Raw genomic sequence first — 72,089 nt, 5'->3', positions numbered from 1 at the left:
TTCGGATCCCTTTGAAGACTATAGGGCCAAAAGAAATATCCTGCGATAACAAAGAGAAAGAAGTTTTCTCAGAAACGTCTTTGTGTTCTGTGAAATTATCTCACAGAGTTACAGCTTTCCCCTCAAGAAGCCTTTCGCTAAGACAGTTCTTTTGGAATTGGCAAAGTGATATTTGGAAGCCCATAGATGTCTATGGTGAAAAAGGAAATATCCTCAGATGAAATCTGGAAAGAAGCTTTCTGAGAAACTGCTTAGTGTTCGGTTAATTCATCTCACATAGTTACGTGTGTATTTCGAGGATCTCTTGCTAGCCTTATATCTGTGGAATCTGAGAACAGATATTTCGGATTCCTTTGAAGACTATAGGGCAAAAGGAAATATCCACCGATAACAAAGAGAAAGAAACTTTCTGAGAAACTTCTTTGTGTTCTGCGAAATCATATCAGAGAGGTACAGCTTTCCCCTCAAGAAGCCTTTCCCTAACACAGTTCTTGTGGAACTGGCAAAGTGATATTTGGCAGCCCATAGAGAGCTATGGTGAAAAAGGAAATATCCTCAGATGAAATCTGGAAAGAAGCTTTCTGAGAAACTGCTTAGTGTTCTGTTAATTCATCTCACAGAGTTACATGGTATTTCGAGGATGTTTTTGCTAGCCTTCTTTCTGTGGAATCTGAGAACAGATATTTCGGATCCCTTTGAAGACTATAGGGCCAAAGGAAATATCCTCCGATAACAAAGAGAAAGAAGCTTTCTGAGAAACTTCTTTGTGTTCTGTGAAATCATCTCACAGAGTTACAGCTTTACCCTCAAGAATCCTATCGCTATGACCGTTCTTGTGGAATTGGCAAAGTGATATTTGGAAGCCCATAGAGGGCTACGGTGAAGAAGGAAATATCCTCAGATGAAATCTGGAAAGAAGCTTTCTGAGAAACTGCTTAGTGTTCTATTATTTCATCTCACAGAGTTACTTGCGTATTTCGAGGATCTCTTTGCTAGCCTTATTTCTGTGGCTCTCAGAACAGATATTTCGGATCCCTTTGAAGACTATAGGGCCAAAGGAAATATCCTCCGATAACAAAGAGAAAGAAGCTTTCTGAGAAACTTCTTTGTGTTCTGTGAAATCATCTCACAGAGGTACAGCTTTCCCCTCGAGAAGCCTTTCGCTAAGACAGTTCTTGTGGAATTGGCAAAGTGATATTTGGAAGCCCATAGAGGGCTATGGTGAAAAAGGAAATATCCTCAGATGAAACCTGGAAAGAAGGTTTCTGAGAAACTACTTAGTGTTCTGTTAATTCATCTCACAGAGTTACATATGTATTTCGTGGATCCCTTTGCTATCCTTCTTTCGGTGGAATCTGAGAACAGATATTTCGGATCTCTTTGAAGACTATAGGGTCAAAGGAAATATCCTCCGATAACAAAGAGGAAGAAGCTTTCTGAGAAACGTCTTTGTGTTATGTGAAATCATCTCACAGAGTTACAGCTTTCTCCTCAAGAAGCCTTTCTCTAAGACAGTTCTTTGGGAATTGGCAAAGTGATATTTGGAAGTCCATAGAGGTCTATGGTGAAAAAGGAAGTATCCTCATATGAAATCTGGAAAGAAGCTTTCTGAGAAACGGCTTAGTGTTCTGTTAATTCATCTCACAGAGTTACATGTGTATTTCGAGGATCTCTTGCTAGCTTTATTTCTGTGGAATCTGAGAACAGATATTTCGGATTCCTTTGAATACTATAGGGCAAAAGGAAATATACACCGATAACAAAGAGAAAGAAGCTTTCTGAGAAACTTCTTTGTGTTCTGTGAAATCATCTCACAGAGTTACAGGTTTCCCCTCAAGAAGCCTTTCGCTAAGACAGTTCTTGTGGAATTGGCAAAGTGATATTTGGCAGCCGATATAGTGCTATGGTGAAAAAGGAAATATCCTCAGATGAAAACTGGAAAGAAGCTTTCTGAGAAACTGCTTAGTGTTCTGTTAATTCATCTCACAGAGTTACATGTGTATTTCGAGGATGTCTTTGCTAGCCTTATTTCTGTGGAATCTGAGAACAGATATTTCGGATTCCATTGAAGACTGTAGGACCAAAGGAAATATCCTCCGATAAGAAAGAGAAAGGAGCTTTCTGAGAAACTTCTTTGTGTTCTGTGAAATCATCTCACAGAGTTACAGCTTTCCCTCAAGAAGCCTTTCGCTAAGACAGTTCTTGTGGAATTGGCAAAGTGATATTTGGAAGCCCATAGAGGGTATGGTCAAAAAGGAAATATCCTCAGATGAAATCTGGAAAGAAGGTTTCTGATAAACTACTTAGTGTTCTGTTAATTCATCTCACAGAGTTACATGTGTATTTCGAGGATCTCTTTGCTAGCCTTCTTTCTGTGGAATCTGAGAACAGATATTTCAGTTCCCTTTTAAGACTATAGGGCCAAAGGAAATATCCTCCGATAACAAAGAGAAAGAAGCTTTCTGAGAAACTACTTGGTGTTCTGTGAAATCATCTCACAGAGTTACAGCTTTCCCCTCAAGAAGCCTTTCCGTAAGACAGTTCTTGTGGAATTGGGAAAGTGATATTTGGCAGCCCTTACAGGGCTATGTTGAAAAAGGAAATATCCTCAGATGAAATCAGGAAAGAAGCTTTCTGAGAAACTGCTTAGTGTTCTGTTAATTCATCTCACAGTGTTACATGTGTATTTCGAGGATCTCTTTACTAGCCTTCTTTCTGTGGAATCTGGGAACAGATATTTCGAATCCCTTTGAAGACTATAGGGCCAAATAAATATCCTCCGTTAACAAAGAGAAAGAAGCTTTCTGAGAAACTTCTTTGTGTTCTGTGAAATCATATCACAGAGTTACAGCTTTCCCCTGAAGAAGCCTTTCGCTAATACAGTTCTTGTGGAATTGGCAAAGTGATATATGGCAGCCCATAGAGTGCTATGGTGAAAAAGGAAATATCCTCAGATGAAATCTGGAAAGAAGCTTTCTGAGACACTGCTTAGTATTCTGTTGATTCATCTCACAGAGTTACATGTGTATTTCGAGGATCCCTTTGCTAGCCTTCTTTTTGTGGAATCTGAGAACAGATATTTCAGATCCCTTTGAAGACTATAGGGCCAAAGGAAATATCCTACGATAGCAAAGAGAAAGAAGCTTTCTGAGAAACTTCGTTGTGTTCTGTGAAATCATCTCACAGAGTTACAGGTTTCCCCTCAAGAAGCCTTTCGCTAAGACTGTTTTTGTGCAATTGACAAAGTGATATTTGGAAGCCCATAGAGGGCTATGGTGAAAAAGGAAATATCCTCAGATGAAATCTGGAAAGAAGCTTTCTGAGTAACTGCTTCGTGTTCTGTTAAATCATCTCACAGAGTTACATGTGTTTTTCAAGGACCTCTTTGCTAGCCTTATTTCTGTGGAATCTGAGAACAGATATTTCGGATTCCATTGAAGACTATAGGTCCAAAGGAAATATCCTCCGATAAGAAAGAGAAAGAAGCTTTCTGAGAAACTTCTTTGTGTTCTGTGAAACCATCTCAAAGTGTTACAGCTTTCCCCTCCAGAAGCCTTTCGCTAAGACAGTTCTTGTGGAATTGGCAAAGTGATATTTGGATGCCCATAGAGGGCTATGGTGAAAAAGGAAATATCCTCAGATGAAATCTGGAAAGAAACTTTATGAGAAACTGCTTAGTGTTCTGTTAATTCATCTCACAGAGTTACATGTGTATTTCGAGGATCTCTTTGCTAGCCTTCTTTCTGTGGAATCTGAGAACAGATATTTCGGATCCCTTTGAAGACTATAGGGCCAAAAGAAATATCCTCCGATAACAAAGAGAAAGAAGCTTTCTGAGAAACTTGTTTGTATTCTCTGAAATCATCTCACAGAGTTACAGCTTCCCCTCAAGAAGCCTTTCGCTAAGACAGTTCTTGTGGAATTGGCAAATTGATATCTGCAAGCCCATAGAAGGCTGTGGTGAAAAAGGAAATATCCTCAGATGAAATCTGGAAAGAAGCTTTCTGAGAAACTGCTTAGTGTTCTGTTAATTCATCTCACAGAGTTACATCTGTATTTCGAGGATGTCTTTGCTAGCCTTATTTCTGTGGGATCTGAGAACAGATATTTCGGATCCCTTTGAAGACTATAGGGCCAAAGAAAATATCCTCTGATAACAAAGAGAAAGAAGCTTTCTGAGAAACTTCTTTGTGTTCTGTGAAATGATCTCACAGAGTTACGGCTTTCCCCTCAAGAAGCCTTTCGCTAAGACAGTTCTTGTGGAATTGGCAAAGTGATATTTGGAAGCCTATAGAGGTCTACTGGAAAAAGGAAATATCCTCAGATGAAATCTGGAAAGAAGCTTTCGGAGAAACTGCTTAGTGTTCTGTTAATTCATCTCACAGAGTTACATGTGTATATCGAGGATCTCTTTGCTAGCCTTATTTGTGTGGAATCTGAGAAGGGATATTTCGGATCCCTTTGAAGACTATAGGGCCAATGGAAATATCCTCCGATAACAAAGAGAAAGAAGCTTTCTGAGAAACTTCTTTGTGTTCTGTGAAATCATCTCACAGAGTTGCAGCTTTCCCCTTAAGAAGCCTTTCGCTAAGACACTTCTTGTGGAATTGGAAAAGTGATATTTGGAAGCCCATAGAGGGCTATGGTGAAAAAGGAAATATCCTCAGATGAAATCTGGAAAGAAGCTTTCTGAGACACTGCTTAGTGGTCTGTTAATTCATCTCACAGAGTTACATGTGTATTTCGAGGATCCCTTTGCTAGCCTTCTTTCTGTGGAATCTGAGTAGAGATATTTCGGATCCCTTTGAAGACTATAGGGCCAAAGAAATATCCTACGATAACAAAGAGAAAGAAGCTTTCTGAGAAACTTCTTTGTGTTCTGTGAAATCATCTCACAGAGTTACAGGTTTCCCCTCAAGAAGCCTTTCGCTAAGACTGTTTTTGTGGAATTGGCAAAGTGATATTTGGAAGCCCATAAAGGGCTATGGTGAAAAAGGAAATATCCTCAGATGAAATCTGGAAAGAAGCTTTCTGAGTAACTGGTTAGTGTTCTGTTAAATCATCTCACAGAGTTACATGTGTATTTCGAGGATCTCTTTGCTAGCCTTATTTCTGTGGAATCTGAGAACAGATATTTCGGATTCCATTGAAGACTATAGGTCCAAAGGAAATATCCTCCGATAACAAAGAGAAAGAAGCTTTCTGAGAAACTTCTTTGTGTTCTGTGAAACCATCTCACAGTGTTACAGCTTTCCCCTCCAGAAGCCTTTCGCTAAGACAGTTCTTGTGGAATTGGCAAAGTGATATTTGGATGCCCATAGAGGGCTATGGTGAAAAAGGAAATATCCTCAGATGAAATCTGGAAAGAAACTTATGAGAAACTGCTTAGTGTTCTGTTAATTCATCTCACAGAGTTACATGTGTATTTCGAGGATCTCTTTGCTAGCCTTCTTTCTGTGGAATCTGAGAACAGATATTTCGGATCCCTTTGAAGACTATAGGGCCAAAAGAAATATCCTCCGATAACAAAGAGAAAGAAGCTTTCTGAGAAACTTGTTTGTGTTCTCTAAAATAATCTCACAGAGTTACAGCTTTCCCCTCAAGAAGCCTTTCGCTAAGACAGTTCTTGTGGAATTGGCATAGTGATATTTGGAAGCCCATAGAGGTCTATGGTGAAAAAGGAAATATCCTCAGATGAAATCTGGAAAGAAGCTTTCTGAGAAACTGCTTGGTGTTCTGTGAATTCATCTCACAGAGTTACATGTGTATTTCGAGGATCTCTTTGCTAGCCTTATTTCTGTGGAATCTGAGAACAGATATTTCGGATCCCTTTGAATACTATACGGCCAAAGGAAATATCCTCCGATAACAAAGAGAAAGAAGCTTTCTGAGAAACTTCTCTGTGTTCTGTGACATCATCTCACAGAGTTACAGCTTTCCCCTCAAGAAGCCTTTCGCTAAGACAGTTCTTGTGGAATTGGCAAATTGATATCTGCAAGCCCATAGAAGGCTGTGGTGAAAAAGGAAATATCCTCTGATGAAATCTGGAAAGAAGCTTTCTGAGAAACTGCTTAGTGTTCTGTTAATTCATCTCACAGAGTTACATCTGTATTTCGAGGATGTCTTTGCTAGCCTTATTTCTGTGGAATCTGAGAACAGATATTTCGGATCCCTTTGAAGACTATAGGGCCAAAGGAAATATCCTCTGATAACAAAGAGAAAGAAGCTTTCTGAGAAACTTCTTTGTGTTCTGTGAAATGATCTCACAGTGTTACGGCTTTCCCCTCAAGAAGCCTTTAGCTAAGACAGTTCTTGTGGAATTGGCAAAGTGATATTTGGAAGCCCATAGAGAGCTATGGTGAGAAAGGAAATATCCTCCGATGAAATCTGGAAAGAAGCTTTCTGAGAAACTGCTTAGTGTTCTGTTAATTTATCTCACAGAGTTACATGTGTATTTCGAGGATCTCTTTGCTAGCCTTATTTCTGTGGAATCTCAGAACATATATTTCGGATCCCTTTGAAGACTATACGGCCAAAGGAAATATCCTCCAATAACAAAGAGAAAGAAGCTTGCTGAGAAACCTCTCTGTGTTCTGTGAAATCATCTCACAGAATTACAGCTTTCCCCTCAAGAAGCCTTTCGCTAAGACTGTTTTTGTGCAATTGACAAAGTGATATTTGGAAGCCCATAGAGGGCTATGGTGAAAAAGGAAATACCTCAGATGAAATCTGAAAAGAAGCTTTCTGAGAAACTGCTTAGTGTTCTGTTAATTCATCTCACAGAGTTACATGTGTATTTCGAGGATCTCTTTGCTAGCCTTATTTCTGTGGAATCTGAGAACAGATATTTCGGATTCCATTGAAGACTATAGGTCCAAAGGAAATATCATCCGATAACAAAGAGAAAGAAGCTTTCTGAGAAACTTCTTTGTGTTCTGTGAAATCATCTCACAGAGTTACAGCTTTCCCCTCAACAAGCCTTTCGCTAAGACAGTTCTTGTGGAATTGGCAAAGTGATATTTGGAAGCCCGTAGAGGGCTATGGTGAAAAAGGAAATATCCTCAGATGAAATCTGGAAAGAAGCTTTCTGAGAAACTGCTTAGTGTTCTGTTTATTCATCTCACAGAGGTACATGTGTATTTCGAGGATCTCTTTGCTAGCCTTATTTCTGTGGAATCTGAGAACAGATATTTCGGATCCCTTTGAAGACTATAGGGCCAATGGAAATATCCTCCGATAACAAAGAGAAAGAAGCTTTCTGAGAAACTTCTTTGTGTTCTGTGAAATCATCTCACAGAGTTGCAGCTTTCCCCTTAAGAAGCCTTTCGCTAAGACACTTCTTGTGGAATTGGAAAAGTGATATTTGGAAGCCCATAGAGGGCTATGGTGAAAAAGGAAATATCCTCAGATGAAATCTGGAAAGAAGCTTTCTGAGACACTGCTTAGTGTTCTGTTAATTCATCTCACAGAGTTACATGTGTATTTCGAGGATCCCTTTGCTAGCCTTCTTTCTGTGGAATCTGAGTAGAGATATTTCGGATCCCTTTGAAGACTATAGGGCCAAAGAAATATCCTACGATAACAAAGAGAAAGAAGCTTTCTGAGAAACTTCTTTGTGTTCTGTGAAATCATCTCACAGAGTTACAGGTTTCCCCTCAAGAAGCCTTTCGCTAAGACTGTTTTTGTGGAATTGGCAAAGTGATATTTGGAAGCCCATAGAGGGCTATGGTGAAAAAGGAAGTGTCCTCAGATGAAATCTGGAAAGAAGCTTTCTGAGAAACTGCTTAGTGTTCTGTTAATTCATCTCACAGAGTTACATGTGTATTTCGAGGATCTCTTTGCTAGCCTTACTTCTGTGGAATCTGAGAACAGATATTTCGGATTCCTTTGAAGACTATAGGTCCAGAGGAAATATCCTCCGATAACAAAGAGAAAGAAGCTTTCTGAGAAACTTCTGTGTGTTCTGTGAAATCATCTCACAGAGTTACAGCTTTCCCCTCAAGAAGCCTTTCGCTAAGACTGTTTTTGTGCAATTGACAAAGTGATATTTGGAAGCCCATAGAGGGCTATGGTGAAAAAGGAAATATCCTCAGATGAAATCTGAAAAGAAGCTTTCTGAGAAACTGCTTAGTGTTCTGTTAATTCATCTCACAGAGTTACATGTGTATTTCGAGGATCTCTTTGCTAGCCTTATTTCTGTGGAATCTGAGAACAGATATTTCGGATTCCATTGAAGAGTATAGGTCCAAAGGAAATATCATCCGATAACAAAGAGAAAGAAGCTTTCTGAGAAACTTCTTTGTGTTCTGTGAAATCATCTCACAGAGTTACAGCATTCCCCTCAAGAAGCCTTTCGCTAAGACAGTTCTTGTGGAATTGGCAAAGTGATATTTGGAAGCCCATAGAGGTCTACTGTGAAAAAGGAAATATCCTCAGATGAAATCTGGAAAGAAGCTTTCTGAGAAACTGCTTAGTGTTATGTTAATTCATCTCACCGAGGTACATGTGTATTTCGAGGATCTCTTTGCTAGCCTTATTTCTGTGGAATCTGAGAACAGATATTTCGGATCCCTTTGAAGACTATCGGGCCAAAGGAAATATCCTCCGATAACAAAGAGAAAGAAGCTTTCTGAGAAACTTCTTTGTGTTCTGTGAAATCATCTCACAGAGTTGCAGCTTTCCCCTTAAGAAGCTTTTCGCTAAGACACTTCTTGTGGAATTGGCAAAGTGATATTTGGAAGCCCATAGAGGGCTATGGTGAAAAAGGAAATATCCTCAGATGAAATCTGGAAAGAAGCTTTCTGAGAAACTGCTTAGTGTTCTGTTAATTCATCTCACAGAGTTACATGGGTATTTCGTGGATCTCTTTGCTAGCCTTATTTCTGTGGAATCTGAGAACAGATATTTCGGATTCCATTGAAGACTATAGGTCCAAAGGAAATATCCTCCAATAACAAAGAGAAAGAAGCTTTCTGAGAAACTTCTTTGTGTTCTGTGAAATCATCTCACAGAGTTACAGCTTTCCCCTCAAGAAGCCTTTCACTAAAACAGTTCTTGTGGAATTGGCAAAGTGATATTTGGAAGCCTATAGAGGGTTACTGTGAAAAAGGAAATATCCTCAGATGAAATCTGGAAAGAAGCTTTCTGAGACACTGCTCAGTGTTCTGTTAATTCATCTCACAGAGTTACTTGGGTATTTCGAGGATCCCTTTGCTAGCCTTCTTTCTGTGGAATCTGAGAACAGATATTTCGGATCCCTTTGAAGACTATAGGGCCCAAGGAAATATCCTACGATAACAAAGAGAAAGAAGCTTTCTGAGTAAATTCTTTGTGTTCTGTGAAATCATCTCACAGAGTTACACGTTTCCCCTCAAGAAGCCTTTCGCTAAGACTGTTTTTGTGGAATTGGCAAAGTGATATTTGGAAGCCCATAGAGGGCTATGGTGAAAAAGGAAATATCCTCAGATGAAATGTGGAAAGAAGTTTTCTGAAAAACTGGTTAGTGTTCTGTTAAATCATCTCACAGAGTTACATGTGTATTTCGAGGATCTCTTTGCTAGACTTATTTCTGTGGAATCTGAGAACAGATATTTCGGATTCCATTGAAGACTATAGGTCCAAAGGAAATATCCTCCGATAAGAAAGAGAAAGAAGCTTTCTGAGAAACTTCTTTGTGTTCTGTGAAATCATCTCACAGAGGTACAGCTTTCCCCTCAAGAAGCCTTTCGCTAAGACAGTTCTTGTGGAATTGGGAAAGTGATATTTGGACGCCCATAGAGGGCTACGGTGAAAAACGAAATATCCTCAGATGAAATCTGGAAAGAAGCTTTATGAGAAACTGCTTAGTATTCTGTTAACTCATCTCACAGAGTTTCATGTGTATTTCGAGGATCTCTTTGCTAGCCTTCTTTCTGTGGAACCTGAGAACAGATATTTCGGATCCCTTTGAAGACTATAGGGCCAAAAGAAATATCCTCCGATAACAAAGAGAAAGAAGCTTTCTGAGAAACTTGTTTGTGTTCTGTGAAATCATCTCAGAGAGTTACAGCTTTCCCCTCAAGAAGCCTTTCGCTAAGACAGTTCTTGTGGAATTGGAAAGTGATATTTGGAAACCCATAGAGGTCTATGGTGAAAAAGGAAATATCCTCAGATGAAATCTGGAAAGAAGCTTTCTGAGAAACTGCTTAGTGTTCTGTTAATTCATCTCACAGAGTTACATGTGTATTTCGAGGATCTCTTTGCTAGCCTTATTTCTGTGGAATCTGAGAACAGATATTTCGGATCCCTTTGAAGACTATAGGGCCAAAGGAAATATCTTCCGAAAACAAAGAGAAAGAAGCTTTCTGAGAAACTTCTCTGTGTTCTGTGAAATCATCTCACAGAGTTACAGCTTTCCCCTCAAGAAGCCTTTCGCTAAGACAGTTCTTGTGGAATTGGCAAATTGATATCTGCAAGCCCATAGAATGCTGTGGTGAAAAAGGAAATATCCTCAGATGAAATCTGGAAAGAAGCTGTCTGAGAAACTGCTTAGTGTTCTGTTAATTCATCTCACAGAGTTACATGTGTATTTCGAGGATGTCTTTGCTAGCCTTATTTCTGTGGAATCTGAGAACAGATATTTCGGATCCCTTTGAAGACTATAGGGCCAAAGGAAATATCCTCCGATAACAAAGAGAAAGAAGCTTTCTGAGAAACTTCTTTGTGTTCTGTGAAATGATCTCACAGAGTTACGGCTTTCCCCTCAAGAAGCCTTTCACTAAGACAGTTCTTGTGGAATTGGCAAAGTGATATTTGGAAGCCCATAGAGAGCTATGGTGAAAAAGGAAATATCCTCAGATGAAATCTGGAAAGAAACTTTATGAGAAACTGCTTAGTGTTCTGTTAATTCATCTCACAGAGTTACATGTGTATTTCGAGGACCTCTTTGCTAGCCTTCTTTCTGTGGAATCTGAGAACAGATATTTCGGATCCCTTTGAAGACAATAGGGCCAAAAGAAATATCCTCCGATAACAAAGAGAAAGAAGCTTTCTGAGAAACTTGTTTGTGTTCTCTGAAATCATCTCACAGAGTTACAGCTTGCCCCACAAGAAGCCTTTCGCTAAGACAGTTCTTGTGGTATTGGCAAAGTGATATTTGGAAGCCCATAGAGGTCTATGTTGAAACAGGAAATATCCTCAGATGAAATCTGGAAAGAAGCTTTCTGAGAAACTGCTTAGTGTTCTGTGAATTCATCTCACAGAGTTACATGTGTATTTCGAGGATCTCTTTGCTAGCCTTATTTCTGTGGAATCTGAGAACAGATATTTCGGATCCCTTTGAAGACTATACGGCCAAAGGAAATATCCTCCGATAACAAAGAGAAAGAAGCTTTCTTAGAAACTTCTCTGTGTTCTGTGAAATCATCTCACAGAGTTACAGCTTTCCCCTCAAGAAGCCTTTCGCTAAGACAGTTCTTGTGGAATTGGCAAATTGATATCTGCAAGCCCATAGAAGGCTGTGGTGAAAAAGGAAATATCCTCAGATGAAATCTGGAAAGAAGCTTTCTGAGAAACTGCTTAGAGTTCTGTTAATTCATCTCACAGAGTTACATGTGTATTTCGAGGATGTCTTTGCTAGCCTTATTTCTGTGGAATCTGAGAACAGATATTTCAGATCCCTTTGAAGACTATAGGGCCAAAGGAAATATCCTCCGATAACAAAGAGAAAGAAGCTTTCTGAGAAACTTCTTTGTGTTCTGTGAAATGATCTCACAGAGTTACGGCTTTCCCCTCAAGAAGCCTTTAGCTAAGACAGTACTTGTGGAATTGGCAATGTGATATTTGGAAGCCCCTAGAGAGCTATGGTGAGAAAGGAAATATCCTCCGATGAAATCTGGAAAAAAGCTTTCTGAGAAACTGCTTAGTGTTCTGTTAATTCATCTGAGAGAGTTACATGTGTATTTCGAGGATCTCTTTGCTAGCCTTATTTCTGTGGTATCTCAGAACCTATATTTCGGATCCCTTTGAAGACTATACGGCCAAAGGAAATATCCTCCGATAACAAAGAGAAAGAAGCTTTCTGAGAAACCTCTCTGTGTTCTGTGAAATCATCTCACAGAATTACAGCTTTCCCCTCAAGAAGCATTTCGCTAAGACTGTTTTTGTGCAATTGACAAAGTGATATTTGGAAGCCCATAGAGGGCTATGGTGAAAAAGGAAATATCCTCAGATGAAATCTGAAAAGAAGCTATCTGAGAAACTGCTTAGTGTTCTCTTAATTCATCTCACAGAGTTACATGTGTATTTCGAGGATCTCTTTGCTAGCCTTATTTCTGTGGAATCTGCGAACAGATATTTCGGATTCCATTGAAGACTATAGGTCCAAAGGAAATATCCTCCGATAACAAAGAGAAAGAAGCTTTCTGAGAAACTTCTTTGTGTTCTCTGAAATCATCTCACAGAGTTACAGCTTTCCCCTCAAGAAGCCTTTCGCTAAGACAGTTCTTGTGGAATTGGCAAAGTTATATATGGAAGCCTATAGAGGTCTACTGTGAAAAAGGAAATATCCTCAGATGAAATCTGGAAAGAAGCTTTCTGAGACACTGCTCAGTGTTCTGTTAATTCATCTCACAGAGTTACTTGGGTATTTCGAGGATCCCTTTGCTAGCCTTCTTTCTGTGGAATCTGAGAACAGATATTTCGGATCCCTTTGAAGACTATAGGGCCCAAGGAAATATCCTACGATAACAAAGAGAAAGAAGCTTTCTGAGTAACTTCTTTGTGTTCTGTGAAATCATCTCACAGAGTTACACGTTTCCCCTCAAGAAGCCTTTCGCTAAGACAGTTCTTGTGGTATTGGCAAAGTGATATTTGAAAGCCCATAGAGGTCTATGTTGAAAAAGGAAATATCCTCAGATGAAATCTGGAAAGAAGCTTTCTGAGAAACTGCTTAGTGTTCTGTGAATTCATCTCACAGAGTTACATGTGTATTTCGAGGATCTCTTTGCTAGCCTTATTTCTGTGGAATCTGAGAACAGATATTTCGGATCCCTTTGAAGACTATACGGCCAAAGGAAATATCCTCCGATAACAAAGAGAAAGAAGCTTTCTGAGAAACTTCTCTGTGTTCTGTGAAATCATCTCACAGAGTTACAGCTTTCCCCTCAAGAAGCCTTTCGCTAAGACAGTTCTTGTGGAATTGGCAAATTGATATCTGCAAGCCCATAGAAGGCTGTGGTCAAAAAGGAAATATCCTCAGATGAAATCTGGAAAGAAGCTTTCTGAGAAACTGCTTAGAGTTCTGTTAATTCATCTCACAGAGTTACATGTGTATTTCGAGGATGTCTTTGCTAGCCTCATTTCTGTGGAATCTGAGAACAGATATTTCAGATCCCTTTGAAGACTATAGGGCCAAAGGAAATATCCTCCGATAACAAAGAGAAAGAAGCTTTCTGAGAAACTTCTTTGTGTTCTGTGAAATAATCTCACAGAGTTACGGCTTTCCCCTCAAGAAGCCTTTAGCTAAGACAGTACTTGTGGAATTGGCAAAGTGATATTTGGAAGCCCCTAGAGAGCTATGGTGAGAAAGGAAATATCCTCCGATGAAATCTGGAAAGAAGCTTTCTGAGAAACTGCTTAGTGTTCTGTTAATTCATCTCAGAGAGTTACATGTGTATTTCGAGGATCTCTTTGCTAGCCTTATTTCTGTGGTATCTCAGAACCTATATTTCGGATCCCTTTGAAGACTATACGGCCAAAGGAAATATCCTCCGATAACAAAGAGAAAGAAGCTTTCTGAGAAACCTCTCTGTGTTCTGTGAAATCATCTCACAGAATTACAGCTTTCCCCTCAAGAAGCATTTCGCTAAGACTGTTTTTGTGCAATTGACAAAGTGATATTTGGAAGCCCATAGAGGGCTATGGTGAAAAAGGAAATATCCTCAGATGAAATCTGAAAAGAAGCTTTCTGAGAAACTGCTTAGTGTTCTGTGAATTCATCTCACAGAGATACATGTGTATTTCGAGGATCTCTTTGCTAGCCTTATTTCTGTGGAATCTGCGAACAGATATTTCGGATTCCATTGAAGACTATAGGTCCAAAGGAAATATCCTCCGATAACAAAGAGAAAGAAGCTTTCTGAGAAACTTCTTTGTGTTCTCTGAAATCATCTCACAGAGTTACAGCTTTCCCCTCAAGAAGCCTTTCGCTAAGACAGTTCTTGTGGAATTGGCAAAGTTATATTTGGAAGCCTATAGAGGTCTACTGTGAAAAAGGAAATATCCTCAGATGAAATCTGGAAAGAAGCTTTCTGAGAAACTGCTTAGTGTTCTGTTAATTCATCTCACAGAGGTACATGTGTATTTCGAGGATCTCTTTGCTAGCCTTATTTCTGAGGAATCTGAGAACAGATATTTCGGATCCCTTTGAAGACTATAGGGCCAATGGAAATATCCTCCGATAACAAAGAGAAAGAAGCTTTCTGAGAAACTTCTTTGTGTTCTGTGAAATCATCTCACAGAGTTGCAGCTTTCCCCTTAAGAAGCCTTTCGCTAAGACACTTCTTGTGGAATTGGCAAAGTGATATTTGGAAGCCCATAGAGGGCTATGGTGAAAAACGAAATATCCTCAGATGAAATCTGGAAAGAAGCTTTCTGAGAAACTGCTTAGTGTTCTGTTAATTCATCTCACAGAGTTTCATGTGTATTTCGAGGATCTCTTTGCTAGCCTTATAACTGTGGAATCTGAGAACAGATATTTCGGATTCCTTTGAAGACTATAGGTCCAAAGGAAATATCCTCCGATAACAAAGAGAAAGAAGCTTTCTGAGAAACCTCTGTGTGTTCTGTGAAATCATCTCACAGAGTTACAGCTTTCCCCTCAAGAAGCCTTTCGCTAAGACACTTCTTGTGGAATTGGCAAAGTGATATTTGGAAGCCCTTAGAGGGCTATGGTGAAAAAGGAAATATCCTCAGATGAAATCTGGAAAGAAGCTTTCTGAGAAACTGCTTAATGTTCTGTTAATTCATATCACAGAGTTTCATGTGTATTTCGAGGATCTCTTTGCTAGCCTTATTTCTGTGGAATCTGAGAACACATATTTTGGATCCCTTTTAAGACTATCGGGCCAAAGGAAATATCCTCCGATAACAAAGAGAAAGAAGCTTTCTGAGAAACTTCTTTGTGTTTTGTGAAATCATCTCACAGAGGTACAGCTTTCCCCTCAAGAAGCCTTTCGCTAAGACATTTCTTGTGGAATTGGCAAAGTGATATTTGGAAGCCCATAGAGGGCTGTGGTGAAAAAGGAAATATCCTCAGATGAAATCTGGAAAGAAGATTTCTGAGAAACTGCTTAGTGTTCTGTTAATTCATCTCACAGAGGTACATGTGTATTTCGAGGATCTCTTTGCTAGCCTTATTTCTGTGGAATCTGAGAACAGATATTTCAGATCCCTTTGAAGACTATAGGGCCAATGGAAATATCCTCCGATAACAAAGAGAAAGAAGCTTTCTGAGAAACTTCTTTGTGTTCTGTGAAATCATCTCAACAGAGTTACAGCTTTCCCCTCAAGAAGCCTTTCGCTAAGACAGTTCTTGTGGAATTGGCAAAGTGATATTTGGAAGCCCATAGAGGGCTATGGTGAAAAAGGAAATATCCTCAGATGAAATCTGGAAAGAAGCTTTCTGAGAAACTGCTTAGTGTTTTCTTAATTCATCTCACAGAGTTACATGTGTATTTCGAGGATCCCTTTGCTAGCCTTCTTTCTGTGGAATCTGAGAACAGATATTTCGGATCCCTTTGAAGACTAAAGGGCCAAAGGAAATATCCTCGGATAACAAAGAGAAAGAAGCTTTCTGAGAAACTTCTTTGTGTTCTGTGAAATCATCTCACAGAGTTACAGGTTTCCCCTCAAGAAGCCATTCGCTAAGACTGTTTTTGTGGAATTGGCCAAGTGATATTTGGAAGCCCATACAGGGCTATGCTGAAAAAGGAAATATCATCAGATGAAATCTGGAAAGAAGCTTTCTGAAAAACTGGTTAGTGTTCTGTTAAATCATCTCACAGAGTTACATGTGTATTTCGAGGATCTCTTTGCTAGCCTTATTTCTGTGGAATCTGAGAACAGATATTTCGGATTCCATTGAAGACTATAGGTCCAAAGGAAATATCCTCCGATAAGAAAGAGAAAGAAGCTTTCTGAGAAACTTCTTTGTGTTCTGTGAAATCATCTCACAGAGTTACAGCTTTCCCCTCCAGAAGCCTTTCGCTAAGACAGTTCTTGTGGAATTGGCAAAGTGATATTTGGACGCCAATAGAGGGCTATGGTGAAAAACGAAATATCCTCAGATGAAATCTGGAAAGAAACTTTATGAGAAACTGCTTAGTGTTCTGTTAATTCATCTCACAGAGTTTCATGTGTATTTCGAGGATCTCTTTGCTAGCCTTCTTTCTGTGGAACCTGAGAACAGATATTTCGGATCCCTTTGAAGACTATAGGGCCAAAAGAAATATCCTCCGATAACAAAGAGAAAGAAGCTTTCTGAGAAACTTGTTTGTGTTCTGTGAAATCATCTCACAGAGTTACAGCTTTCCCCTCAAGAAGCCTTTCGCTAAGACAGTTCTTGTGGAATTGGCAAAGTGATATTTGGAAACCCATAGAGGTCTATGGTGAAAAAGGAAATATCCTCGGATGAAATTTGGAAAGAAGCTTTCTGAGAAACTGCTTAGTGTTCTGTGAATTCATCTCACAGAGTTACATGTGTATTTCGAGGATCTCTTTGCTAGCCTTATTTCTGTGGAATCTGAGAACAGATATTTCGGATCCCTTTGAAGACTATACGGCCAAAGGAAATATCCTCCGATAACAAAGAGAAAGAAGCTTTCTGAGAAACTTCTCTGTGTTCTCTGAAATCATCTCACAGAGTAACAGCTTTCCCCTCAAGAAGCCTTTTGCTAAGACAGTTCTTGTGGAATTGGCAAAGTGATATTTGGAAGCCCATAGAGAGCTATGGTGAGAAAGGAAATATCCTCAGATGAAATATGGAAAGAAGCTTTCTGAGAAACTGCTTAGTGTTCTGTTAATTCATCTCACAGAGTTACATGTGTATTTCGAGGATCTCTTGCTAGCCTTATTTCTGTGGAATCTGAGAAGAGATATTTCGGATCCCTTTGAAGACTATAGGGCCAAAGGAAATAACCTCCGATAACAAAGAGAAGGAAGCTTTCTGAGAAACTTCCTTGTGTTCTGTGAAATCATCTCACAGAGGTACAGCTTTCCCCTCAAGAAGCCTTTCGCTAAGACAGTACTTGTGGAATTGGCAAAGTGATATTTGGCAGCCCATAGAGGGCTATGGTGAAAAAGGAAATATACTCAGATGGAATCTGGAAAGAAGCTTTCTGGGAAACTGCTTAGTGTTCTGTTAATTCATCTCACAGAGTTACATGTGTATTTCGAGAATCTCTTTGCTAGCCTTATTTCTGTGGAATCTGAGAACAGATATTTCGGATCCCTTTGAAGAGTATAGGGCTAAAGGAAATATCCTCCGATAACAAAGAGAAAGAAGCTTTCTGAGAAACTTCTTAGTGTTCTGTGAAATCATCACACAGAGTTACAGCTTTCCCCTCAAGAAGCCTTTCGCTAAGACAGTTCTTGTGGAATTGGCAAAGTGATATTTGGAAGACCATAGAGGGCTATGGTGAAAAAGGAAATATCCTCAGATGAAATCTGGAAAGAAGCTTTCTGAGAAACTGCTTAGTGTTCTGTTAATTCATCTCACAGAGGTACATGTGTATTTCGAGGATCTCTTTGCTAGCCTTATTTCTGTGGAATCTGAGAACAGATATTTCGGATCCCTTTGAAGACTAAAGGGACAAAGGAAATATCCTCCGATAAGAAAGAGAAAGAAGCTTTCTGAGAAACTTCTTTGTGTTCTGTGAAATCATCTCACAGAGTTACAGCTTTCCCCTCAAGAAGCCTTTCGCTAAGACACTTCTTATGGAATTGGCAAACTGATATTTGGAATCCCATAGAGGGCTATGGTGAAAAAGGAAATATCCTCAGATGAAATCTGGAAAGAAGCTTTCTGAGACACTGCTTAGTATTCTGTTGATTCAACTCACAGAGTTACATGTGTATTTCGAGGATCCCTTTGCTAGCCTTCTTTCCGTGGAATCTGAGAACAGATATTTCGAATCCCTTTGAAGGCTATAGGGCCAAATAAATATCCTCCGATAACAAAGAGAAAGAAGCTTTCTGAGAAACGTCTTTGTGTTATGTGAAATCATCTCACAGAGTTACAGCTTTCCCCTCAAGAAGCCTTTCTCTAAGACAGTTCTTTGGGAATTGGCAAAGTGATATTTGGAAGCCCATAGAGGTCTATGGTGAAAAAGGAAGTATCCTCATATGAAATCTGGAAAGAAGCTTTCTGAGAAACGGCTTAGTGTTCTGTTAATTCATCTCACAGAGTTACATGTGTATTTCGAGGATCTCTTGCTAGCTTTATTTCTGTGGAATCTGAGAACAGATATTTCGGATTCCTTTGAAGACTATAGGGCAAAAGGAAATATACACCGATAACAAAGAGAAAGAAGCTTTCTGAGAAACTTCTTTGTGTTCTGTGAAATCATCTCACAGAGTTACAGGTTTCCCCTCAAGAAGCCTTTCGCTAAGACAGTTCTTGTGGAATTGGCAAAGTGATATTTGGCAGCCGATATAGTGCTATGGTGAAAAAGGAAATATCCTCAGATGAAAACTGGAAAGAAGCTTTCTGAGAAACTGCTTAGTGTTCTGTTAATTCATCTCACAGAGTTACATGTGTATTTCGAGGATGTCTTTGCTAGCCTTATTTCTGTGGAATCTGAGAACAGATATTTCGGATTCCATTGAAGACTATAGGACCAAAGGAAATATCCTCCGATAAGAAAGAGAAAGGAGCTTTCTGAGAAACTTCTTTGTGTTCTGTGAAATCATCTCACAGAGTTACAGCTTTCCCTCAAGAAGCCTTTCGCTAAGACAGTTCTTGTGGAATTGACAAAGTGATATTTGGAAGCCCATAGAGGGTATGGTCAAAAAGGAAATATCCTCAGATGAAATCTGGAAAGAAGGTTTCTGATAAACTACTTAGTGTTCTGTTAATTCATCTCACAGAGTTACATGTGTATTTCGAGGATATCTTTGCTAGCCTTCTTTCTGTGGAATCTGAGAACAGATATTTCAGTTCCCTTTTAAGACTATAGGGCCAATGGAAATATCCTCCGATAACAAAGAGAAAGAAGCTTTCTGAGAAACTACTTGGTGTTCTGTGAAATCATCTCACAGAGTTACAGCTTTCCCCTCAAGAAGCCTTTCGCTAAGACAGTTCTTGTGCAATTGGGAAAGTGATATTTGGCAGCCCTTAGAGGGCTATGGTGAAAAAGGAAATATCCCCAGATGAAATCTGGAAAGAAACTTTCTGAGAAACTGCTTAGTGTTCTGTTAATTCATCTCACCGAGTTACATGTGTATTTCGAGGATCTCTTTCCAAGCCTTCTTTCTGTGGAATCTGAGAACAGATATTTCGGATCTCTTTGAAGACTATAGGGCCAAAGGAAATATCCTCCGATAACAAAGAGAAGGAAGCTTTCTGAGAAACTTCTTTGTGTTCTGTGAAATCATCTCACAGAGTTACGGCTTTCTCCTCAAGAAGCCTTTCGCTTAGACAGTTTCTGTGGAATAGGCAAATTGATATCTGAAAGCCCATAGATGGCTGTGGTGAAAAAGGAAATATCCTCAGATGTAATCTGGAAAGAAGCTTTCTGAGAAACTGCTTAGTGTTCTGTTAATTCATCTCACAGAGTTACATGTGTGTTTCGTGGATCTCTTTGCTAGCCTTCTCTCTGTGGAATCTGAGAACAGATATTTCGGATCTCTTTGAAGACTATATGGTCAAAGGAAATATCCTCCGATAACAAAGAGGAAGAAGCTTTCTGACAAACTTCTTGGTGTTCTGTGAAATCATCTCACAGAGTTACAGCTTTCCCCTCAAGAAGCCTTTCCGTAAGACAGTTCTTGTGGAATTGGGAAAGTGATATTTGGCAGCCCATAGAGGGCTATGTTGAAAAAGGAAATATCCTCAGATGAAATCTGGAAAGAAGCTTTCTGAGAAACTGCTTAGTGTTCTGTTAATTCATCTCACAGTGTTACATGTGTATTTCGAGGATCTCTTTACTAGCCTTCTTTCTGTGGAATCTGGGAACAGATATTTCGAATCCCTTTGAAGACTATAGGGACAAATAAATATCCTCCGTTAACAAAGAGAAAGAAGTTTTCTGAGAAACTTCTTTGTGTTCTGTGAAATCATATCACAGAGTTACAGCTTTCCCCTGAAGAAGCCTTTCGCTAAGACAGTTCTTGTGGAATTGGCAAAGTGATATTTGGCAGCCCATAGAGTGCTATGGTGAAAAAGGAAATATCCTCAGATGAAATCTGGAAAGAAGCTTTCTGAGACACTGCTTAGTATTCTGTTGATTCATCTCACAGAGTTACATGTGTATTTCGAGGATCCCTTTGCTAGCCTTCTTTTTGTGGAATCTGAGAACAGATATTTCAGATCCCTTTGAAGACTATAGGGCCAAAGGAAATATCCTTCGATAGGAAAGAGAAAGAAGCTTTCCGAGAAACTTCTTTGTGTTCTGTGAAATCATCTCACAGAGTTACAGGTTTCCCCTCAAGAAGCCTTTCGCTAAGACTGTTTTTGTGGAATTGGCAAAGTGATATTTGGAAGCCCATAGAGGGCTATGGTGAAAAAGGAAATATCCTCAGATGAAATCTGGAAAGAAGCTTTCTGAGTAACTGCTTAGTGTTCTGTAAAATCATCTCACAGAGTTACATGTGTATTTCAAGGACCTCTTTGCTAGCCTTATTTCTGTGGAATCTGAGAACAGATATTTCGGATTCCATTGAAGACTATAGGTCCAAAGGAAATATCCTCCGATAAGAAAGAGAAAGAAGCTTTCTGAGAAACTTCTTTGTGTTCTGTGAAACCATCTCACAGTGTTACAGCTTTCCCCTCAAGAAGCCTTTCGCTAAGACAGTTCTTGTGGAATTGGCAAAGTGATATTTGGATGCCCATGGAGGGCTATGGTGAAAAAGGAAATATCCTCAGATGAAATCTGGAAAGAAACTTATGAGAAACTGCTCCGTGTTCTGTTAATTCATCTCACAGAGTTACATGTGTATTTCGAGGATCTCTTTGCTAGCCTTCTTTATGTGGAATCTGAGAACAGATATTTTGGATCCCTTTGAAGGCTATAGGGCCAAAGGAAATATCCTCCGATAACAAAGAGAAAGAAGCTTTCTGAGAAACTTCTTTGTGTTCTGTGAAATCATCTTATAGAGTTACAGCTTTCCCCTCAAGAAGCCTTTCGCTAAGACAGTTCTTGTGGAATTGGCAAAGTGATTTTTGGAAGCCCATATAGGGCTATGGTGAAAAAGGAAATATCCTCAAATGAAATCTGGAAAGAAGCTTTCTGAGAAACTGCTTAGTGTTCTGTTAATTCATCTCAGAGAGTTACATGTGTATTTCGAGGATCTCTTTGCTAGCCTTCTTTCTATGGAATCTGAGAACAGATATTTCGGTTCCCTTTGAATACTATAGGGCCCAAGGAAATATCCTCCGATAACAAAGAGAAAGAAGCTTTCTGAGTAACTTCTTTGTGTTCTGTGAAATCATCTCACAGAGTTACACGTTTCCCCTCAAGAAGCCTTTCGCTAAGACTGTTTTTGTGGAATTGGCAAAGTGATATTTGGAAGCCCATAGAGGGCTATGGTGAAAAAGGAAATATCCTCAGATGAAATCTGGAAAGAAGCTTTCTGAAAAATTGCTTAGTGTTCTGTTAAATCATCTCACAGAGTTACATGTGTATTTCGAGGATCTCTTTGCTAGCCTTATTTCTGTGGAATCTGAGAACAGATATTTCGGATTCCATTGAAGACTATAGGTCCAAAGGAAATATCATCCGATAAGAAAGAGAAAGAAGCTTTCAGAGAAACTTCTTTGTGTTCTGTGAAACCATCTCACAGTGTTACAGCTTTCCCCTCCAGAAGCCTTTCGCTCAGACAGTTCTTGTGGAATTGGTAAATTGATATCTGCAAGCCCATAGAAGGCTGTGGTGAAAAAGGAAATATCCTCAGATGAAATCTCGAAAGAAGCTTCCTGAGAAACTGCTTTGTGTTCTGTTAATTCATCTCACAGAGTTACATCTGTATTTCAAGGATGTTTTTGCTAGCCTTATTTCTGTGGAATCTGAGAACAGATTTTTCGGATCCCTTTGAAGACTATAGGGCCAAAGAAAATATCCTCTGATAACAAAGAGAAAGAAGCTTTCTGAGAAACTTCTTTGTGTTCTGTGAAATGATCTCACAGAGTTACGGCTTTCCCCTCAAGAAGCCTTTAGCTAAGACAGTTCTTGTGGAATTGGCAAAGTGATATTTGGAAGCCCATAGAGAGCTATGGTGAGAAAGGAAATATCCTCCGATGAAATCTGGAAAGAAGCTTTCTGAGAAACTGCTTAGTGTTCTGTTAATTCATCTCACAGAGTTACTTGTGTATTTCGAGGATCTCTTTGCTAGCCTTATTTCTGTGGAATCTCAGAACATATATTTCGGATCCCTTTGAAGACTATACGGCCAAAGGAAATATCCTCCGATAACAAAGAGAAAGAAGCATGCTGAGAAACCTCTCTGTGTTCTGTGAAATCATCTCACAGAATTACAGCTTTCCCCTCAAGAAGCCTTTCGCTAAGACTGTTTTTGTGCAATTGACAAAGTGATATTTGGAAGCCCATAGAGGGCTATGGTGAAAAAGGAAATATCCTCAGATGAAATCTGAAAAGAAGCTTTCTGAGAAACTGCTTAGTGTTCTGTTAATTCATCTCACAGAGTTACATGTGTATTTCGAGGATCTCTTTGCTAGCCTTATTTCTGTGGAATCTGAGAACAGATATTTCGGATTCCATTGAAGACTATAGGTCCAAAGGAAATATCATCCGATAACAAAGAGAAAGAAGCTTTCTGAGAAACTTCTTTGTGTTCTGTGAAATCATCTCACAGAGTTACAGCTTTCCCCTCAAGAACCTTTTCGCTAAGACACTTCTTGTGGAATTGGCAAAGTGATATTTGGAAGCCCATAGAGGGCTATGGTGAAAAAGGAAATATCCTCAGATGAAATCTGGAAAGAAGCTTTCTGAGACACTGCTTAGTGTTCTGTTAATTCATATCACAGAGTTACATGTGTATTTCGAGGATCCCTTTGCTAGCCTTCTTTCTGTGGAATCTGAGTACAGATATTTCGGATCCCTTTGAAGACTATAGGGCCAAAGAAATATCCTACGATAACAAAGAGAAAGAAGCTTTCTGAGAAACTTCTTTGTGTTCTGTGAAATCATCTCACAGAGTTACAGGATTCCCCTCAAGATGCCTTTCACTAAGACTGTTTTTGTGGAATTGGCAAAGTGATATTTGGAAGCCCATAGAGGGCTACTGTGAAAAAGGAAATATCCTCAGATGAAATCTGGAAAGAAGCTTTCTGAGAAACTGCTTAGTGTTCTGTTAATTCATCTCACAGAGGTATATGTGTATTTCGAGCATCTTTTTGCTAGCCTTATTTCTGTGGAATTTGAGAACAGATATTTCGGATCCCTTTGAAGACTATACGGCCAATGGAAATATCCTCCGATAACAAAGAGAAAGAAGCTTTCTGAGAAACTTCTTTGTGTTCTGTGAAATCATCTAAACAGAGTTACAGCTTTCCCCTCAAGAAGACTATCGCTAAGACACTTCTTGTGGAATTGGCAAAGTGATATTTGGAAGCCCATAGAGGGCTATGGTGAAAAAGGAAATATCCTCAGATGAAATCTGGAAAGAAGCTTTCTGAGACACTGCTCAGTGTTCTGTTAATTCATCTCACAGAGTTACTTGGGTATTTCGAGGATCCCTTTGCTAGCCTTATTTCTGTGGAATCTGAGAACAGATATTTCGGATCCCTTTGAAGACTATAGGGCCCAAGGAAATATCCTACGATAACAAAGAGAAAGAAGCTTTCTGAGTAACTTCTTTGTGTTCTGTGAAATCATCTCACAGAGTTACACGTTTCCCCTCAAGAAGCCTTTCGCTAAGACTGTTTTTGTGGAGTTGGCAAAGTGATATTTGGAAGCCCATAGAGGGCTATGGTGAAAAAGGAAATATCCTCAGATGAAATCAGGAAAGAAGTTTTCTGAAAAACTGGTTAGTGTTCTGTTAAATCATCTCACAGAGTTACATGTGTATTTCGAGGATCTCTTTGCTAGACTTATTTCTGTGGAATCTGAGAACAGATATTTCGGATTCCATTGAAGACTATAGGTCCAAAGGAAATATCCTCCGATAAGAAAGAGAAAGAAGCTTTCTGAGAAACTTCTTTGTGTTCTGTGAAATCATCTCACAGAGGTACAGCTTTCCCCTCCAGAATCCTTTCGCTAAGACAGTTCTTGTGGAATTGGGAAAGTGATATTTGGACGCCCATAGGGGGCTATGGTGAAAAACGAAATATCCTCAGATGAAATCTGGAAAGAAACTTTATGAGAAACTGCTTAGTATTCTGTTTATTCATCTCACAGAGTTTCATGTGTATTTCGAGGATCTCTTTGCTAGCCTTCTTTCTGTGGAACCTGAGAACAGATATTTCGGATCCCTTTGAAGACTATAGGGCCAAAAGAAATATCCTCCGATAACAAAGAGAAAGAAGCTTTCTGAGAAACTTGTTTGTGTTCTGTGAAATCATCTCACAGAGTTACAGCTTTCCCCTCAAGAAGACTTTCGCTAAGACAGTTCTTGTGGAATTGGAAAGTGATATTTGGAAACCCATAGAGGTCTATGGTGAAAAAGGAAATATCCTCAGATGAAATCTGGAAAGGAGCTTTCTGAGAAACTACTTAGTGTTCTGTGAATTCATCTCACAGAGTTACATGTGTATTTCGAGGATCTCTTTGCTAGCCTTATTTCTGTGGAATCTGAGAACAGATATTTCGGATCCCTTTGAAGACTATACGGCCAAAGGAAATATCCTCCGATAACAAAGAGAAAGAAGCTTTCTGAGAAACTTCTCTGTGTTCTGTGAAATCATCTCACAGAGTTACAGCTTTCCCCTCAAGAAGCCTTTCGCTAAGACAGCTCTTGTGGAATTGGCAAATTGATATCTGCAAGCCCATAGAAGGCTGTGGTGAAAAAGGAAATATCCTCAGATGAAATCTGGAAAGAAGCTTTCTGAGAAACTGCTTAATGTTCTGTTAATTCATCTCACAGAGTTACATGTGTATTTCGAGGACGTCTTTGCTAGCCTTATTTCTGTGGAATCTGAGAACAGATATTTCGGATCCCTTTGAAGACTATAGGGCCAAAGGAAATATCCTCCGATAACAAAGAGAAAGAAGCTTTCTGAGAAACTTCTTTGTGTTCTGTGAAATGATCTCACAGAGTTACGGCTTTCCCCTCAAGAAGCCTTTAGCTAAGACAGTTCTTGTGGAATTGGGAAACTGGTATTTGGCAGCCCTTAGAGGGCTATGGTGAAAAAGGAAATATCCTCTGATGAAATCTGGAAAGAAGCTTTCTGAGACACTGCTTAGTGTTCTGTTAATTTATCTCACAGAGTTACATGTGTATTTCGAGGATCTCATTGCTAGCCTTCTTTCTCTGGAATCTAAAACAGATATTTCGGATCACTTTGAAGACTATAGTGCCAAAGGAAATATCCTCCGATAACAAAGAGAAAGAAGCTCTCTAAGAAACTTCTTTGTGTTCTGTGAAATCATCTCATAGAGTTACAGCATTCCCCTCAAGAAGCCTTTCGATAAGACTGTTTTTCTGGAATTGGCAAAGTGATATTTGGAAGCCCATAGAGGGCTATGGTGAAAAAGGAAATATCTTCAAATGAAATCTGGAAAGAAGCTTTCTGAGAAACTGCTTAGTGTTCTGTTAATTCATCTCACAGAGGTACATGTGTATTTCGAGGATCTCTTTGCTAGCCTTATTTCTGTGGAATCTGAGAACAGATATTTCGGATCCCTTTGAAGAATATAGGGCCAATGGAAATATCCTCCGATAACAAAGAGAAAGAAGCTTTCTGAGAAACTTCTTTGTGTTCTGTGAAATCATCTCAACAGAGTTACAGCTTTCCCCTAAAGAAGCCTTTCGCTAAGACACTTCTTGTGGAATTGGCAAAGTGATATTTGGAAGCCCATAGAGGGCTATGGTTGAAAAGGAAATATCCTCAGATGAAATCTGGAAAGAAGCTTTCTGAGAAACTGCTTAATGTTCTATTAATTCATCTCACAGAGTTTCATGTGTATTTCGAGGATCTCTTTGCTAGCCTTATTTCTGTGGAATCTGAGAACAGATATTTTGGATCCCTTTTAAGACTATCGGGCCAAAGGAAATATCCTCCGATAACAAAGAGAAAGAAGCTTTCTGAGAAACTTCTTTGTGTTTTGTGAAATCATCTCACAGAGGTACAGCTTTCCCCTCAAGAAGCCTTTCGCTAAGACATTTCTTGTGGAATTGGCAAAGTGATATTTGGAAGCCCATAGAGGGCTGTGGTGAAAAAGGAAATATCCTCAGATGAAATCTGGAAAGAAGCTTTCTGAGAAACTGCTTAGTGTTCTGTTAATTCATCTCACAGAGGTACATGTGTATTTCGAGGATCTCTTTGCTAGCCTTATTTCTGTGGAATCTGAGAACAGATATTTCGGATCCCTTTGAAGACTATAGGGCCAATGGAAATATCCTCCGATAACAAAGAGAAAGAAGCTTTCTGAGAAACTTCTTTGTGTTCTGTGAAATCATCTGAACAGATTTACAGCTTTCCCCTCAAGAAGCCTTTCGCTAAGACACTTCTTGTGGAATTGGCAAACTGATATTTGGAAGACCATAGAGGGCTATGGTGAAAAAGGAAATATCCTCAGATGAAATCTGGAAAGAAGCTTTCTGAGAAACTGCTTAGTGTTCTCTTAATTCATCTCACAGAGTTACATGTGTATTTCGAGGATCCCTTTGCTAGCCTTCTTTCTGTGGAATCTGAGAACAGACATTTCGGATCCCTTTGAAGACTAAAGGGCCAAAGGAAATATCCTCCGATAACAAAGAGAAAGAAGCTTTCTGAGAAACTTCTTTGTGTTCTGTGAAATCATCTCACAGAGTTACAGGTTTCCCCTCAAGAAGCCATTCGCTAAGACTGTTTTTGTGGAATTGGCCAATTGATATTTGGAAGCCCATACAGGGCTATGGTGAAAAAGGAAATATCCTCAGATGAAATCTGGAAAGAAGCTTTCTGAAAAACTGGTTAGTGTTCTGTTAAATCATCTCACAGAGTTACATGTGTATTTCGAGGATCTCTTTGCTAGCCTTATTTCTGTGGAATCTGAGAACAGATATTTCGGATTCCATTGAAGACTATGGGTCCAAAGGAACTATCCTCCGATAAGAAAGAGAAAGAAGCTTTCTGAGAAACTTCTTTGTGTTCTGTGAAATCATCTCAGAGAGTTACAGCTTTCCCCTCCAGAAGCCTTTCGCTAAGACAGTTCTTGTGGAATTGGGAAAGTGATATTTGGACGCCAATAGAGGGCTATGGTGAAAAACGAAATATCCTCAGATGAAATCTGGAAAGAAACTTTATGAGAAACTGCTTAGTGTTCTGTTAATTCATCTCACAGAGTTACATGTGTATTTCGAGGATCTCTTGCTAGCCTTATTTCTGTGGAATCTGAGAAGAGATATTTCGGATCCCTTTGAAGACTATAGGGCCAAAGGAAATAACCTCCGATAACAAAGAGAAGGAAGCTTTCTGAGAAACTTCCTTGTGTTCTGTGAAATCATCTCACAGAGGTACAGCTTTCCCCTCAAGAAGCCTTTCGCTAAGACAGTACTTGTGGAATAGGCAAAGTGATGTTTGGCTGCCCATAGAGGGCTATGGTGAAAAAGGAAATATACTCAGATGGAATCTGGAAAGAAGCTTTCTGGGAAACTGCTTAGTGTTCTGTTAATTCATCTCACAGAGTTACATGTGTATTTCGAGGATCTCTTTGCTAGCCTTATTTCTGTGGAATCTGAGAACAGATATTTCGGATCCCTTTGAAGAGTATAGGGCTAAAGGAAATATCCTCCGATAACAAAGAGAAAGAAGCTTTCTGAGAAACTTCTTAGTGTTCTGTGAAATCATCACACAGAGTTACAGCTTTCCCCTCAAGAAGCCTTTCGCTAAGACAGTTCTTGTGGAATTGGCAAAGTGATATTTGGAAGACCATAGAGGGCTATGTCGAAAAAGGAAATATCCTCAGATGAAATCTGGAAAGAAGCTTTCTGAGAAAATGCTTAGTGTTCTGTTAATTCATCTCACAGAGGTACATGTGTATTTCGAGGATCTCTTTGCTAGCCTTATTTCTGTGGAATTTGAGAACAGATATTTCGGATCCCTTTGAAGACTAAAGGGACAAAGGAAATATCCTCCGACAACAAAGAGAAAGAAGCTTTCTGAGAAACTTCTTTGTGTTCTGTGAAATCATGTCACAGAGTTACAGCTTTCCCCTCAAGAAGCCTTTCGCTAAGACAGTTCTTGTGGAATTGGCAAACTGATATTTGGAATCCCATAGAGGGCTATGGTGAAAAAGGAAATATCCTCCGATGAAATCTGGAAAGAAGCTTTCTGAGAAACTGCTTAGTGTTCTGTAAATTCATCTCACAGAGTTACATGTGTATTTCGAGGATCTCTTTGCTAGCCTTATTTCTGTGGAATCTGAGAACAGATATTTCGGATCCCTTTGAAGACTATACGGCCAAAGGAAATATCTTCCGATAACAAAGAGAAAGAAGCTTTCTGAGAAACTTCTCTGTGTTCTGTGAAATCATGTCACAGAGTTACAGCTTTCCCCTCAAGAAGCCTTTCGCTAAGACAGTTCTTGTGGAATTGGGAAAGTGATATTTGGCAGCCCATAGAGGGCTATGGTGAAAAAGGAAATATCCTCAGATGAAATCTGGAAAGAAGCTTTCTGAGACACTGCTTAGTGTTCTGTTAATTCATCTCACAGAGTTACATGTGTATTTCAAGATTCTCTTTGCTAGCCTTCTTTCTGTGGAATCTGAGAACAGATATTTCGGATCCCTTTGAAGACTATAGGGCCAAAGGAAATATCCTCCGATAACAAAGAGAAAGAAGCTCTCTGAGAAACTTCTTTGTGTTCTGTGAAATCATCTCACAGAGTTACAGCTTTCCCCTCAAGAAGCCTTTCGCTAAGACTGTTTTTGTGGAATTGGCAAAGTGATATTTGGAAGCCCAAGGAGGGCTATGGTGAAAAAGGAAATATCCTCAGATGAAATCTGGAAAGAAGCTTTCTGAGAAACTGCTTAGTGTTCTGTTAATTCATCTCACAGAGTTATATGTGTTTTTCCAGGATCTCTTTGCTAGCCTTCTTTCTGTGGAATCTGAGAACAGATATTTCGGATCCCTTTGAAGACTATCGGGCCAAAGGAAATATCCTCCGATAACAAAGAGAAAGAAGCTTTCTGAGAAACTTCTTTGTGTTCTGTGAAATGATCTCACAGAGTTACAGCTTTCCCCTCAAGAAGCCTTTCGCTAAGACAGTTCCTGTGGAATTGGGAAAGTGATATTTGGAAGCCATTAGAGAGCTATGGTGAGAAAGGAAATATCCTCAGATGAAATCTGGAAATAAGCTTTCTGAGAAACTGCTTAGTGTTCTGTTAATTTATCTCACAGAGTTACATGTGCATTTCGAGGATCTCTTTTCTAGCCTTATTTCTGTGGAATCTGAGAACAGATATTTCGGATCCCTTTGAAGACTATAGGGCCAAAGGAAATATCCTCCGATAACAAAGAGAAAGAAGCTTTCTGAGAAACTTCTTTGTGTTCTGTGAAATCATCTCACAGAGTTACAGCTTTCCCCTCAAGAAGCCTTTCGCTAAGACAGTTCTTGTGGAATTGGAAAAGTGATATTTGGAAGCCCCTAGAGGGCTACGGTGAAAAAGAATTATCCTCAGATGAAATCTGGAAAGAAGCTTTCTGAGAAACTGCTCTGTGATGTGTGACGTCCACTCACAGAGTTACATCTGTATTTCGTGGATCTCTTTGCTAGCCTTCTTTCTGTGGAATCTGAGAACAGATATTTCGGATCCCTTTGAAGACTATCGGGCCAAAGGAAATATCCTCCGATAACAAAGAGAAAGAAGCTTTCTGAGAAACTTCTTTGTGTTCTGTGAAATCATCTCACAGAGTTACAGCTTTCCCCTCAAGTAGCCTTTCGCTAAGACAGTTCTTGTGGAATTGGCAAAGTGATATTTGGAAGCCCATAGAGAGCTACAGAGAGAAAGGAAATATCCTCAGATGAAATCTGGAAAGAAGCTTTCTGAGAAACTGCTTAGTGTTCTGTTAATTCATCTCACAGAGTTACATGTGTATTTCGAGGGTCTCTTTGCTAGCCTTATTTATGAGGAATCTGAGAACAGATATTTCGGATCCCTTTTAAGACTATAGGGCCAAAGGAAATATCCTCCGATAACAAAGAGAAAGAAGCTTTCTGAGAAACTTCTTTGTGTTCTGTGAAATCATCTCACAGAGTTATAGGTTCCCCCTACAGAAGCCTTTCGCTAAGACAGTTCTTGTGGAATTGGCAAAGTGATATTTGGAAGCCCTTAGAGGGCTATGGTGAATAAGGAAATATCCTCAGATGAAATCTGGAAAGAAGCTTTCTGAGAAACTGTTTAGTGTTCTGTTCATTCATCTCACCGAGTTATATGTGTATTTCCAGGATCTCTTTGCTAGCCTTCTTTCTGTGGAATCTCAGAACAGATACTTCGGATCCCTTTGAAGACTATCGGGCCAAAGGAAATATCCTCCGATAACAAAGAGAAAGAAGCTTTCTGAGAAACTTCTTTGTGTTCTGTGAAATCATCTCACAGAGTTACAGCTTCCCCCTACAGAAGCCTTTCGCTAAGACAGTTATTGTGGAATTGGCAAAGTGATATTTGGAAGCCCATAGAGGGCTATGGTGAAAAAGGAAATATCCTCAGATGAAATCTGGAAAGAAGTTTTCTGGGAAACTGCTTAGTGTTCTGTAAATTCATCTCACCTAGTTATATGTGTATTTCCAGGATCTCTTTGCTAGCCTTCTTTCTGAGGAATCTGAGACCAGATATTTCGGATCCCTTTGAAGACTATCGGACCAAAGGAAATATCCTCCGATAACAAAGAGAAAGAAACTTTCTGAGAAACTTCTTTGTGTTCTGTGAAATCATCTCACAGAGTTACAGCGTTCCCCTCAAGAAGCCTATCGCTAAGACAGTTCTTGTGGAATTGGCAATGTGATATTTGGAAGCCCATAGAGGGCTATGGTGAAAAAGGAAATATCCTCAGATGAAATCTGGAAAGAAGCATTCTGAGAAACTGCTTAGTGTTCTGTTAATTCATCTCACATAGTTACATGTGTATTTCGAGGATCTCATTTCTAGCCTTATTTCTGTGGAATCTGAGAACAGATATTTGGGATCCCTTTGAAGACTGTAGGACCAAAGGAAATATCCTCCGATAACAAAGAGAAAGAAGCTATCTGGAGAAACTTCTTTGTATTCTGTGAAATCATCTCACAGAGTTACAGCTTTCCCCTCAAGAAGCCTTTCGCTAAGACAGTTCTTGTGGAATTGGCAAAGTGATATTTGGAATCCCATAGAGAGCTACAGAGAGAAAGGAAATATCCTAAGAAGAAATCTGGAAAGAAGCTTTCTGAGAAACTGCTTAGTGTTCTGTTAATTCATCTCACAGAGTTACATGTGTATTTCGAGGATCTCTTTTCTAGCCTTATTTCTATGGAATCTTAGAACAGATATTTCGGATCCCTTTGAAGACTGTAGGTCCAATGGAAATATCCTCCGATAACAAAGAGAAAGGAACCTTCTGAGAAACTTCTTTGTGTTCTGTGAAATCATCTCACAGAGTTACAGCTTTCCCCTCAAGAAGCTTTTCGCTAAGATAGTTCTTGTGGAATTGGCAAAGTGATATTTGGAAGCCCATAGTGGGCTATGGTGAATAAGGAAATATCCTCAGATGAAATCTGGAAAGAAGCTTTCTGAGAAACTGCTTAGTGTTCTGTTAATTCATCTCACAGAGTTACATGTGTATTTCGAGCATCTCTTTGCTAGCCTTCTTTCTGTGGAATCTGAGAACAGATATTTCGGATCTCTTTGAAGAATATAGGGCCAAAGGAAATATCCTCCGATAACAAAGAGAAAGAAGCTTTCTGAGAAACTGCTTTGTGTTCTGTGAAATCATCTCACAGAGTTACAGCTTACCCCTCAAGAAGACTTTCGCTAAGACAGTTCTTGTGGAATTGGGAAAGTGATATTTGGAAGCCCTTAGAGAGCTATGGTGAAAGAGGAAATATCCTCAGATGAAATCTCGAAAGAAGCTTTCTGAGAAACTGCTTAGTGTTCTGTTAATTCATCTCACAGAGTTACATGTGTATTTCGAAGATCTCTTTGCTAGCCTTCTTTCTGTGGAATCTGAGAACAGATATTTCGGATCCCTTTGAAGATTATCGGGCCAAAGGAAATATCCTCCTATAACAAAGAGAAAGAAGCTTTCTGAGAAACTTCTTTGTGTTCTGTGAAATCATCTCACATAGTTACAGCTTTCCCCTCAAGAAGCCTTTCGCTAAGACAGTTCTTGTGGAATTGGGAAAGTGATATTTGGAAGCCATTACAGAGCTGTGTTGAGAAAGGAAATATCCTCAGATGAAATCTGGAAAGAAGCTTTCTGAGAAACTGCTTTGTTCTGTTAATTCATCTCACAGAGTTACATGTGTATTTCGAGGATCTCTTTGCTAGCCTTATTTCTGTGGAATCCGAGAACAGATTTTTCGGATCCCTTTGAAGACTATAGGGCCAAAGGAAATATCCTCCGATAACAAAGAGAAAGAAGCTTTCTGAGAAACTTCTTTGTGTTCTGTGAAATCATCTCACAGAGTTACAGCTTCTCCGTACGGAAGCCTTTCGCTAAGACAGTTCTTGTGGAATTGGCAAAGTGATATTTGGAAGCCCATAGAGGGCTATGGTGAAAAAGGAAATATCCTCAGATGAAATCTGGAAAGAAGCTTTCTGAGAAACTGCTTAGTGTTCTGTTAATTCATCTCACCGAGTTATATGTGTATTCCCAGGATCTCTTTGCTAGCCTTCTTTCTGTGGAATCTGAGAACAGATATTTCGGATCCCTTTGAAGACTATCGGGCCAAAGGAAATATCCTCCGATAACAAAGAGAAAGAAGCTTTCTGAGAAACTTCTTTGTGTTCTGTGAAATCATCTCACAGAGTTACAGCTTTCCCCTCAAGAAGCCTTTCGCTAAGACAGTTCTTGTGGAATTGGCAATGTGATATTTGGAAGCCCATGGAGGGCTATGGTGAAAAAGGAAATATCCTCAGATGAAATCTGGAAAGAAGCTTTCTGAGAAACTGCTTAGTGTTCTGTTAATTCATCTCACAGAGTTACATGTGTGTTTCTAGGATCTCATTGCTAGCCTTATTTCTGTGGAATCCGACAACAGATATTTGGGATCCCTTTGAAGACTATAGGACCAAAGGAAATATCCTCCGAAAACAAAGAGAAAGAAGGTTTCTGAGAAACTTCTTTTTGTTCTGTGAAGTCATCTCACAGAGTTACAGCTTTCCCCTCAAGAAGCCTTTCGCTAAGACAGTTCTTGTGGAATTGGAAAAGTGATATTTGGAAGCCCATAGAGAGCCATGGTGAGAAAGGAAGTATCCTAAGATGAAATCTGGATAGAAGATTTCTGAGAAACTGCTTAATGTTCTGTTAATTCATCTCACAGAGTTACATGTGTATTTCGAGGATCTCTTTGCTAGCCTTATTTCTCTGGAATCTGAGAACAGATATTTCGGATCCCTTTGAAGACTATCGGGCCAAAGGAAATATCCTCCGATAACAAAGAGAAAGAAGCTTTCTGAGAAACTTCTTTGTGTTCTGTGAAATCATCTCACAGAGTTACAGCGTTCCTCTCAAGAAGCCTTTCGCTAAGACAGTTCTTCTGGAATTGGCAATGTGATATTTGGAAGCCCATAGAGGGCTATGGTGAAAAAGGAAATATCCTCAGATGAAATCTGGAAAGAAGCATTCTGAGAAACTGCTTAGTGTTCTGTTAAATCATCTCACAGAGTTACATGTGTAGTTCGAGGATCTCATGGCTAGCCTTATTTCTGTGGAATCTGAGAACAGATATTTGGGATCCCTTTGATGACTATAGGACCAAAGGAAATATCCTCCGATAACAAAGAGAAAGAAGCTTTCTGAGAAACTTCTTTGTGTTCTGTGAAATCATCTCACAGAGTTACAGCTTTCCCCTCAAGCAACCTTTCGCTAAGACAGTTCTTGTGGAATTGGCAATGTGATATTTGGAATCCCATAGAGAGCTACAGAGAGAAAGGAAATATCCTAAGAAGAAATCTGGAAAGAAGCTTTCTGAGAAACTGCTTAGTGTTCTGTTAATTAATCTCACAGAGTTACATGTGTATTTCGAGGATCTCTTTTCTAGCCTTATTTCTATGGAATCTTAGAACAGATATTTCGGATCCCTTTGAAGACTGTAGGTCCAATGGAAATATCCTCCGATAACAAAGAGAAAGGAACCTTCTGAGAAACTTCTTTGTGTTCTGTGAAATCATCTCACAGAGTTACAGCTTTCCCCTCCAGAAGCTTTTCGCTAAGATAGTTCTTGTGGAATTGGCAAAGTGATATTTGGAAGCCCATAGTGGGCTATGGTGAATAAGGAAATATCCTCAGATGAAATCTGGAAAGAAGGTTTCTGAGAAACTGCTTAGTGTTCTGTTAATTCATCTCACAGAGTTACATGTGTATTTCGAGGATCTCTTTGCTAGCCTTCTTTCTGTGGAATCTGAGAACAGATATTTCGGATCTCTTTGAAGAATATAGTGCCAAAGGAAATATCCTCCGATAACAAAGAGAAAGAAGCTTTCTGAGAAACTGCTTTGTGTTCTGTGAAATCATCTCACATAGTTACAGCTTTCCCCTCAAGAAGCCTTTCGCTAAGACAGTTCTTGTGGAATTGGGAAAGTGATATTTGGAAGCCATTACAGAGCTGTGTTGAGAAAGGAAATATCCTCAGATGAAATCTGGAAAGAAGCTTTCTGAGAAACTGCTTTGTTCTGTTAATTCATCTCACAGAGTTACATGTGTATTTCGAGGATCTCTTTGCTAGCCTTATTTCTGTGGAATCCGAGAACAGATTTTTCGGATCCCTTTGAAGACTATAGGGCCAAAGGAAATATCCTCCGATAACAAAGAGAAAGAAGCTTTCTGAGAAACTTCTTTGTGTTCTGTGAAATCATCTCACAGAGTTACAGCTTCTCCGTACGGAAGCCTTTCGCTAAGACAGTTCTTGTGGAATTGGCAAAGTGATATTTGGAAGCCCATAGAGGGCTATGGTGAAAAAGGAAATATCCTCAGATGAAATCTGGAAAGAAGCTTTCTGAGAAACTGCTTAGTGTTCTGTTAATTCATCTCACCGAGTTATATGTGTATTTCCAGGATCTCTTTGCTAGCCTTCTTTCTATGGAATCTGAGAACTGATATTTCGGATCCCTTTGAAGACTATCGGGCCAAAGGAAATATCCTCCGATAACAAAGAGAAAGAAGCTTTTTGAGAAACTTCTTTGTGTTCTGTGAAATCATCTCACAGAGTTACAGCTTTGCACTCAAGAAGCCTTTCACTAAGACAGTTCTTGTGGAATTGGCAATGTGATATCTGGAAGCCCATAGAGGGCTATGGTGAAAAAGGAAATATCCTCAGATGAAATCTGGAAAGAAGCTTTCTGAGAAACTGCTTAGTGTTCTGTTAATTCATCTCACAGAGTTACATGTGTATTTCGAGTATCTCTTTGCTAGGATTATTTCTGTGGAATCTGAGAACAGATATTTCGGATCCCTTTGAAGACTATAGGGCCAAAGGAAATATCCTCCTATAACAAAGAGAAAGAAGCTTTCTGAGAAACTTCTTTGTGTTCTGTGAAATCATCTCACAGAGTTCCAGCTTTCCCCTCAAGAAGCCTTTCGCTTAGACAGTTCTTGTGGAATTGGAAAAGTGATATTGGGAAGCCCATAGAGAGCTATGGTGAAAAAGGAAATATCCTCAGATGAAATCTGAAAAGAATCCTTCTGAGAAACTGCTTAGTGTTTTGTAATTCATCTCACAGAGTTACATGTGTATTTCGAGGATCTCTTTGCTAGCCTTATTTCTGAGGAATCTGAGAACAGATATTTCGGATCCCTTTTAAGACTAGAGGGCCAAAGGAAATATCCTCCGATAACAAAGAGAAAGAAGCTTTCTGAGAAACTTCTTTGTGTTCTGTGAAATCATCTCACAGAGTTACAGCTTTCCCCTCAAGAAGCCTTTCGCTAAGACAGTTCTTGTGGAATTGGCAAAGTGATATTTGGAAGCCCATAGAGGGCTATGGTGAAAAAGGAAATATCCTCAGATGAAATCTGGAAAGAAGCTTTCTGAGAAACTGCTTAGTGTTCTGTTAATTCATCTCACCGAGTTATATGTGTATTTCCAGTATCTCTTTGCTAGCCTTCTTTCTGTGGAATCTGAGACCAGATATTTCGGATCCCTTTGAAGACTATCGGGCCAAAGGAAATATCCTCCGATAACAAAGAGAAAGAAGCTTTCTGAGAAACTTCTTTGTGTTCTTTGAAATCATCTCACAGAGTTACAGCGTTCCTCTCAAGAAGCCTTTCGCTAAGACAGTTCTTCTGGAATTGGCAATGTGATATTTGGAAGCCCATAGAGGGCTATGGTGAAAAAGGAAATATCCTCAGATGAAATCTGGAAAGAAGCTTTCTGAGAAACTGCTTTGTGTTCTGTTAATTCATCTCACAGAGTTACATGTGTATTTCGAGGATCTCTTTGCTAGCCTTCTTTCTGTGGAATCTCAGAACAGATATTTCGGATCCCTTTGAAGATTATCGGGCCAAAGGAAATATCCTCCTATAACAAAGAGAAAGAAGGTTTCTGAGAAACTTCTTTGTGTTCTGTGAAATCATCTCACAGAGTTACAGCTTTCCCCTCAAGAAGCCTTTCGCTAAGACAGTTCTTGTGGAATTGGGAAAGTGATATTTGGAAGCAATTAGAGAGCTATGGAGAGAAAGGAAATATCCTCAGATGAAATCTGGAAAGAAGGTTTCTGAGAAACTGCTTAGTGTTCTGATAATTTATCTCACAGAGTTACATGTGTATTTCGAGGATCTCTTTGCTAGCCTTATTTCTGTGGAATCTGAGAACAGATATTTCGGATCCCTTTGAAGACTATAGGGCCAAAGGAAGTATCCTCCGATATCAAAGAGAAAGAAGCTTTCTGAGAAACTTCTTTGTGTTCTGTGAAATCATCTCACAGAGTTACAGCTTCCCCCTCAAGAAGCCTTTCACTAAGACAGTTCTTGTGGAATTGGTAAAGAGATATTTGGAAGCCCATAGAGGACTTTGGTGAAAAAGGAAATATCCTCAGATGAAATCTGGAAAGAAGCTTTCTGAGAAACTGCTTAGTGTTCTGTTAATTCATCTCACCGAGTTATATGTGTATTTCCAGGATCTCTTTGCTAGCCTTCTTTCTGTGGAATCTGAGAACAGATATTTCGGATCCCTTTGAAGACTCTACTGCCAAAGGAAATATCCTCCGATAACAAAGAGAAAGAAGCTTTCTGAGAAACTTCTTTGTGTTCTGTGAAATCATCTCACAGAGTTACAGCTTTCCCCTCAAGAAGCCTTTCGCTAAGACAGTTCTTGTGGAATTGGCAATGTGATATTTGGAAGCCCATGGAGGGCTATGGTGAAAAAGGAAATATCCTCAGATGAAATCTGGAAAGAAGCTTTCTGAGAAACTGCTTAGTGTTCTATTAATTCATCTCACAGAGTTACATGTGTATTTCTAGGATCTCATTGCTAGCCTTATTTCTGTGGAATCCGACAACAGATATTTGGGATCCCTTTGAAGACTATAGGACCAAAGGAAATATCCTCCGAAAACAAAGAGAAAGAAGCTTTCTGAGAAACTTCTTTTTGTTCTGTGAAGTCATCTCACAGAGTTACAGCTTTCCCCTCAAGAAGCCTTTCGCTAAGACAGTTCTTGTGGAATTGGAAAAGTGATATTTGGAAGCCAATAGAGAGCCATGGTGAGAAAGGAAATATCCTAAGATGAAATCTGGATAGAAGATTTCTGAGAAACTGCTTAATGTTCTGTTAATTCATCTCACAGAGTTACATGTGTATTTCGAGGATCTCTTTGCTAGCCTTATTTCTCTGGAATCTGAGAACAGATATTTCGGATCCCTTTGAAGACTATCGGGCCAAAGGAAATATCCTCCGATAACAAAGAGAAAGAAGCTTTCTGAGAAACTTCTTTGTGTTCTGTGAAATCATCTCACAGAGTTACAGCGTTCCTCTCAAGAAGCCTTTCGCTAAGACAGTTCTTCTGGAATTGGCAATGTGATATTTGGAAGCCCATAGAGGGCTATGGTGAAAAAGGAAATATCCTCAGATGAAATCTGGAAAGAAGCTTTCTGAGAAACTGCTTAGTGTTCTGTTAAATCATCTCACAGAGTTACATGTGTATTTCGAGGATCTCTTTGCTAGCCTTCTTTCTGTGGAATCTGAGAACAGATATTTCGGATCCCTTTGAAGATTATCGGGCCAAAGGAAATATCCTCCTATAACAAAGAGAAAGAAGCTTTCTGAGAAACTTCTTTGTGTTCTGTGAAATCATCTCACATAGTTACAGCTTTCCCCTCAAGAAGCCTTTCGCTAAGACAGTTCTTGTGGAATTGGGAAAGTGATATTTGGAAGCCATTACAGAGCTGTGTTGAGAAAGGAAATATCCTCAGATGAAATCTGGAAAGAAGCTTTCTGAGAAACTGCTTTGTTCTGTTAATTCATCTCACAGAGTTACATGTGTATTTCGAGGATCTCTTTGCTAGCCTTATTTCTGTGGAATCCGAGAACAGATTTTTCGGATCCCTTTGAAGACTATAGGGCCAAAGGAAATATCCTCCGATAACAAAGAGAAAGAAGCTTTCTGAGAAACTTCTTTGTGTTCTGTGAAATCATCTCAAAGAGTTACAGCTTCTCCGTACGGAAGCCTTTCGCTAAGACAGTTCTTGTGGAATTGGCAAAGTGATATTTGGAAGCCCATAGAGGGCTATGGTGAAAAAGGAAATATCCTCAGATGAAATCTGGAAAGAAGCTTTCTGAGAAACTGCTTAGTGTTCTGTTAATTCATCTCACCGAGTTATATGTGTATTTCCAGGATCTCTTTGCTAGCCTTCTTTCTATGGAATCTGAGAACTGATATTTCGGATCCCTTTGAAGACTATCGGGCCAAAGGAAATATCCTCCGATAACAAAGAGAAAGAAGATTTTTGAGAAACTTCTTTGTGTTCTGTGAAATCATCTCACAGAGTTACAGCTTTGCACACAAGAAGCCTTTCACTAAGACAGTTCTTGTGGAATTGGCAATGTGATATCTGGAAGCCCATAGAGGGCTATGGTGAAAAAGGAAATATCCTCAGATGAAATCTGGAAAGAAGCTTTCTGAGAAACTGCTTAGTGTTCTGTTAATTCATCTCACAGAGTTACATGTGTATTTCGAGTATCTCTTTGCTAGCCTTATTTCTGTGGAATCTGAGAACAGATATTTCGGATCCCTTTGAAGACCATAGGGCCAAAGGAAATATCCTCCTATAACAAAGAGAAAGAAGCTTTCTGAGAAACTTCTTTGTGTTCTGTGAAATCATCTCACAGAGTTCCAGCTTTCCCCTCAAGAAGCCTTTCGGTAAGACAGTTCTTGTGGAATTGGCAAAGTGATATTTGGAAGCCCATAGAGAGCTATGGTGAAAAAGGAAATATCCTGAGATGAAATCTGAAAAGAATCCTTCTGAGAAACTGCTTAGTGTTTTGTAATTCATCTCACAGAGTTACATGTGTATTTCGAGGATCTCTTTGCTAGCCTTATTTCTGAGGAATCTGAGAACAGATATTTCGGATCCCTTTTAAGACTAGAGGGCCAAAGGAAATATCCTCCGATAACAAAGAGAAAGAAGCTTTCTGAGAAACTTCTTTGTGTTCTGTGAAATCATCTCACAGAGTTACAGCTTTCCCCTCAAGAAGCCTTTCGCTAAGACAGTTCTTGTGGAATTGGCAAAGTGATATTTGGAAGCCCATAGAGGGCTATGGTGAAAAAGGAAATATCCTCAGATGAAATCTGGAAAGAAGCTTTCTGAGAAACTGCTTAGTGTTCTGTTAATTCATCTCACCGAGTTATATGTGTATTTCCAGTATCTCTTTGCTAGCCTTCTTTCTGTGGAATCTGAGACCAGATATTTCGGATCCCTTTGAAGACTATCGGGCCAAAGGAAATATCCTCCGATAACAAAGAGAAAGAAGCTTTCTGAGAAACTTCTTTGTGTTCTTTGAAATCATCTCACAGAGTTACAGCGTTCCTCTCAAGAAGCCTTTCGCTAAGACAGTTCTTCTGGAATTGGCAATGTGATATTTGGAAGCCCATAGAGGGCTATGGTGAAAAAGGAAATATCCTCAGATGAAATCTGGAAAGAAGCTTTCTGAGAAACTGCTTTGTGTTCTGTTAATTCATCTCACAGAGTTACATGTGTATTTCGAGGATCTCTTTGCTAGCCTTCTTTCTGTGGAATCTCAGAACAGATATTTCGGATCCCTTTGAAGATTATCGGGCCAAAGGAAATATCCTCCTATAACAAAGAGAAAGAAGGTTTCTGAGAAACTTCTTTGTGTTCTGTGAAATCATCTCACAGAGTTACAGCTTTCCCCTCAAGAAGCCTTTCGCTAAGACAGTTCTTGTGGAATTGGGAAAGTGATATTTGGAAGCAATTAGAGAGCTATGGAGAGAAAGGAAATATCCTCAGATGAAATCTGGAAAGAAGGTTTCTGAGAAACTGCTTAGTGTTCTGATAATTCATCTCACAGAGTTACATGTGTATTTCGAGGATCTCTTTGCTAGCCTTATTTCTGTGGAATCTGAGAACAGATATTTCGGATACCTTTGAAGACTATAGGGCCAAAGGAAGTATCCTCCGATATCAAAGAGAAAGAAGCTTTCTGAGAAACTTCTTTGTGTTCTGTGAAATCATCTCACAGAGTTACAGCTTCCCCCTCAAGAAGCCTTTCACTAAGACAGTTCTTGTGGAATTGGTAAAGAGATATTTGGAAGCCCATAGAGGGCTTTGGTGAAAAAGGAAATATCCTCAGATGAAATCTGGAAAGAAGCTTTCTGAGAAACTGCTTAGTGTTCTGTTAATTCATCTCACCGAGTTATATGTGTATTTCCAGGATCTCTTTGCTAGCCTTATTTCTGTGGAATCTGAGAACAGATATTTCGGATCCCTTTGAAGACTCTACTGCCAAAGGAAATATACTCCGATAACAAAGAGAAAGAAGCTTTCTGAGAAACTTCTTTGTGTTCTGTGAAATCATCTCACAGAGTTACAGCTTTCCCCTCAAGAAGCCTTTCGCTAAGACAGTTCTTGTGGAATTGGCAATGTGATATTTGGAAGCCCATGGAGGGCTATGGTGAAAAAGGAAATATCCTCAGATGAAATCTGGAAAGAAGCTTTCTGAGAAACTGCTTAGTGTTCTGTTAATTCATCTCACAGAGTTACATGTGTATTTCTAGGATCTCATTGCTAGCCTTATTTCTGTGGAATCCGACAACAGATATTTGGGATCCCTTTGAAGACTATAGGACCAAAGGAAATATCCTCCGAAAACAAAGAGAAAGAAGCTTTCTGAGAAACTTCTTTTTGTTCTGTGAAGTCATCTCACAGAGTTACAGCTTTCCCCTCAAGAAGCCTTTCGCTAAGACAGTTCTTGTGGAATTGGAAAAGTGATATTTGGAAGCCAATAGAGAGCCATGGTGAGAAAGGAAATATCCTAAGATGAAATCTGGATAGAAGATTTCTGAGAAACTGCTTAATGTTCTGTTAATTCATCTCACAGAGTTACATGTGTATTTCGAGGATCTCTTTGCTAGCCTTATTTCTCTGGAATCTGAGAACAGATATTTCGGATCCCTTTGAAGACTATCGGGCCAAAGGAAATATCCTCCGATAACAAAGAGAAAGAAGCTTTCTGAGAAACTTCTTTGTGTTCTGTGAAATCATCTCACAGAGTTGCAGCTTTCCCCTCAAGCAGCCTTTCGCTAAGACAGTTCTTGTGGATTTGACAAAGTGATATTTAAAAGCCCATAGAGGCCTACGGTGAAAAAGGAAATATCCTCAGATGAAATCTGGAAAGAAGATTTCTGAGAAACTGCTTAGTGTTCTGTTAATTCATCTCACAGAATGACATGTGTATTTCGAGGATCTCTTTGCTAGCCTTCTTTCTCTGGAATCTGAGAACAGATATTTCGGATCCCTTGAAGACTATAGGGCTAAAGGAAATATCCTCCGATAACAAAGAGAAAGAAGCTTTCTGAGAAACTTCTTTGTGTTCTGTGAAATCATCTCACAGAGTTACAGCTTTCCCCTCAAGAAGACTTTCGCTAAGACAGTTCTTGTGGAATTGGCAAAGTGATATTTGGAAGCCGATAGAGGGATATGGTGAAAAAGGAAATATCCTCAGATGAAATCTGGAAAGAAGCTTTCTGAGAAACTGCTTAGTGTTCCGTTAATTCATCTCACAGAGTTACATTTGTATTTCGTGGATATCTTTGCTAGCCTTATTTCTGTGGAATCTGAGAACAGATATTTCGGATCCCTTTGAAGACTAAAGGGCCAAAGGAAATATCCTACGATAACAAAGAGAAAGAAGCTTTCTGAGATACTTCTTTGTGTTCTGTGAAATCATCTCACAGAGTTACTTCTTTCTCCTCAAGTAGCCTTTCGCTAAGACAGTTCTTGTGGAATTGGCAAAGTGATATTTGGAAGGCCATAGAGGGCTATGGTGAAAAAGGAAATATCCTCAGATGAAATCTGGAAAGAAGCTTTCTGAGAAAGTGCTTAGTGTTCTGTTAATTCATCTCACAGAGTTACATGTGTATTTCGAAGATCTCTTTGCTAGCCTTCTTTTTTTGGAATCTGAGAACTGATATTTCGGATTCCTTTGAAGACTATAAGGCCAAAGGAAATATCCTCCGATAACAAAGAGAAAGAAGCTTTCTGAGAAACTTCTTTGGGTACTGTGAAATCATCTCACAGAGTTACAGCTTTCCCCTCAAGAAGCCTTTCGCTAAGACAGTTCTTGAGGAATTTGCAAAGTGATATTTGGAAGCCCATAGAGGGCTATGGTGAAAAAGGAAATATCCTCAGATGAAATCTGGAAAGAAGCTTTCTGAGAAACTGCTTAGTGTTCTGTTAATTCATCTCACCGAGTTACACGTGTATTTCGAGGATCTCTTTGCTAGCCTTATTTCTGTGGAATCTGACAACAGATATTTCGGATCTCTTTGAGGAGTAGAGGGCCAAAGGAAATATCCTCCGATAACAAAGAGAAAGAAGCTTTCTGAGAAACTTTTTTGTGTTCTGTGAAATCATCTAACAGAGTTACAGCTTTCCCCTCAAGAAGCCTTTCGCTACGATAGTTCTTGTGGAATTGGCAAAGTGATATTTGGAAGCCCGTAGAGGGCTATGGTGAAAAAGGAAATATCCTCAGATGAAATCTGGAAAGAAGCTTTCTGAGAAACTACTTAGTGTTCTGTTATTTCATCTCACAGAGTTACTTGTGTATTTCGAGGATCTCTTTGATAGCCTTCTTTCTGTGGATTCTGAGAACAGATATTTCGAATCCCTTTGAAGACTATAGGGCGAAAGGAAATATCCTCCTTTAAGCAAGAGAAAGAAGTTTTCTCAGAAACTTCCTGTGTTCTGCGAAATCATCTCACAGAGTTACAGCTTTCCCCTCAAGCAGCCTTTCGCTAAGACAGTTCTTGTGGAATTGGCAAAGTGATATTTGGAAGCCCATAGAGGGCTATGGTGAAAAAGGAAATATCCTCAGATGAAATCTGGAAAGAAGATTTCTGAGAAACTGCTTAGTGTTCTGTTAATTCATCTCACAGAATTGCATGTGTATTTCGAGGATCTCTTTGCTAGCATTCTTTCTCTGGAATCTGAGAGCAGATATTTCGGATCCCTTGTAGACTCTAGGGCTAAAGGAAATATCCTCCGATAACAAAGAGAAAGAAGCTTTCTGAGAAACTTCTTTGTGTTCTGTGAAATCATCTCACAGAGTTCCAGCTTTCCCCTCAAGAAGCCTTTCGGTAAGACAGTTCTTGTGGAATTGGCAAAGTGATATTTGGAAGCCCATAGAGAGCTATGGTGAAAAAGGAAATATCCTGAGATGAAATCTGAAAAGAATCCTTCTGAGAAACTGCTTAGTGTTTTGTAATTCATCTCACAGAGTTACATGTGTATTTCGAGGATCTCTTTGCTAGCCTTATTTCTGAGGAATCTGAGAACAGATATTTCGGATCCCTTTTAAGACTAGAGGGCCAAAGGAAATATCCTCCGATAACAAAGAGAAAGAAGCTTTCTGTGAAACTTCTTTGTGTTCTGTGAAATCATCTCACAGAGTTACAGCTTTCCCCTCAAGAAGCCTTTCGCTAAGACAGTTCTTGTGGAATTGGCAAAGTGATATTTGGAAGCCCATAGAGGGCTATGGTGAAAAAGGAAATATCCTCAGATGAAATCTGGAAAGAAGCTTTCTGAGAAACTGCTTAGTGTTCTGTTAATTCATCTCACCGAGTTATATGTGTATTTCCAGTATCTCTTTGCTAGCCTTCTTTCTGTGGAATCTGAGACCAGATATTTCGGATCCCTTTGAAGACTATCGGGCCAAAGGAAATATCCTCCGATAACAAAGAGAAAGAAGCTTTCTGAGAAACTTCTTTGTGTTCTTTGAAATCATCTCACAGAGTTACAGCGTTCCTCTCAAGAAGCCTTTCGCTAAGACAGTTCTTCTGGAATTGGCAATGTGATATTTGGAAGCCCATAGAGGGCTATGGTGAAAAAGGAAATATCCTCAGATGAAATCTGGAAAGAAGCTTTCTGAGAAACTGCTTTGTGTTCTGTTAATTCATCTCACAGAGTTACATGTGTATTTCGAGGATCTCTTTGCTGGCCTTCTTTCTGTGGAATCTCAGAACAGATATTTCGGATCCCTTTGAAGATTATCGGGCCAAAGGAAATATCCTCCTATAACAAAGAGAAAGAAGGTTTCTGAGAAACTTCTTTGTGTTCTGTGAAATCATCTCACAGAGTTACAGCTTTCCCCTCAAGAAGCCTTTCGCTAAGACAGTTCTTGTGGAATTGGGAAAGTGATATTTGGAAGCAATTAGAGAGCTATAGAGAGAAAGGAAATATCCTCAGATGAAATCTGGAAAGAAGGTTTCTGAGAAACTGCTTAGTGTTCTGATAATTCATCTCACAGAGTTACATGTGTATTTCGAGGATCTCTTTGCTAGCCTTATTTCTGTGGAATCTGAGAACAGATATTTCGGATCCCTTTGAAGACTATAGGGCCAAAGGAAGTATCCTCCGATATCAAAGAGAAAGAAGCTTTCTGAGAAACTTCTTTGTGTTCTGTGAAATCATCTCACAGAGTTACAGCTTCCCCCTCAAGAAGCCTTTCACTAAGACAGTTCTTGTGGAATTGGTAAAGAGATATTTGGAAGCCCATAGAGGGCTTTGGTGAAAAAGGAAATATCCTCAGATGAAATCTGGAAAGAAGCTTTCTGAGAAACTGCTTAGTGTTCTGTTAATTCATCTCACCGAGTTATATGTGTATTTCCAGGATCTCTTTGCTAGCCTTCTTTCTGTGGAATCTGAGAACAGATATTTCGGATCCCTTTGAAGACTCTACTGCCAAAGGAAATATACTCCGATAACAAAGAGAAAGAAGCTTTCTGAGAAACTTCTTTGTGTTCTGTGAAATCATCTCACAGAGTTACAGCTTTCCCCTCAAGAAGCCTTTCGCTAAGACAGTTCTTGTGGAATTGGCAATGTGATATTTGGAAGCCCATGGAGGGCTATGGTGAAAAAGGAAATATCCTCAGATGAAATCTGGAAAGAAGCTTTCTGAGAAACTGCTTAGTGTTCTGTTAATTCATCTCACAGAGTTACATGTGTATTTCTAGGATCTCATTGCTAGCCTTATTTCTGTGGAATCCGACAACAGATATTTGGGATCCCTTTGAAGACTATAGGACCAAAGGAAATATCCTCCGAAAACAAAGAGAAAGAAGCTTTCTGAGAAACTTCTTTTTGTTCTGTGAAGTCATCTCACAGAGTTACAGCTTTCCCCTCAAGAAGCCTTTCACTAAGACAGTTCTTGTGGAATTGGAAAAGTGATATTTGGAAGCCAATAGAGAGCCATGGTGAGAAAGGAAATATCCTAAGATGAAATCTGGATAGAAGATTTCTGAGAAACTGCTTAATGTTCTGTTAATTCATCTCACAGAGTTACATGTGTATTTCGAGGATCTCTTTGCTAGCCTTATTTCTCTGGAATCTGAGAACAGATATTTCGGATCCCTTTGAAGACTATCGGGCCAAAGGAAATATCCTCCGATAACAAAGAGAAAGAAGCTTTCTGAGAAACTTCTTTGTGTTCTGTGAAATCATCTCACAGAGTTGCAGCTTTCCCCTCAAGCAGCCTTTCGCTAAGACAGTTCTTGTGGATTTGACAAAGTGATATTTAAAAGCCCATAGAGGGCTACGGTGAAAAAGGAAATATCCTCAGATGAAATCTGGAAAGAAGATTTCTGAGAAACTGCTTAGTGTTCTGTTAATTCATCTCACAGAATGACATGTGTATTTCGAGGATCTCTTTGCTAGCCTTCTTTCTCTGGAATCTGAGAACAGATATTTCGGATCCCTTGAAGACTATAGGGCTAAAGGAAATATCCTCCGATAACAAAGAGAAAGAAGCTTTCTGAGAAACTTCTTTGTGTTCTGTGAAATCATCTCACAGAGTTACAGCTTTCCCCTCAAGAAGACTTTCGCTAAGACAGTTCTTGTGGAATTGGCAAAGTGATATTTGGAAGCCGATAGAGGGATATGGTGAAAAAGGAAATATCCTCAGATGAAATCTGGAAAGAAGCTTTCTGAGACACTGCTCAGTGTTCTGTTAATTCATCTCACAGAGTTACTTGGGTATTTCGAGGATCCCTTTGCTAGCCTTCTTTCTGTGGAATCTGAGAACAGATATTTCGGATCCCTTTGAAGACTATAGGGCCCAAGGAAATATCCTACGATAACAAAGAGAAAGAAGCTTTCTGAGTAACTTCTTTGTGTTCTGTGAAATCATCTCACAGAGTTACACGTTTCCCCTCAAGAAGCCTTTCGCTAAGACAGTTCTTGTGGTATTGGCAAAGTGATATTTGGAAGCCCATAGAGGTCTATGTTGAAAAAGGAAATATCCTCAGATGAAATCTGGAAAGAAGCTTTCTGAGAAACTGCTTAGTGTTCTGTGAATTCATCTCACAGAGTTACATGTGTATTTCGAGGATCTCTTTGCTAGCCTTATTTCTGTGGAATCTGAGAACAGATATTTCGGATCCCTTTGAAGACTATACGGCCAAAGGAAATATCCTCCGATAACAAAGAGAAAGAAGCTTTCTGAGAAACTTCTCTGTGTTCTGTGAAATCATCTCACAGAGTTACAGCTTTCCCCTCAAGAAGCCTTTCGCTAAGACAGTTCTTGTGGAATTGGCAAATTGATATCTGCAAGCCCATAGAAGGCTGTGGTCAAAAAGGAAATATCCTCAGATGAAATCTGGAAAGAAGCTTTCTGAGAAACTGCTTAGAGTTCTGTTAATTCATCTCACAGAGTTACATGTGTATTTCGAGGATGTCTTTGCTAGCCTCATTTCTGTGGAATCTGAGAACAGATATTTCAGATCCCTTTGAAGACTATAGGGCCAAAGGAAATATCCTCCGATAACAAAGAGAAAGAAGCTTTCTGAGAAACTTCTTTGTGTTCTGTGAAATAATCTCACAGAGTTACGGCTTTCCCCTCAAGAAGCCTTTAGCTAAGACAGTACTTGTGGAATTGGCAAAGTGATATTTGGAAGCCCCTAGAGAGCTATGGTGAGAAGGAAATATCCTCCGATGAAATCTGGAAAGAAGCTTTCTGAGAAACTGCTTAGTGTTCTGTTAATTCATCTCAGAGAGTTACATGTGTATTTCGAGGATCTCTTTGCTAGCCTTATTTCTGTGGTATCTCAGAACCTATATTTCGGATCCCTTTGAAGACTATACGGCCAAAGGAAATATCCTCCGATAACAAAGAGAAAGAAGCTTTCTGAGAAACCTCTCTGTGTTCTGTGAAATCATCTCACAGAATTACAGCTTTCCCCTCAAGAAGCATTTCGCTAAGACTGTTTTTGTGCAATTGACAAAGTGATATTTGGAAGCCCATAGAGGGCTATGGTGAAAAAGGAAATATCCTCAGATGAAATCTGAAAAGAAGCTTTCTGAGAAACTGCTTAGTGTTCTCTGAATTCATCTCACAGAGATACATGTGTATTTCGAGGATCTCTTTGCTAGCCTTATTTCTGTGGAATCTGCGAACAGATATTTCGGATTCCATTGAAGACTATAGGTCCAAAGGAAATATCCTCCGATAACAAAGAGAAAGAAGCTTTCTGAGAAACTTCTTTGTGTTCTCTGAAATCATCTCACAGAGTTACAGCTTTCCCCTCAAGAAGCCTTTCGCTAAGACAGTTCTTGTGGAATTGGCAAAGTTATATTTAGAAGCCTATAGAGGTCTACTGTGAAAAAGGAAATATCCTCAGATGAAATCTGGAAAGAAGCTTTCTGAGAAACTGCTTAGTGTTCTGTTAATTCATCTCACAGAGGTACATGTGTATTTCGAGGATCTCTTTGCTAGCCTTATTTCTGAGGAATCTGAGAACAGATATTTCGGATCCCTTTGAAGACTATAGGGCCAATGGAAATATCCTCCGATAACAAAGAGAAAGAAGCTTTCTGAGAAACTTCTTTGTGTTCTGTGAAATCATCTCACAGAGTTACAGCTTTCCCCTTAAGAAGCCTTTCGCTAAGACACTTCTTGTGGAATTGGCAAAGTGATATTTGGAAGCCCATAGAGGGCTATGGTGAAAAACGAAATATCCTCAGATGAAATCTGGAAAGAAGCTTTCTGAGAAACTGCTTAGTGTTCTGTTAATTCATCTCACAGAGTTTCATGTGTATTTCGAGGATCTCTTTGCTAGCCTTATAACTGTGGAATCTGAGAACAGATATTTCGGATTCCTTTGAAGACTATAGGTCCAAAGGAAATATCCTCCGATAACAAAGAGAAAGAAGCTTTCTGAGAAACCTCTGTGTGTTCTGTGAAATCATCTCACAGAGTTACAGCTTTCCCCTCAAGAAGCCTTTCGCTAAGACACTTCTTGTGGAATTGGCAAAGTGATATTTGGAAGCCCTTAGAGGGCTATGGTGAAAAAGGAAATATCCTCAGATGAAATCTGGAAAGAAGCTTTCTGAGAAACTGCTTAATGTTCTGTTAATTCATATCACAGAGTTTCATGTGTATTTCGAGGATCTCTTTGCTAGCCTTATTTCTGTGGAATCTGAGAACACATATTTTGGATCCCTTTTAAGACTATCGGGCCAAAGGAAATATCCTCCGATAACAAAGAGAAAGAAGCTTTCTGAGAAACTTCTTTGTGTTTTGTGAAATCATCTCACAGAGGTACAGCTTTCCCCTCAAGAAGCCTTTCGCTAAGACATTTCTTGTGGAATTGGCAAAGTGATATTTGGAAGCCCATAGAGGGCTGTGGTGAAAAAGGAAATATCCTCAGATGAAATCTGGAAAGAAGCTTTCTGAGAAACTGCTTAGTGTTCTGTTAATTCATCTCACAGAGGTACATGTGTATTTCGAGGATCTCTTTGCTAGCCTTATTTCTGTGGAATCTGAGAACAGATATTTCGGATCCCTTTGAAGACTATACGGCCAAAGGAAATATCCTCCGATAACAAAGAGAAAGAAGCTTTCTGAGAAACTTCTCTGTGTTCTCTGAAATCATCTCACAGAGTAACAGCTTTCCCCTCAAGAAGCCTTTTGCTAAGACAGTTCTTGTGGAATTGGCAAAGTGATATTTGGAAGCCCATAGAGAGCTATGGTGAGAAAGGAAATATCCTCAGATGAAATATGGAAAGAAGCTTTCTGAGAAACTGCTTAGTGTTCTGTTAATTCATCTCACAGAGTTACATGTGTATTTCGAGGATCTCTTGCTAGCCTTATTTCTGTGGAATCTGAGAAGAGATATTTCGGATCCCTTTGAAGACTATAGGGCCAAAGGAAATAACCTCCGATAACAAAGAGAAGGAAGCTTTCTGAGAAACTTCCTTGTGTTCTGTGAAATCATCTCACAGAGGTACAGCTTTCCCCTCAAGAAGCCTTTCGCTAAGACAGTACTTGTGGAATTGGCAAAGTGATATTTGGCAGCCCATAGAGGGCTATGGTGAAAAAGGAAATATACTCAGATGGAATCTGGAAAGAAGCTTTCTGGGAAACTGCTTAGTGTTCTGTTAATTCATCTCACAGAGTTACATGTGTATTTCGAGAATCTCTTTGCTAGCCTTATTTCTGTGGAATCTGAGAACAGATATTTCGGATCCCTTTGAAGAGTATAGGGCTAAAGGAAATATCCTCCGATAACAAAGAGAAAGAAGCTTTCTGAGAAACTTCTTAGTGTTCTGTGAAATCATCACACAGAGTTACAGCTTTCCCCTCAAGAAGCCTTTCGCTAAGACAGTTCTTGTGGAATTGGCAAAGTGATATTTGGAAGACCATAGAGGGCTATGGTGAAAAAGGAAATATCCTCAGATGAAATCTGGAAAGAAGCTTTCTGAGAAACTGCTTAGTGTTCTGTTAATTCATCTCACAGAGGTACATGTGTATTTCGAGGATCTCTTTGCTAGCCTTATTTCTGTGGAATCTGAGAACAGATATTTCGGATCCCTTTGAAGACTAAAGGGACAAAGGAAATATCCTCCGATAAGAAAGAGAAAGAAGCTTTCTGAGAAACTTCTTTGTGTTCTGTGAAATCATCTCACAGAGTTACAGCTTTCCCCTCAAGAAGCCTTTCGCTAAGACACTTCTTATGGAATTGGCAAACTGATATTTGGAATCCCATAGAGGGCTATGGTGAAAAAGGAAATATCCTCAGATGAAATCTGGAAAGAAGCTTTCTGAGACACTGCTTAGTATTCTGTTGATTCAACTCACAGAGTTACATGTGTATTTCGAGGATCCCTTTGCTAGCCTTCTTTCCGTGGAATCTGAGAACAGATATTTCGAATCCCTTTGAAGGCTATAGGGCCAAATAAATATCCTCCGATAACAAAGAGAAAGAAGCTTTCTGAGAAACGTCTTTGTGTTATGTGAAATCATCTCACAGAGTTACAGCTTTCCCCTCAAGAAGCCTTTCTCTAAGACATTTCTTGTGGAATTGGCAAAGTGATATTTGGAAGCCCATAGAGGTCTATGGTGAAAAAGGAAGTATCCTCATATGAAATCTGGAAAGAAGCTTTCTGAGAAACGGCTTAGTGTTCTGTTAATTCATCTCACAGAGTTACATGTGTATTTCGAGGATCTCTTGCTAGCTTTATTTCTGTGGAATCTGAGAACAGATATTTCGGATTCCTTTGAAGACTATAGGGCAAAAGGAAATATACACCGATAACAAAGAGAAAGAAGCTTTCTGAGAAACTTCTTTGTGTTCTGTGAAATCATCTCACAGAGTTACAGGTTTCCCCTCAAGAAGCCTTTCGCTAAGACAGTTCTTGTGGAATTGGCAAAGTGATATTTGGCAGCCGATATAGTGCTATGGTGAAAAAGGAAATATCCTCAGATGAAAACTGGAAAGAAGCTTTCTGAGAAACTGCTTAGTGTTCTGTTAATTCATCTCACAGAGTTACATGTGTATTTCGAGGATGTCTTTGCTAGCCTTATTTCTGTGGAATCTGAGAACAGATATTTCGGATTCCATTGAAGACTATAGGACCAAAGGAAATATCCTCCGATAAGAAAGAGAAAGGAGCTTTCTGAGAAACTTCTTTGTGTTCTGTGAAATCATCTCACAGAGTTACAGCTTTCCCTCAAGAAGCCTTTCGCTAAGACAGTTCTTGTGGAATTGGCAAAGTGATATTTGGAAGCCCATAGAGGGTATGGTCAAAAAGGAAATATCCTCAGATGAAATCTGGAAAGAAGGTTTCTGATAAACTACTTAGTGTTCTGTTAATTCATCTCACAGAGTTACATGTGTATTTCGAGGATATCTTTGCTAGCCTTCTTTCTGTGGAATCTGAGAACAGATATTTCAGTTCCCTTTTAAGACTATAGGGCCAATGGAAATATCCTCCGATAACAAAGAGAAAGAAGCTTTCTGAGAAACTACTTGGTGTTCTGTGAAATCATCTCACAGAGTTACAGCTTTCCCCTCAAGAAGCCTTTCGCTAAGACAGTTCTTGTGCAATTGGGAAAGTGATATTTGGCAGCCCTTAGAGGGCTATGGTGAAAAAGGAAATATCCCCAGATGAAATCTGGAAAGAAACTTTCTGAGAAACTGCTTAGTGTTCTGTTAATTCATCTCACCGAGTTACATGTGTATTTCGAGGATCTCTTTCCAAGCCTTCTTTCTGTGGAATCTGAGAACAGATATTTCGGATCTCTTTGAAGACTATAGGGCCAAAGGAAATATCCTCCGATAACAAAGAGAAGGAAGCTTTCTGAGAAACTTCTTTGTGTTCTGTGAAATCATCTCACAGAGTTACGGCTTTCTCCTCAAGAAGCCTTTCGCTTAGACAGTTTCTGTGGAATAGGCAAATTGATATCTGAAAGCCCATAGATGGCTGTGGTGAAAAAGGAAATATCCTCAGATGTAATCTGGAAAGAAGCTTTCTGAGAAACTGCTTAGTGTTCTGTTAATTCATCTCACAGAGTTACATGTGTGTTTCGTGGATCTCTTTGCTAGCCTTCTCTCTGTGGAATCTGAGAACAGATATTTCGGATCTCTTTGAAGACTATATGGTCAAAGGAAATATCCTCCGATAACAAAGAGGAAGAAGCTTTCTGACAAACTTCTTGGTGTTCTGTGAAATCATCTCACAGAGTTACAGCTTTCCCCTCAAGAAGCCTTTCCGTAAGACAGTTCTTGTGGAATTGGGAAAGTGATATTTGGCAGCCCATAGAGGGCTATGTTGAAAAAGGAAATATCCTCAGATGAAATCTGGAAAGAAGCTTTCTGAGAAACTGCTTAGTGTTCTGTTAATTCATCTCACAGTGTTACATGTGTATTTCGAGGATCTCTTTACTAGCCTTCTTTCTGTGGAATCTGGGAACAGATATTTCGAATCCCTTTGAAGACTATAGGGACAAATAAATATCCTCCGTTAACAAAGAGAAAGAAGTTTTCTGAGAAACTTCTTTGTGTTCTGTGAAATCATATCACAGAGTTACAGCTTTCCCCTGAAGAAGCCTTTCGCTAAGACAGTTCTTGTGGAATTGGCAAAGTGATATTTGGCAGCCCATAGAGTGCTATGGTGAAAAAGGAAATATCCTCAGATGAAATCTGGAAAGAAGCTTTCTGAGACACTGCTTAGTATTCTGTTGATTCATCTCACAGAGTTACATGTGTATTTCGAGGATCCCTTTGCTAGCCTTCTTTTTGTGGAATCTGAGAACAGATATTTCAGATCCCTTTGAAGACTATAGGGCCAAAGGAAATATCCTTCGATAGGAAAGAGAAAGAAGCTTTCTGAGAAACTTCTTTGTGTTCTGTGAAATCATCTCACAGAGTTACAGGTTTCCCCTCAAGAAGCCTTTCGCTAAGACTGTTTTTGTGGAATTGGCAAAGTGATATTTGGAAGCCCATAGAGGGCTATGGTGAAAAAGGAAATATCCTCAGATGAAATCTGGAAAGAAGCTTTCTGAGTAACTGCTTAGTGTTCTGTAAAATCATCTCACAGAGTTACATGTGTATTTCAAGGACCTCTTTGCTAGCCTTATTTCTGTGGAATCTGAGAACAGATATTTCGGATTCCATTGAAGACTATAGGTCCAAAGGAAATATCCTCCGATAAGAAAGAGAAAGAAGCTTTCTGAGAAACTTCTTTGTGTTCTGTGAAACCATCTCACAGTGTTACAGCTTTCCCCTCAAGAAGCCTTTCGCTAAGACAGTTCTTGTGGAATTGGCAAAGTGATATTTGGATGCCCATGGAGGGCTATGGTGAAAAAGGAAATATCCTCAGATGAAATCTGGAAAGAAACTTATGAGAAACTGCTCCGTGTTCTGTTAATTCATCTCACAGAGTTACATGTGTATTTCGAGGATCTCTTTGCTAGCCTTCTTTATGTGGAATCTGAGAACAGATATTTTGGATCCGTTTGAAGGCTATAGGGCCAAAGGAAATATCCTCCGATAACAAAGAGAAAGAAGCTTTCTGAGAAACTTCTTTGTGTTCTGTGAAATCATCTTATAGAGTTACAGCTTTCCCCTCAAGAAGCCTTTCGCTAAGACAGTTCTTGTGGAATTGGCAAAGTGATTTTTGGAAGCCCATATAGGGCTATGGTGAAAAAGGAAATATCCTCAAATGAAATCTGGAAAGAAGCTTTCTGAGAAACTGCTTAGTGTTCTGTTAATTCATCTCAGAGAGTTACATGTGTATTTCGAGGATCTCTTTGCTAGCCTTCTTTCTATGGAATCTGAGAACAGATATTTCGGTTCCCTTTGAATACTATAGGGCCCAAGGAAATATCCTCCGATAACAAAGAGAAAGAAGCTTTCTGAGTAACTTCTTTGTGTTCTGTGAAATCATCTCACAGAGTTACACGTTTCCCCTCAAGAAGCCTTTCGCTAAGACTGTTTTTGTGGAATTGGCAAAGTGATATTTGGAAGCCCATAGAGGGCTATGGTGAAAAAGGAAATATCCTCAGATGAAATCTGGAAAGAAGCTTTCTGAAAAATTGCTTAGTGTTCTGTTAAATCATCTCACAGAGTTACATGTGTATTTCGAGGATCTCTTTGCTAGCCTTATTTCTGTGGAATCTGAGAACAGATATTTCGGATTCCATTGAAGACTATAGGTCCAAAGGAAATATCATCCGATAAGAAAGAGAAAGAAGCTTTCAGAGAAACTTCTTTGTGTTCTGTGAAACCATCTCACAGTGTTACAGCTTTCCCCTCCAGAAGCCTTTCGCTAAGACAGTTCTTGTGGAATTGGTAAATTGATATCTGCAAGCCCATAGAAGGCTGTGGTGAAAAAGGAAATATCCTCAGATGAAATCTCGAAAGAAGCTTCCTGAGAAACTGCTTTGTGTTCTGTTAATTCATCTCACAGAGTTACATCTGTATTTCAAGGATGTTTTTGCTAGCCTTATTTCTGTGGAATCTGAGAACAGATTTTTCGGATCCCTTTGAAGACTATAGGGCCAAAGAAAATATCCTCTGATAACAAAGAGAAAGAAGCTTTCTGAGAAACTTCTTTGTGTTCTGTGAAATGATCTCACAGAGTTACGGCTTTCCCCTCAAGAAGCCTTTAGCTAAGACAGTTCTTGTGGAATTGGCAAAGTGATATTTGGAAGCCCATAGAGAGCTATGGTGAGAAAGGAAATATCCTCCGATGAAATCTGGAAAGAAGCTTTCTGAGAAACTGCTTAGTGTTCTGTTAATTCATCTCACAGAGTTACTTGTGTATTTCGAGGATCTCTTTGCTAGCCTTATTTCTGTGGAATCTCAGAACATATATTTCGGATCCCTTTGAAGACTATACGGCCAAAGGAAATATCCTCCGATAACAAAGAGAAAGAAGCTTGCTGAGAAACCTCTCTGTGTTCTGTGAAATCATCTCACAGAATTACAGCTTTCCCCTCAAGAAGCCTTTCGCTAAGACTGTTTTTGTGCAATTGACAAAGTGATATTTGGAAGCCCATAGAGGGCTATGGTGAAAAAGGAAATATCCTCAGATGAAATCTGAAAAGAAGCTTTCTGAGAAACTGCTTAGTGTTCTGTTAATTCATCTCACAGAGTTACATGTGTATTTCGAGGATCTCTTTGCTAGCCTTATTTCTGTGGAATCTGAGAACAGATATTTCGGATTCCATTGAAGACTATAGGTCCAAAGGAAATATCATCCGATAACAAAGAGAAAGAAGCTTTCTGAGAAACTTCTTTGTGTTCTGTGAAATCATCTCACAGAGTTACAGCTTTCCCCTCAAGAACCTTTTCGCTAAGACACTTCTTGTGGAATTGGCAAAGTGATATTTGGAAGCCCATAGAGGGCTATGGTGAAAAAGGAAATATCCTCAGATGAAATCTGGAAAGAAGCTTTCTGAGACACTGCTTAGTGTTCTGTTAATTCATATCACAGAGTTACATGTGTATTTCGAGGATCCCTTTGCTAGCCTTCTTTCTGTGGAATCTGAGTACAGATATTTCGGATCCCTTTGAAGACTATAGGGCCAAAGAAATATCCTACGATAACAAAGAGAAAGAAGCTTTCTGAGAAACTTCTTTGTGTTCTGTGAAATCATCTCACAGAGTTACAGGATTCCCCTCAAGATGCCTTTCACTAAGATTGTTTTTGTGGAATTGGCAAAGTGATATTTGGAAGCCCATAGAGGGCTACTGTGAAAAAGGAAATATCCTCAGATGAAATCTGGAAAGAAGCTTTCTGAGAAACTGCTTAGTGTTCTGTTAATTCATCTCACAGAGGTATATGTGTATTTCGAGCATCTTTTTGCTAGCCTTATTTCTGTGGAATTTGAGAACAGATATTTCGGATCCCTTTGAAGACTATACGGCCAATGGAAATATCCTCCGATAACAAAGAGAAAGAAGCTTTCTGAGAAACTTCTTTGTGTTCTGTGAAATCATCTAAACAGAGTTACAGCTTTCCCCTCAAGAAGACTATCGCTAAGACACTTCTTGTGGAATTGGCAAAGTGATATTTGGAAGCCCATAGAGGGCTATGGTGAAAAAGGAAATATCCTCAGATGAAATCTGGAAAGAAGCTTTCTGAGACACTGCTCAGTGTTCTGTTAATTCATCTCACAGAGTTACTTGGGTATTTCGAGGATCCCTTTGCTAGCCTTATTTCTGTGGAATCTGAGAACAGATATTTCGGATCCCTTTGAAGACTATAGGGCCCAAGGAAATATCCTACGATAACAAAGAGAAAGAAGCTTTCTGAGTAACTTCTTTGTGTTCTGTGAAATCATCTCACAGAGTTACACGTTTCCCCTCAAGAAGCCTTTCGCTAAGACTGTTTTTGTGGAGTTGGCAAAGTGATATTTGGAAGCCCATAGAGGGCTATGGTGAAAAAGGAAATATCCTCAGATGAAATCAGGAAAGAAGTTTTCTGAAAAACTGGTTAGTGTTCTGTTAAATCATCTCACAGAGTTACATGTGTATTTCGAGGATCTCTTTGCTAGACTTATTTCTGTGGAATCTGAGAACAGATATTTCGGATTCCATTGAAGACTATAGGTCCAAAGGAAATATCCTCCGATAAGAAAGAGAAAGAAGCTTTCTGAGAAACTTCTTTGTGTTCTGTGAAATCATCTCACAGAGGTACAGCTTTCCCCTCCAGAATCCTTTCGCTAAGACAGTTCTTGTGGAATTGGGAAAGTGATATTTGGACGCCCATAGGGGGCTATGGTGAAAAACGAAATATCCTCAGATGAAATCTGGAAAGAAACTTTATGAGAAACTGCTTAGTATTCTGTTTATTCATCTCACAGAGTTTCATGTGTATTTCGAGGATCTCTTTGCTAGCCTTCTTTCTGTGGAACCTGAGAACAGATATTTCGGATCCCTTTGAAGACTATAGGGCCAAAAGAAATATCCTCCGATAACAAAGAGAAAGAAGCTTTCTGAGAAACTTGTTTGTGTTCTGTGAAATCATCTCACAGAGTTACAGCTTTCCCCTCAAGAAGACTTTCGCTAAGACAGTTCTTGTGGAATTGGAAAGTGATATTTGGAAACCCATAGAGGTCTATGGTGAAAAAGGAAATATCCTCAGATGAAATCTGGAAAGGAGCTTTCTGAGAAACTACTTAGTGTTCTGTGAATTCATCTCACAGAGTTACATGTGTATTTCGAGGATCTCTTTGCTAGCCTTATTTCTGTGGAATCTGAGAACAGATATTTCGGATCCCTTTGAAGACTATACGGCCAAAGGAAATATCCTCCGATAACAAAGAGAAAGAAGCTTTCTGAGAAACTTCTCTGTGTTCTGTGAAATCATCTCACAGAGTTACAGCTTTCCCCTCAAGAAGCCTTTCGCTAAGACAGCTCTTGTGGAATTGGCAAATTGATATCTGCAAGCCCATAGAAGGCTGTGGTGAAAAAGGAAATATCCTCAGATGAAATCTGGAAAGAAGCTTTCTGAGAAACTGCTTAATGTTCTGTTAATTCATCTCACAGAGTTACATGTGTATTTCGAGGACGTCTTTGCTAGCCTTATTTCTGTGGAATCTGAGAACAGATATTTCGGATCCCTTTGAAGACTATAGGGCCAAAGGAAATATCCTCCGATAACAAAGAGAAAGAAGCTTTCTGAGAAACTTCTTTGTGTTCTGTGAAATGATCTCACAGAGTTACGGCTTTCCCCTCAAGAAGCCTTTAGCTAAGACAGTTCTTGTGGAATTGGGAAAGTGGTATTTGGCAGCCCTTAGAGGGCTATGGTGAAAAAGGAAATATCCTCTGATGAAATCTGGAAAGAAGCTTTCTGAGACACTGCTTAGTGTTCTGTTAATTTATCTCACAGAGTTACATGTGTATTTCGAGGATCTCATTGCTAGCCTTCTTTCTCTGGAATCTAAAACAGATATTTCGGATCACTTTGAAGACTATAGTGCCAAAGGAAATATCCTCCGATAACAAAGAGAAAGAAGCTCTCTAAGAAACTTCTTTGTGTTCTGTGAAATCATCTCATAGAGTTACAGCATTCCCCTCAAGAAGCCTTTCGATAAGACTGTTTTTCTGGAATTGGCAAAGTGATATTTGGAAGCCCATAGAGGGCTATGGTGAAAAAGGAAATATCTTCAAATGAAATCTGGAAAGAAGCTTTCTGAGAAACTGCTTAGTGTTCTGTTAATTCATCTCACAGAGGTACATGTGTATTTCGAGGATCTCTTTGCTAGCCTTATTTCTGTGGAATCTGAGAACAGATATTTCGGATCCCTTTGAAGAATATAGGGCCAATGGAAATATCCTCCGATAACAAAGAGAAAGAAGCTTTCTGAGAAACTTCTTTGTGTTCTGTGAAATCATCTCAACAGAGTTACAGCTTTCCCCTAAAGAAGCCTTTCGCTAAGACACTTCTTGTGGAATTGGCAAAGTGATATTTGGAAGCCCATAGAGGGCTATGGTTGAAAAGGAAATATCCTCAGATGAAATCTGGAAAGAAGCTTTCTGAGAAACTGCTTAATGTTCTATTAATTCATCTCACAGAGTTTCATGTGTATTTCGAGGATCTCTTTGCTAGCCTTATTTCTGTGGAATCTGAGAACAGATATTTTGGATCCCTTTTAAGACTATCGGGCCAAAGGAAATATCCTCCGATAACAAAGAGAAAGAAGCTTTCTGAGAAACTTCTTTGTGTTTTGTGAAATCATCTCACAGAGGTACAGCTTTCCCCTCAAGAAGCCTTTCGCTAAGACATTTCTTGTGGAATTGGCAAAGTGATATCTGGAAGCCCATAGAGGGCTGTGGTGAAAAAGGAAATATCCTCAGATGAAATCTGGAAAGAAGCTTTCTGAGAAACTGCTTAGTGTTCTGTTAATTCATCTCACAGAGGTACATGTGTATTTCGAGGATCTCTTTGCTAGCCTTATTTCTGTGGAATCTGAGAACAGATATTTCGGATCCCTTTGAAGACTATAGGGCCAATGGAAATATCCTCCGATAACAAAGAGAAAGAAGCTTTCTGAGAAACTTCTTTGTGTTCTGTGAAATCATCTGAACAGATTTACAGCTTTCCCCTCAAGAAGCCTTTCGCTAAGACACTTCTTGTGGAATTGGCAAACTGATATTTGGAAGACCATAGAGGGCTATGGTGAAAAAGGAAATATCCTCAGATGAAATCTGGAAAGAAGCTTTCTGAGAAACTGCTTAGTGTTCTCTTAATTCATCTCACAGAGTTACATGTGTATTTCGAGGATCCCTTTGCTAGCCTTCTTTCTGTGGAATCTGAGAACAGACATTTCGGATCCCTTTGAAGACTAAAGGGCCAAAGGAAATATCCTCCGATAACAAAGAGAAAGAAGCTTTCTGAGAAACTTCTTTGTGTTCTGTGAAATCATCTCACAGAGTTACAGGTTTCCCCTCAAGAAGCCATTCGCTAAGACTGTTTTTGTGGAATTGGCCAATTGATATTTGGAAGCCCATACAGGGCTATGGTGAAAAAGGAAATATCCTCAGATGAAATCTGGAAAGAAGCTTTCGGAAAAACTGGTTAGTGTTCTGTTAAATCATCTCACAGAGTTACATGTGTATTTCGAGGATCTCTTTGCTAGCCTTATTTCTGTGGAATCTGAGAACAGATATTTCGGATTCCATTGAAGACTATGGGTCCAAAGGAACTATCCTCCGATAAGAAAGAGAAAGAAGCTTTCTGAGAAACTTCTTTGTGTTCTGTGAAATCATCTCAGAGAGTTACAGCTTTCCCCTCCAGAAGCCTTTCGCTAAGACAGTTCTTGTGGAATTGGGAAAGTGATATTTGGACGCCAATAGAGGGCTATGGTGAAAAACGAAATATCCTCAGATGAAATCTGGAAAGAAACTTTATGAGAAACTGCTTAGTGTTCTGTTAATTCATCTCACAGAGTTACATGTGTATTTCGAGGATCTCTTGCTAGCCTTATTTCTGTGGAATCTGAGAAGAGATATTTCGGATCCCTTTGAAGACTATAGGGCCAAAGGAAATAACCTCCGATAACAAAGAGAAGGAAGCTTTCTGAGAAACTTCCTTGTGTTCTGTGAAATCATCTCACAGAGGTACAGCTTTCCCCTCAAGAAGCCTTTCGCTAAGACAGTACTTGTGGAATAGGCAAAGTGATGTTTGGCTGCCCATAGAGGGCTATGGTGAAAAAGGAAATATACTCAGATGGAATCTGGAAAGAAGCTTTCTGGGAAACTGCTTAGTGTTCTGTTAATTCATCTCACAGAGTTACATGTGTATTTCGAGGATCTCTTTGCTAGCCTTATTTCTGTGGAATCTGAGAACAGATATTTCGGATCCCTTTGAAGAGTATAGGGCTAAAGGAAATATCCTCCGATAACAAAGAGAAAGAAGCTTTCTGAGAAACTTCTTAGTGTTCTGTGAAATCATCACACAGAGTTACAGCTTTCCCCTCAAGAAGCCTTTCGCTAAGACAGTTCTTGTGGAATTGGCAAAGTGATATTTGGAAGACCATAGAGGGCTATGTCGAAAAAGGAAATATCCTCAGATGAAATCTGGAAAGAAGCTTTCTGAGAAAATGCTTAGTGTTCTGTTAATTCATCTCACAGAGGTACATGTGTATTTCGAGGATCTCTTTGCTAGCCTTATTTCTGTGGAATCTGAGAACAGATATTTCGGATCCCTTTGAAGAGTAAAGGGACAAAGGAAATATCCTCCGACAACAAAGAGAAAGAAGCTTTCTGAGAAACTTCTTTGTGTTCTGTGAAATCATGTCACAGAGTTACAGCTTTCCCCTCAAGAAGCCTTTCGCTAAGACAGTTCTTGTGGAATTGGCAAACTGATATTTGGAATCCCATAGAGGGCTATGGTGAAAAAGGAAATATCCTCCGATGAAATCTGGAAAGAAGCTTTCTGAGAAACTGCTTAGTGTTCTGTAAATTCATCTCACAGAGTTACATGTGTATTTCGAGGATCTCTTTGCTAGCCTTATTTCTGTGGAATCTGAGAACAGATATTTCGGATCCCTTTGAAGACTATACGGCCAAAGGAAATATCTTCCGATAACAAAGAGAAAGAAGCTTTCTGAGAAACTTCTCTGTGTTCTGTGAAATCATGTCACAGAGTTACAGCTTTCCCCTCAAGAAGCCTTTCGCTAAGACAGTTCTTGTGGAATTGGGAAAGTGATATTTGGCAGCCCATAGAGGGCTATGGTGAAAAAGGAAATATCCTCAGATGAAATCTGGAAAGAAGCTTTCTGAGACACTGCTTAGTGTTCTGTTAATTCATCTCACAGAGTTACATGTGTATTTCAAGATTCTCTTTGCTAGCCTTCTTTCTGTGGAATCTGAGAACAGATATTTCGGATCCCTTTGAAGACTATAGGGCCAAAGGAAATATCCTCCGATAACAAAGAGAAAGAAGCTCTCTGAGAAACTTCTTTGTGTTCTGTGAAATCATCTCACAGAGTTACAGCTTTCCCCTCAAGAAGCCTTTCGCTAAGACTGTTTTGTGGAATTGGCAAAGTGATATTTGGAAGCCCAAGGAGGGCTATGGTGAAAAAGGAAATATCCTCAGATGAAATCTGGAAAGAAGCTTTCTGAGAAACTGCTTAGTGTTCTGTTAATTCATCTCACAGAGTTATATGTGTTTTTCCAGGATCTCTTTGCTAGCCTTCTTTCTGTGGAATCTGAGAACAGATATTTCGGATCCCTTTGAAGACTATCGGGCCAAAGGAAATATCCTCCGATAACAAAGAGAAAGAAGCTTTCTGAGAAACTTCTTTGTGTTCTGTGAAATGATCTCACAGAGTTACAGCTTTCCCTTCAAGAAGCCTTTCGCTAAGACAGTTCTGTGGAATTGGGAAAGTGATATTTGGAAGCCATTAGAGAGCTATGGTGAGAAAGGAAATATCCTCAGATGAAATCTGGAAATAAGCTTTCTGAGAAACTGCTTAGTGTTCTGTTAATTATCTCACAGAGTTACATGTGCATTTCGAGGATCTCTTTTCTAGCCTTATTTCTGTGGAATCTGAGAACAGATATTTCGGATCCCTTTGAAGACTATAGGGCCAAAGGAAATATCCTCCGATAACAAAGAGAAAGAAGCTTTCTGAGAAACTTCTTTGTGTTCTGTGAAATCATCTCACAGAGTTACAGCTTTCCCCTCAAGAAGCCTTTCGCTAAGACAGTTCTTGTGGAATTGGAAAAGTGATATTTGGAAGCCCTAGAGGGCTACGGTGAAAAAGAATTATCCTCAGATGAAATCTGGAAAGAAGCTTTCTGAGAAACTGCTCTGTGATGTGTGACGTCCACTCACAGAGTTACATCTGTATTTCGTGGATCTCTTTGCTAGCCTTCTTTCTGTGGAATCTGAGAACAGATATTTCGGATCCCTTTGAAGACTATCGGGCCAAAGGAAATATCCTCCGATAACAAAGAGAAAGAAGCTTTCTGAGAAACTTCTTTGTGTTCTGTGAAATCATCTCACAGAGTTACAGCTTTCCCCTCAAGTAGCCTTTCGCTAAGACAGTTCTTGTGGAATTGGCAAAGTGATATTTGGAAGCCCATAGAGAGCTACAGAGAGAAAGGAAATATCCTCAGATGAAATCTGGAAAGAAGCTTTCTGAGAAACTGCTTAGTGTTCTGTTAATTCATCTCACAGAGTTACATGTGTATTTCGAGGGTCTCTTTGCTAGCCTTATTTATGAGGAATCTGAGAACAGATATTTCGGATCCCTTTTAAGACTATAGGGCCAAAGGAAATATCCTCCGATAACAAAGAGAAAGAAGCTTTCTGAGAAACTTCTTTGTGTTCTGTGAAATCATCTCACAGAGTTATAGGTTCCCCCTACAGAAGCCTTTCGCTAAGACAGTTCTTGTGGAATTGGCAAAGTGATATTTGGAAGCCCTTAGAGGGCTATGGTGAATAAGGAAATATCCTCAGATGAAATCTGGAAAGAAGCTTTCTGAGAAACTGTTTAGTGTTCTGTTCATTCATCTCACCGAGTTATATGTGTATTTCCAGGATCTCTTTGCTAGCCTTCTTTCTGTGAATCTCAGAACAGATACTTCGGATCCCTTTGAAGACTATCGGGCCAAAGGAAATATCCTCCGATAACAAAGAGAAAGAAGCTTTCTGAGAAACTTCTTTGTGTTCTGTGAAATCATCTCACAGAGTTACAGCTTCCCCCTACAGAAGCCTTTCGCTAAGACAGTTATTGTGGAATTGGCAAAGTGATATTTGGAAGCCCATAGAGGGCTATGGTGAAAAAGGAAATATCCTCAGATGAAATCTGGAAAGAAGTTTTCTGGAAACTGCTTAGTGTTCTGTAAATTCATCTCACCTAGTTATATGTGTATTTCCAGGATCTCTTTGCTAGCCTTCTTTCTGAGGAATCTGAGACCAGATATTTCGGATCCCTTTGAAGACTATCGGACCAAAGGAAATATCCTCCGATAACAAAGAGAAAGAAACTTTCTGAGAAACTTCTTTGTGTTCTGTGAAATCATCTCACAGAGTTACAGCGTTCCCCTCAAGAAGCCTATCACTAAGACAGTTCTTGTGGAATTGGCAATGTGATATTTGGAAGCCCATAGAGGGCTATGGTGAAAAAGGAAATATCCTCAGATGAAATCTGGAAAGAAGCATTCTGAGAAACTGCTTAGTGTTCTGTTAATTCATCTCACATAGTTACATGTGTATTTCGAGGATCTCATTTCTAGCCTTATTTCTGTGGAATCTGAGAACAGATATTTGGGATCCCTTTGAAGACTGTAGGACCAAAGGAAATATCCTCCGATAACAAAGAGAAAGAAGCTATCTGGAGAAACTTCTTTGTGTTCTGTGAAATCATCTCACAGAGTTACAGCTTTCCCCTCAAGAAGCCTTTCGCTAAGACAGTTCTTGTGGAATTGGCAAAGTGATATTTGGAATCCCATAGAGAGCTACAGAGAGAAAGGAAATATCCTAAGAAGAAATCTGGAAAGAAGCTTTCTGAGAAACTGCTTAGTGTTCTGTTAATTCATCTCACAGAGTTACATGTGTATTTCGAGGATCTCTTTTCTAGCCTTATTTCTATGGAATCTTAGAACAGATATTTCGGATCCCTTTGAAGACTGTAGGTCCAATGGAAATATCCTCCGATAACAAAGAGAAAGGAACCTTCTGAGAAACTTCTTTGTGTTCTGTGAAATCATCTCACAGAGTTACAGCTTTCCCCTCCAGAAGCTTTTCGCTAAGATAGTTCTTGTGGAATTGGCAAAGTGATATTTGGAAGCCCATAGTGGGCTATGGTGAATAAGGAAATATCCTCAGATGAAATCTGGAAAGAAGCTTTCTGAGAAACTGCTTAGTGTTCTGTTAATTCATCTCACAGAGTTACATGTGTATTTCGAGCATCTCTTTGCTAGCCTTCTTTCTGTGGAATCTGAGAACAGATATTTCGGATCTCTTTGAAGAATATAGGGCCAAAGGAAATATCCTCCGATAACAAAGAGAAAGAAGCTTTCTGAGAAACTGCTTTGTGTTCTGTGAAATCATCTCACAGAGTTACAGCTTTCCCCTCAAGAAGACTTTCGCTAAGACAGTTCTTGTGGAATTGGGAAAGTGATATTTGGAAGCCCTTAGAGAGCTATGGTGAAAGAGGAAATATCCTCAGATGAAATCTCGAAAGAAGCTTTCTGAGAAACTGCTTAGTGTTCTGTTAATTCATCTCACAGAGTTACATGTGTATTTCGAAGATCTCTTTGCTAGCCTTCTTTCTGTGGAATCTGAGAACAGATATTTCGGATCCCTTTGAAGATTATCGGGCCAAAGGAAATATCCTCCTATAACAAAGAGAAAGAAGCTTTCTGAGAAACTTCTTTGTGTTCTGTGAAATCATCTCACATAGTTACAGCTTTCCCCTCAAGAAGCCTTTCGCTAAGACAGTTCTTGTGGAATTGGGAAAGTGATATTTGGAAGCCCATAGAGGGCTATGGTGAAAAAGGAAATATCCTCAGATGAAATCTGGAAAGAAGCTTTCTGAGAAACTGCTTAGTGTTCTGTTAATTCATCTCACCGAGTTATATGTGTATTCCCAGGATCTCTTTGCTAGCCTTCTTTCTGTGGAATCTGAGAACAGATATTTCGGATCCCTTTGAAGACTATCGGGCCAAAGGAAATATCCTCCGATAACAAAGAGAAAGAAGCTTTCTGAGAAACTTCTTTGTGTTCTGTGAAATCATCTCACAGAGTTACAGCTTTCCCCTCAAGAAGCCTTTCGTTAAGACAGTTCTTGTGGAATTGGCAATGTGATATTTGGAAGCCCATGGAGGGCTATGGTGAAAAAGGAAATATCCTCAGATGAAATCTGGAAAGAAGCTTTCTGAGAAACTGCTTAGTGTTCTGTTAATTCATCTCACAGAGTTACATGTGTGTTTCTAGGATCTCATTGCTAGCCTTATTTCTGTGGAATCCGAGAACAGATATTTGGGATCCCTTTGAAGACTATAGGGCCAAAGGAAATATCCTCCGATAACAAAGAGAAAGAAGCTTTCTGAGAAACTTCTTTGTGTTCTGTGAAATCATCTCACAGAGTTACAGCTTCTCCGTACGGAAGCCTTTCGCTAAGACAGTTCTTGTGGAATTGGCAAAGTGATATTTGGAAGCCCATAGAGGGCTATGGTGAAAAAGGAAATATCCTCAGATGAAATCTGGAAAGAAGCTTTCTGAGAAACTGCTTAGTGTTCTGTTAATTCATCTCACCGAGTTATATGTGTATTTCCAGGATCTCTTTGCTAGCCTTCTTTCTATGGAATCTGAGAACTGATATTTCGGATCCCTTTGAAGACTATCGGTCCAAAGGAAATATCCTCCGATAACAAAGAGAAAGAAGCTTTTTGAGAAACTTCTTTGTGTTCTGTGAAATCATCTCACAGAGTTACAGCTTTGCACTCAAGAAGCCTTTCACTAAGACAGTTCTTGTGGAATTGGCAATGTGATATCTGGAAGCCCATAGAGGGCTATGGTGAAAAAGGAAATATCCTCAGATGAAATCTGGAAAGAAGCTTTCTGAGAAACTGCTTAGTGTTCTGTTAATTCATCTCACAGAGTTACATGTGTATTTCGAGTATCTCTTTGCTAGGATTATTTCTGTGGAATCTGAGAACAGATATTTCGGATCCCTTTGAAGACTATAGGGCCAAAGGAAATATCCTCCTATAACAAAGAGAAAGAAGCTTTCTGAGAAACTTCTTTGTGTTCTGTGAAATCATCTCACAGAGTTCCAGCTTTCCCCTCAAGAAGCCTTTCGCTAAGACAGTTCTTGTGGAATTGGCAAAGTGATATTTGGAAGCCCATAGAGAGCTATGGTGAAAAAGGAAATATCCTCAGATGAAATCTGAAAAGAATCCTTCTGAGAAACTGCTTAGTGTTTTGTAATTCATCTCACAGAGTTACATGTGTATTTCGAGGATCTCTTTGCTAGCCTTATTTCTGAGGAATCTGAGAACAGATATTTCGGATCCCTTTTAAGACTAGAGGGCCAAAGGAAATATCCTCCGATAACAAAGAGAAAGAAGCTTTCTGAGAAACTTCTTTGTGTTCTGTGAAATCATCTCACAGAGTTACAGCTTTCCCCTCAAGAAGCCTTTCGCTAAGACAGTTCTTGTGGAATTGGCAAAGTGATATTTGGAAGCCCATAGAGGGCTATGGTGAAAAAGGAAATATCCTCAGATGAAATCTGGAAAGAAGCTTTCTGAGAAACTGCTTAGTGTTCTGTTAATTCATCTCACCGAGTTATATGTGTATTTCCAGTATCTCTTTGCTAGCCTTCTTTCTGTGGAATCTGAGACCAGATATTTCGGATCCCTTTGAAGACTATCGGGCCAAAGGAAATATCCTCCGATAACAAAGAGAAAGAAGCTTTCTGAGAAACTTCTTTGTGTTCTTTGAAATCATCTCACAGAGTTACAGCGTTCCTCTCAAGAAGCCTTTCGCTAAGACAGTTCTTCTGGAATTGGCAATGTGATATTTGGAAGCCCATAGAGGGCTATGGTGAAAAAGGAAATATCCTCAGATGAAATCTGGAAAGAAGCTTTCTGAGAAACTGCTTTGTGTTCTGTTAATTCATCTCACAGAGTTACATGTGTATTTCGAGGATCTCTTTGCTAGCCTTCTTTCTGTGGAATCTCAGAACAGATATTTCGGATCCCTTTGAAGATTATCGGGCCAAAGGAAATATCCTCCTATAACAAAGAGAAAGAAGGTTTCTGAGAAACTTCTTTGTGTTCTGTGAAATCATCTCACAGAGTTACAGCTTTCCCCTCAAGAAGCCTTTCGCTAAGACAGTTCTTGTGGAATTGGGAAAGTGATATTTGGAAGCAATTAGAGAGCTATGGAGAGAAAGGAAATATCCTCAGATGAAATCTGGAAAGAAGGTTTCTGAGAAACTGCTTAGTGTTCTGATAATTTATCTCACAGAGTTACATGTGTATTTCGAGGATCTCTTTGCTAGCCTTATTTCTGTGGAATCTGAGAACAGATATTTCGGATCCCTTTGAAGACTATAGGGCCAAAGGAAGTATCCTCCGATATCAAAGAGAAAGAAGCTTTCTGAGAAACTTCTTTGTGTTCTGTGAAATCATCTCACAGAGTTACAGCTTCCCCCTCAAGAAGCCTTTCACTAAGACAGTTCTTGTGGAATTGGTAAAGAGATATTTGGAAGCCCATAGAGGACTTTGGTGAAAAAGGAAATATCCTCAGATGAAATCTGGAAAGAAGCTTTCTGAGAAACTGCTTAGTGTTCTGTTAATTCATCTCACCGAGTTATATGTGTATTTCCAGGATCTCTTTGCTAGCCTTCTTTCTGTGGAATCTGAGAACAGATATTTCGGATCCCTTTGAAGACTCTACTGCCAAAGGAAATATCCTCCGATAACAAAGAGAAAGAAGCTTTCTGAGAAACTTCTTTGTGTTCTGTGAAATCATCTCACAGAGTTACAGCTTTCCCCTCAAGAAGCCTTTCGCTAAGACAGTTCTTGTGGAATTGGCAATGTGATATTTGGAAGCCCATGGAGGGCTATGGTGAAAAAGGAAATATCCTCAGATGAAATCTGGAAAGAAGCTTTCTGAGAAACTGCTTAGTGTTCTATTAATTCATCTCACAGAGTTACATGTGTATTTCTAGGATCTCATTGCTAGCCTTATTTCTGTGGAATCCGACAACAGATATTTGGGATCCCTTTGAAGACTATAGGACCAAAGGAAATATCCTCCGAAAACAAAGAGAAAGAAGCTTTCTGAGAAACTTCTTTTTGTTCTGTGAAGTCATCTCACAGAGTTACAGCTTTCCCCTCAAGAAGCCTTTCGCTAAGACAGTTCTTGTGGAATTGGAAAAGTGATATTTGGAAGCCAATAGAGAGCCATGGTGAGAAAGGAAATATCCTAAGATGAAATCTGGATAGAAGATTTCTGAGAAACTGCTTAATGTTCTGTTAATTCATCTCACAGAGTTACATGTGTATTTCGAGGATCTCTTTGCTAGCCTTATTTCTCTGGAATCTGAGAACAGATATTTCGGATCCCTTTGAAGACTATCGGGCCAAAGGAAATATCCTCCTATACAAAGAGAAAGAAGCTTTCTGAGAAACTTCTTTGTGTTCTGTGAAATCATCTCACAGAGTTACAGCGTTCCTCTCAAGAAGCCTTTCGCTAAGACAGTTCTTCTGGAATTGGCAATGTGATATTTGGAAGCCCATAGAGGGCTATGGTGAAAAAGGAAATATCCTCAGATGAAATCTGGAAAGAAGCATTCTGAGAAACTGCTTAGTGTTCTGTTAAATCATCTCACAGAGTTACATGTGTATTTCGAGGATCTCTTTGCTAGCCTTCTTTCTGTGGAATCTGAGAACAGATATTTCGGATCCCTTTGAAGATTATCGGGCCAAAGGAAATATCCTCCTATAACAAAGAGAAAGAAGCTTTCTGAGAAACTTCTTTGTGTTCTGTGAAATCATCTCACATAGTTACAGCTTTCCCCTCAAGAAGCCTTTCGCTAAGACAGTTCTTGTGGAATTGGGAAAGTGATATTTGGAAGCCATTACAGAGCTGTGTTGAGAAAGGAAATATCCTCAGATGAAATCTGGAAAGAAGCTTTCTGAGAAACTGCTTTGTTCTGTTAATTCATCTCACAGAGTTACATGTGTATTTCGAGGATCTCTTTGCTAGCCTTATTTCTGTGGAATCCGAGAACAGATTTTTCGGATCCCTTTGAAGACTATAGGGCCAAAGGAAATATCCTCCGATAACAAAGAGAAAGAAGCTTTCTGAGAAACTTCTTTGTGTTCTGTGAAATCATCTCAAAGAGTTACAGCTTCTCCGTACGGAAGCCTTTCGCTAAGACAGTTCTTGTGGAATTGGCAAAGTGATATTTGGAAGCCCATAGAGGGCTATGGTGAAAAAGGAAATATCCTCAGATGAAATCTGGAAAGAAGCTTTCTGAGAAACTGCTTAGTGTTCTGTTAATTCATCTCACCGAGTTATATGTGTATTTCCAGGATCTCTTTGCTAGCCTTCTTTCTATGGAATCTGAGAACTGATATTTCGGATCCCTTTGAAGACTATCGGGCCAAAGGAAATATCCTCCGATAACAAAGAGAAAGAAGATTTTTGAGAAACTTCTTTGTGTTCTGTGAAATCATCTCACAGAGTTACAGCTTTGCACACAAGAAGCCTTTCACTAAGACAGTTCTTGTGGAATTGGCAATGTGATATCTGGAAGCCCATAGAGGGCTATGGTGAAAAAGGAAATATCCTCAGATGAAATCTGGAAAGAAGCTTTCTGAGAAACTGCTTAGTGTTCTGTTAATTCATCTCACAGAGTTACATGTGTATTTCGAGTATCTCTTTGCTAGCCTTATTTCTGTGGAATCTGAGAACAGATATTTCGGATCCCTTTGAAGACTATAGGGCCAAAGGAAATATCCTCCTATAACAAAGAGAAAGAAGCTTTCTGAGAAACTTCTTTGTGTTCTGTGAAATCATCTCACAGAGTTCCAGCTTTCCCCTCAAGAAGCCTTTCGGTAAGACAGTTCTTGTGGAATTGGCAAAGTGATATTTGGAAGCCCATAGAGAGCTATGGTGAAAAAGGAAATATCCTCAGATGAAATCTGAAAAGAATCCTTCTGAGAAACTGCTTAGTGTTTTGTAATTCATCTCACAGAGTTACATGTGTATTTCGAGGATCTCTTTGCTAGCCTTATTTCTGAGGAATCTGAGAACAGATATTTCGGATCCCTTTTAAGACTATAGGGCCAAAGGAAGTATCCTCCGATATCAAAGAGAAAGAAGCTTTCTGAGAAACTTCTTTGTGTTCTGTGAAATCATCTCACAGAGTTACAGCTTCCCCCTCAAGAAGCCTTTCACTAAGACAGTTCTTGTGGAATTGGTAAAGAGATATTTGGAAGCCCATAGAGGGCTTTGGTGAAAAAGGAAATATCCTCAGATGAAATCTGGAAAGAAGCTTTCTGAGAAACTGCTTAGTGTTCTGTTAATTCATCTCACCGAGTTATATGTGTATTTCCAGGATCTCTTTGCTAGCCTTCTTTCTGTGGAATCTGAGAACAGATATTTCGGATCCCTTTGAAGACTCTACTGCCAAAGGAAATATACTCCGATAACAAAGAGAAAGAAGCTTTCTGAGAAACTTCTTTGTGTTCTGTGAAATCATCTCACAGAGTTACAGCTTTCCCCTCAAGAAGCCTTTCGCTAATACAGTTCTTGTGGAATTGGCAATGTGATATTTGGAAGCCCATGGAGGGCTATGGTGAAAAAGGAAATATCCTCAGATGAAATCTGGAAAGAAGCTTTCTGAGAAACTGCTTAGTGTTCTGTTAATTCATCTCACAGAGTTACATGTGTATTTCTAGGATCTCATTGCTAGCCTTATTTCTGTGGAATCCGACAACAGATATTTGGGATCCCTTTGAAGACTATAGGACCAAAGGAAATATCCTCCGAAAACAAAGAGAAAGAAGCTTTCTGAGAAACTTCTTTTTGTTCTGTGAAGTCATCTCACAGAGTTACA

The sequence above is a fragment of the Macaca nemestrina genome, chromosome 11, assembly GCF_043159975.1.
Source record: "Macaca nemestrina isolate mMacNem1 chromosome 11, mMacNem.hap1, whole genome shotgun sequence".
NCBI classification, from domain to species: domain Eukaryota; kingdom Metazoa; phylum Chordata; class Mammalia; order Primates; family Cercopithecidae; genus Macaca; species Macaca nemestrina.
The sequence above is the reverse complement of the archived record's forward strand: the minus strand, read 5'-3'. Positions refer to the sequence as shown.